Genomic DNA, 72,089 nt, shown 5'->3' with positions numbered 1-72,089 from the left:
TAAATGTGAGGTGCATATGCATATAAGAAAGATTAATAAAAATGACTTAGATAATTATTTACCAAATTCTTCCAGTTCAGGGTCACAGGGGGCCAGAGTATGGTCCAACAGCTCAAGGTGCAAGGCAGGAAGCAGTCCTGGGTAGGACACCACCCCATCTCAGGGTGCACTCACACACACCCACACTCACTCAGACCAGGAACACATTTAGACATACCAGTGAACCTAATGTGCACAGCTTTGGGATGTGGGAAGAACAAGGGTATCCATAGAAAACCCACACAGACATGGGGAAAATGTACAAACTCCACACAGAGAACGGTCCTAGCTGGGAATCTTTTTTTTTTTTTTTGCTCATCAGCATTACTGGAAAGATGCTGAATGAAATCGTTATTTGAGAACCTGCTGTAGTTTATTCTGATCAAAGTTTTAGAGAGTTGCAAGGGAATGGTTTATTATAGGACCCGCCCTGCAAATATTATTAGAATAAACAGTCATAACCTCACCAAGATGACCTGGCTGCTTGGGGGCAGGAATCTTCAGACTCAGCATTTAGTTGAGTTGTGTTTTCCTAAGCAGAGAGTAAATATTTATTTATAATAGAGAAGGTTATGTCACATTATCAATGACTTGATCACAATATTGCTTTAAATGATAAATTATTCCAACCCCTACACATAATCTCTGTATTATGTAACAATCTGTGTATTTCCATTTTAAAGAATTTAATAACAATTGCTTAATAATGAGTCTGTTTTATACAAATTTGTGTTAGATGCAAACTTTCAAAAACAAATCTACTTTGCAAAGACAGGTAAACTTAGAGAGATCAGGTCATAAATCCAGCATGAAACTATATTTAAATGTATCCCAAAGTTGGAAACATGTGGGTATAGTTTTTTCAGAGTGATAAATGGATTTTCTCAAATGCAGAACTTGAAGTAAAAGTTTCCCTGAACTTTTTGCTTCTCTGTTCAGTTCTCTGGATGGCTGACCTTGAGCAATGTAACCTGATTGTCAATGAGAATAATTTCTATCAGACTATTTTTAGTCAAGGAAACTGATTTTCAATTTTAAGAAGTTTCTTCCTATTAAAAGCTTTACCAAAGACTGGAGCCAATATCTCTTGCAATGCTGCAGACTAATAAAGCTAGACCTTCACACCGTTTGCAAGGTCAAGTGTGTCACTTCTCATGGTCTACATTTTGCTCCCTGCTGACTTTCCCCTCAGGATAAGGGGAACAAGCTTGGCAAAGACTAATTGGAAAATATCATTTTCAAAACCAAGAGCAAACAGTTATAGAATCTACGGATATCTTCAAGAGCTTTTTTTTCCCTCAAGTGGTTAAGAACAACTATTGAAAGCTCCCCAGAAACTGAACCTGCTGTCAGGCACTGAAGGAGCAACACAAAGAAGATTGAGATTGAAAACAACACCTATCATTGGACACATCTTGCTATGAATCTAAGGAGAAAGAAGGCTACTGTGGAATGGAACGAACATCATTAACAGGTGAGCGTGGCCAAGGTTTCCCTCCCAAGACAACTCAAGGGGCTTCTGCCTCTCTCTGCTATAGTTCTTCCTATCTCCACTTTCTGAGGAAAATCATTCTTGCAGAGAATAACTATATACTGCCATGATCAGGTGGGAATGGACATGTGCAGGGCAAGGGTTGAGCATATAAGCTAAGGCTGGGCAGGAGTTCTCACGGAAGCCTAGGAGATCAGGAGGGGCAAGGGCAGAGGAGACATAGAGGAAAGAAAAATAAAACAATAGCGAGATACTCCTAGCCTCTTTATAGGGATTGCAATGTGCAATTAGGAAATGGTTTCTTTGAAACGTCTTCCTTTGTTGCTGAATCATAGTTTTTTGATGCCATTGCCACTCAGAGAATGAACCTATGAATGGGGCTCTTTATGAGTTACCCAGAAATTTGGCTAAGGAAGAAGTCTCTTGAAGTAATATGTAGTGAAGTTTAATTTATGGGTCAGAATTTCTTTGACCTGAACATTTTTTTGGTGTGGCATATCCAATATCTTAGGAAAAGATATTGAAACAAGTTAATATAGGCAGGATTAATTCATATACAACATCTGGCTGTGTCCTGGGTTCAGGTAAGAGTGTGTCTTTCTCCTTTAAGACAGTAATTGGACAGGGTTGCATGAGAGGGGAGGCCTCTCACAACAGGAGACTGCTCAGAGGCTTAAGGGCAGGTGGCCATCATTCAGAAGGAAGGCAAGGTAACTCCCAAGGGAGAAGAGGATCAATCATACTGGGGGCCTTAACAAGCATGGCTCAGCAGCACAGCAGGGAATTTCCAGGTCAGAGTGCTCTGAAGGGCAGCAGTGGCTTGGGACCGTATAACCGCTAGGCTTTATATTATCAGTAGGAACACCTACCAGGTGAGGTTTTATAGGGTATATAAAACAGGCAGGTTCTACGTGGTTAAATATGTGCTTGTTTGGGCTATATTTCTAAACAATCAGATGTATAAAAGTTTGAATTTGGAGCCAGTGGCTTTTGAGCTAACAGATTTCAGCCTGCAGTGAAGAAATGGACAAACTGGGGGCCAATACACATTGGCCATCTTTGCCTCATTTTTATGACAAACCTGATCTCAAGACATGAACATACTTGGAGCAACAGCCTATGTGGGGCATCCTGATATTTTAAAAGAATTCTGTGAAGATTCGAAATGGATATTTCAAATAAGGCAGTGAGGACATCATAACTGGAAATCATAACTTTGTTGGACTTCTTTACATTTACCTTATGGTTTGATATTGATATTTTTGTGAATTATGTATGAGGAAGAGGTGGCAGTACAATCTGTGTAGAGTTTGGATCTTCTAAGGGTTTTAATTTGGCTGTAATCTTTTGTCCCCAGTTAAATGTCTCAGTCAAAGAATGATGTATCTACACCTCTTTAAAGTTTATTGATGTGAAGCACATATAACAATGCCTGATGCATAGCAGACACTTACCAAATATTAGCTATTGTTTATTGCACCTAATGAAATAAATGGTTTCTGTGTTGATATCAAGAAAGACAACCACATCCTAACAAAGGTGCCTCAAAGGCGATGAAGCCCAGCATCAAGTAAGGACCTTACCTCTTTAAAACACTTTAAAATTTTAGAAGGATTGATCCTTAAAAGAGAAGCAAAATGATGCAGTAAACCACTAGGCAGGTTTAAAAGAACTAGCCCCAATTCTGTCGCTTATCTGCTATGTGACCTTGTGCGGTATATTTAAATTTGCTGGGTCTTTTTTCTCATCTGCAAAATGAAGATATGGGGCTAAAAGGGTGTTTTTTTAAACCTCTATTCCAATCTTGCATACCTGTGATCTACAACATACCCTTATCAGAAACAAAGAGCAATCTTACCACATTATGAGAGCAATCCTTTTGGGAAGGTAAAGGAAACCCAAAAAGAAGGAGGAAAAAAAATCTCAGAGCTTTGTAAAACCTCTCAAATCATTTAAAAAATTTCTTCCCTGAACCCTAATGAAAACATCATTGCAAGGCTGGGCATGGTGGCTCACACCTGTAATCCCAGCACTTTGGGAGGCTGAGGCAGGTGGATCACCCGAGGTCAGGAGTTCGAGACTAGCCTGGCCAACATGGTGAAACCCCATCTCTACTGAAAATACAAAAATTATCTGGGCGTGGTTGTGGGTGCCAGTAATCCCAGCTACTTGGGAGGCTGAGGCAGAAGAATTGCTTGAACCTGGGAGGTGGAGGTTGCAGTGAGCCCAGATCATGCCATTGCACTCCAGCCTGGGCAACAAGAGCAAAACTCTGTCTCAAAAAAAAAAAAAAGAAAAGAAAAGAAAAGAAAACATCATTCCATCTGGGCATATCTGGAATCTCTTGTGGCTCTGAAATGTCTATGACTATATTATTTATTTGTTAAACTTTATATTTTCTGCTGAAGATATACTGAGATGTCACTTTAAGGATAAGGCAATCTAGGTTTAAAGAGACATAGTTTTTTGTGTGCGCAAAGCAGCACAGTTTCTGGATGGAATAGCCGTGCAACACTGACTCTGAAGTTCTGGTCTTCTTACGGCATGATGCGGGGCTTCGTCGCCTTTGAGGCACCTTTGTTAAGATGTAGTTGTCTTTCTTGATATCAACACAGAAACCATTTATTTCATTAGGTGCAATAAACAATAGCTAATATTTAGTAAGTGCCTACTATGCATCAGGCATTTTTATATGTGCTTCATGTCTATAAACTCACTTAATCCTCCTAAAACCCTAAATTGGAGATTATCTTATTTCTGTTTTAGATACAGGTCAACCGAAGCATAGAGCCTGAAGATACACAGCTAGTAAATGATGGAGGCAGAATATGAACTCAAGCATTTGCACGCCAGGGCCCTTGCTCATTACCACCCTGCCATGCTGATTCTCAAAAGATCTTCTTGAAGATTGTATACCTCTTATTATTCAGGCCGTAAATACAGAATGGTGAAATCAGGAGACCAACAGAAGAACATTAGAAAAAGACAGTGAAGTTTCATGAGATAAAGATGTAAAGAAGAGGAGATGAGGATTTGAGATGGAATTCTGATCCTTCCCCTCACCAGCTGTGTGATCTCAGTCCAGTCACTTAATTTCTCTGTCTCCAAGTCTTCTCAAAATTATGTGGTATTTACCAGAGCACTATTTCAAGGGATTGTTGTCAGGATGAAAAGAGTTAATGCAGAGTGCCCTGCACTTAGTATGACACCTAACATCCCCCCACCGCCCACAGGAGCCAAACTTTCTTTCTTTACATCCCTCTGGAGCTGCTGCTGCTATCTCTCCTACTAAACAACTCTAGTCTGTGTAAAAATGAAGTATTCCAGGTAAAACAATGTGTGCAGCAATATGGATCACCCAATACAAGGCTATATGCTGTAACCATGGAGATAGTATTATATTTTATCTTTAGGAGATACAGTTTTTTAAAAGCCTTCCCATGAGGTCTGTATCCTTGACTAGTGCCAACAGTAGCTCTCCTTTTGTTCATTCAATGAAATGCAACAGCATTTATCATGCACTGCCCTCTTCTCTTTTCCTCCAAGTTCAAGTTCTAATTGTTTCCAACTTGAATTTTTTTCACCTCCTCCTACCTTGTTCCACTGCCTCCTGCCACTAAATTCTCATTCCAAAATCCATCTCACCCTTCTACATTGCTGCCAGTGATAACTCTATGGCAGGAGAAATCCAACCGGATCCTATCCATCCTTAAAATATTCCAGTAGCTCCTCACAGTTCCCGGGACACGCTTATATTTCTTTGTTTCCTTTCATGAACTGTTTCATGCTTTCCTCTCAAGCCTCATCTTGAACCATTCTCCAGGCCTTCAACCACACTGTTTTGTTAGGTGTACTGCCTCCCTACCCCCACCATACTTACTGCTTTGCATGTTTGTGATTGGCACATACAGCTATGTCTTTTAGTGAGGCTTTTCTTCCCTGATGCTTTCCCAAACCTTCACCAGGGCCATTAAACAACATTTTTTCATCTACCAAACCTTAACATCAGCAATGGTGACTCCTAGAAGACTTTATTGACCACCTCCCTAATCTTACTGAATTTGCTTTTCTATATACACCTATATCCGCTGTGCTAATCTGGGTCACTACTCCCGGTATATTGACCTATGGCATCTTTGAGAACAGAAACTGTGGTTTTCATCACTATATTTCCAGGCATGGCTTGACACATTAGTAGGCGCTAAATTCTCCTGTGCTGAATGTATGACTATCAACCAAACTCATTTGTAACAGATAAGTTTACACAGAAATTTGTAAACTAACCCATAAGACCCTCCTCCAAGAAATAAGCATAAGTTTGTATTTTTATGCTAACAAATGAAGAAAAGTGGTAAACTTGTGTTGTTCATTAAAACATCTATAAGCCTGCATCTGGCATAAGTCAGTGATTTAATTGTAGAAAGGGTGTTAAGTTCCATTCATACACTAATACACGAGATGCATGAGCAACCTGCAACCCATCTTTGTCAATCTGTTATATTAGAAAAGAACCTGGTGGAAATTAATTTTTTCTATGAAATAGGAATGACAGTAACTTCATTTAAAGTAATTTGACTTGAAGGAATACATTTATGAATTATATGTGTTAATAATTTTTATACCATTATAGACCTTTGATTTTTATTACCTCCCCCTCCCCATGTTTTAAGTTCTGCACAATGCAGGCACAGACATCATGCCAACAGTAGCATATGTGCTGCTAAATCCAACATATGGGGAGAGGTGAAAGAGGAACTTTAAAAATGATCAATTTATCGTTTTTAGAATTTTTCAAGATATGAGTACTGACACCTCATTTTTCATCACTCATGAAAAGCACGCCTACAAAGCTATATCTGTAAGTGTTAAAGGGACAAATCAAGTATTGATCGTGGTGCGGTGAATGATCTGTTCAGGAGTTTAACCATTTTGAGTTGTGATGTCTTGTCTGAGGTGGAACAGATTAGGGGTAGGGGTAGGGAGAGGAGGACAGGCGATAGTGGGAGGCTGGAGTCTGACCAAGGTGAAGCCAATCCACACAAGGCCTCCTCCTCTGTGTTATCATTGAGCATCACTGTTCAAATCCCACAGGGCTTTTGAACAAGCTCCAACCTCATCCTCTTCCTCTTCATTACCACCATCTCCCATGAACTACTGACCCAGCTTCAGGAGCCCTTTTCTTCTTTCCACTGCCACAGCCTTTGAAATCTGAGGATTTGTTTGCTAATACACAAAATATGTCAAGGATATGGCTACACCCCGTGTTAATTTAATTAAGGGTTTTAATGAAGCAGAAAATTAATCAAAAGGTTGTCAGAGGAATATGTCAAGATCAGTCTTTACCAATTTCAACATACTGTTTCATGATCCTTCAGACCCTTTGGCTGTTTCTGGCAGCTTCCTTTATGAAAATACTGAAACAGACTGGATGGAAGAGAAACAGAAACCTTCAGAAAAGGATAGGGAGGAAGTCCATTTCCTTTGCATGTGAAATAGTAGGGTAAGGTTTATTTCCCCTTAGGCTAATGGTAAAGAATAAGTCATAGCATTTTGAAGAACTGGAAGATATGGACAGATTTCTAATAATGCAAGTCTTGCTAGTTACCTTCTTTTTCTCCAGGAAGCCCTTCAGGACACCCATGGATACTTTTCTCGGGAGGGTTGGATACTCATTTTCTGTGTCATCATCATAACCCCACTTGCGAGATACATTTATTTTAATTACAGTCTTTGTTTCCATCTCTTAATAAAGAGGAAATTGCCCTAATAATTTGTACAACCCCCATTTTGGGGCTGAGTAATTTTTCAACTTAAAAAAAATTAAGGTGCAATTTATACACAGCAAAACTTATGCTTTCTGTATTATACTTCTGCAAGTTTTCACCAACCTATACAACCATGTAGCCACCAGCACAAGCAAGATATAGAACAGGTTCCTCACGTCAAAAAATTTCCCCATTTGCAATCATTCCCTTTGCAATCAATCCCTGCAACCACCTTTCCTGGCAAAGACTGATCTGTCCCTATGTTTTTGCTCTTTTAAAAACATCAATGGAATCGTACAACACATAGCCTGTTGAGCTTGACTTATTTCACTGAGCATAATACATTTGAGATTTATCCATGTCGTTGTGTGCAGTTCCCTCATTTTATTGCTTGGCAGTATTTCATTTGACGGGAATTTTTGCATGTACCTGTGTTTATCCATCATCCTGCTGAGAAACATTTGGATTAATTCCAAATAAAGAGATTTTTGTATGAACATAGGTTTTCATTCCACTTGAGTAAATAACTAAGAATGAGATCACTGGATTGTATATTGTATAATATGTGTAAGTTTAACTTTGTAAGAAAATTTCAAACCGTTTTCTAAAGTAGCTGTACCTTTTTGCAATCCTACCAACAATGAATTCTCACCAGCACTTGGCATTTCACTTTTTTTTTTGAAATTATATACATTCTAATCGCTGTATAGTGGTATCTCATAGTTTTAATTTGCATTTTCCTAATGACTGATGTTGAGAAGTTTTTTATACAATTATTTTATATCCACATGTCTTTTGTAGCAGTCTTAGTCTGTTCAGGTTGATATAACAAAATACCATAGACTGGGTGAGTTGTAAACCGAAATTTATTTCTCACACTTCTGGAGGCTGGGAAGCCCAAGATCAAGGAGTTGACAGATGCAATGTTAGGTAAGGCCCTGCTTCCTGGTTCATAGATGACCATCTTCTTACTGCCATTTCACATGGCAGAAGGGACATAGAAGCCTAAGGGTTCTCTTAGAAGGGCACTAATCCCATTCATGAGGGCTCCACCTCACAACCTAATCACCTCGCAAAGGCTCCACCTCCAAATACCATCATATTCAACATTAGGATTTATCATACGAATTTTGCAGGGACACAAACATTTAGTCTATAGAACAGTGTGTGTTCAAATCACATCAACTGCAAGTAGGGACTGTCTTAATCTTTTTGTCCAAGCTCTATGCATTGTATTTCTTTTTCTTGATTTATTATACTGACTAAGACCTCCAGTACCACATGGAATAGAAGTAGTGAGAAAATAAATCTTTGATTATTCTTGATCATAGGTGATATGGTTTGGCTCTGTGTCCCCACCCAAATCTTACCTTGAATTATAACAATCCCCATGTGTCCTGGAAGGGACCTGGTGGGAGGTGATTGAACCATGGGGGTGGGTTTTTCCCATGTTGTTCTTGTGATAGTGAATACGCCTCATGAGTTCTGATGGTTGGATAAAAGGGAGTTTCTCTGCACATGCCCTCTTGCCTGCTGCCATGTAAGACATGACTTTGCCTCTCCTTTGCCTTCCACCATAATTGTGAGGCCTCCCCAGCCATGTGGAACTGTGAGTCAATTAAACCTCTATCCTTTATAAATTGTGCAGCCTCAGGTATGTCTTTATCAGCAGCGTAAGAACAGACTAATACAATAGGGAATAAGCATTCAGTCTTTCTACATTAAATATATTATTACCTGTAGGCTTTTTGTAGTTGTTCTAAGTCAGGCTAAGGAAGTTAGTTTCCTTCTATTAATAGTTTCCTGAGTTTCTCTTAGACTATCCTATGGATATTTTTGTTCTTTATCTATTAATGTAAATTATATTGATTGATTTTGGAATATTGAATCGGTATTATTACATCCCTGGGATGAACTTCCCTTGGTCATGATATGTTATTCTTTCTATATATTGCCAGGTTTGTTGTGTTAAGAATTTTTGCATGTATCTGTGTTTATAAGAGAGATTGGTTTTCTTTTCTTTATCTTTGCCTGGATTTTGTATCATGGTAATGACAGCCTCATAGAATGGGAAGTGTCCCTTCCTCTAAATTTTTCTGGACTTTTTATATAGACTTTTACTTTTTATAACATTCTCTTTTATTATATAGACTTCTGGACTTTACATAGACTTTTTATTATGTCTTACTTAAATATTTAGTCAAATTTACCTGTGAAGCCATGTGAGCCTGAGTTTTGTTTCTGGAAAGGTTTAAACAGCAAATACTAATTGTTTACTAGATATAGAGATTTCAGGTTTTTAATTCTTTTTGAATGACCTTTGGAAGTTTGTGTCTTTCAAGGAATTAGGTCATTTTACTTAAGTTGTTGAATTGGTTGAAATTAAGTTGATATAATCCCTAAATATTTATTGAATGTTCATAGTATCTATAGTGATATGCCTCTCTCATTTATGATATTGGTGATTTGTGTCTTCTATACTTTTCTCCTGATCAGTTTAGCTACAGTTTATCAGTGTTATTGATCTCAAAGAACCACTTTTTGGCTGCATTGATTTTTCTCTATTTTTAATTCTATTTCGTTAATTTCAGCTCTTAGCCTTGTCATTTCTTTTCTTCTACTTATATGGTGTTTAATTTGCTCTTAATTTTGTGGTGCCTTAATGTGGAAGCTTAGATCATTGATTTAAATTCTTTTCTAAAATAGGTGTTTAGTGCTATAAATGTCCATGTAGGTATTGCTTTATCTGTATTTCACAAATTTTGAAATTTGGAGAGGCTTATTTCCATTCAGTTTAAAATACTTTAAACTTTGTTTCTGGGTTATTTAAAGAATGTTATTTAGTTTTAAAATACATGAGGATTTTCTAAATACGTTTATATTATTGATTTCTAAATTCCATGTGGTCATGCTTTTTACGTCTTGAATATTTTCAAATTTTGAGATTTGGTTTATAGCCCATAATATATCTTGATAACTGTTCCATCTATATTTGAAATTAACATATATTCTGCTCTTGTTGGGTGTAATATTTTATAAATAAAATTGTTACTTTGTTGATAGTATTGATAAACTTTTCTATATGCTTACTGAGTTTCAGACATCTCTCAACTATTGAGAGAGGGATACTGAAACTTCCCAATATATTTGTAAATCTCATTATTTCTTATAGTTCTATCAGTTTTTGCTTCATGTATTTTGAAGCTCTGTTGATTGGTACAATATGTTTAACATACATATGTTCTCTTGATGAATTGATCACCTTATGTGTATAAATAAAACTACGCTCTTTATCCCTGGTCATTTTATTTGCTTTGAAATCCTCTTAATCTAATGTGAATATCAGCACTCCAGCTTTTTTTTAAATTAGTTTGCCATGATATTAGTTTGGTGCAAACGCAATTGTAGTTTTTGCTTTGAAAGTAATGGGAAAAGCCACAATCACTTTTGCACCAACATAATACACTTGCTTCCACTGTTTCCCATTTTAGTCTATTTTTGTCTTTATATTTAAAGTGCCTATCTTATAGGCAGTATATAGTTGGGTCTTGTTTTTTAAGTAATCTGAGATATCTGCCTTTTATTTGGCATGTTTAGTTTATTTAAATTTAATGTGATTATTGATTTTGTTGTATTTAAATATACAATGGTTGTATTTGTTTTCGATTTATCTCATCTATTCTTTGTTCCCCTTTTCTGTTTTTCTACAAACTGTGATTGTGTTTTTTTTTAATAATTCCATTTTTTTTCTCTTTGGTATATGAGTGACACATTATAGTGGTTAGTTTGGTGTTTTCATTATACAAATTTACCTTATCACAATGTACCTTCAAATAATATTATGCCATTTTACATATGGTATTATTACATTACGATACTATACTTCCATTTCCCTTCAGCTTTTTTGATTTTGTGAACATGTTATACATTACCTTCACAGTTGGTATAAAACATATGATATATTGTAATGATCTTTCCTCAAGTGGCCAATTATATTTTAGAGTAATTTTAAATATAAAAAGAAAATATTTTATATTTACCCATATATTTACCATTTCTGCTGCACTTCATTATATTGTATAAATCCAGAACACCACTGATATTATTCTCTGTATGAAAGATTTTTTATATTTATTGTAATACCATTGCAATACAGAACTGCTAATGATGACTTCTTTCATTTATTGTACGCTTGAAAAAGTCTTTCTTTTCCTTCTCTTTTGAAAAATACTTTCACTCGGCAAGAATTCTAAGACAATTGTTTTATCTCAGTACTTAAAGATGTTATTCCACTGCCTTCATATCTGTCGTTTCCATTGTGAAGTCTGCTGTCACTCTTATTGCTGTTCTTCTGTATGTACTGTCTTTTTTTCTAGGGCTGCTTTAAGACTTCTCTCTTTATCATCAGTTTTAATTTGATTGTAGCCTGTGTTGGTGTGGCTTTGCTTGAGGTTCATTAAGATTCTTAGATCTGTGAATTTGTATTTTTCATCACATTTATAAACATTTCAAGCTTCCAAAAATATATGTTTTCTTCTCTTTCCTTTATCCTTCTCCTCTCTCCTTTGGGGACTCACATTTATGCATATTAGTCTGCTTGAAATTTTTCCTCAGGTCACTGATACTCTGTTAATTTTTATTCAGTTTTTTTCCTCTTTGTATTTTATTTTGGATAGTTTCTATTACTGTGGATTTAAGTTCACTAAACATTTACTTTGTTGTTTCTAGTGTTCTACTAATTCTACCCAGTGTATTTTTCACCTCAGCGATTATGTTATCATCTCTAGATGTTTGATTTGGGTCTTTTTAATGTATTCCATGTCTCTCTTTAACATACTTATAAGCTGTTTTAATGCTCTTGTTTACTAATCATTCATATAATTTTTGGTTAAGTTTTGATTTACTGATCTTTTTCCTCATTATGGTATTTCCTACTCCTTTAGATGCCATGTAATTTTTCATTGGATGTCAGGATATGTGCATTTTGAATTAAATAATAGGCATTCTTTTCTTTTTTAAATTCTTGAGGTTTGTTCTGAGACACAGCTAACTTATACTGAATTGATTTGATCCTTTCAAGCCTTGCTTGAAATCTTAGCAGCGCTAGTCCAGCCTTTAATCTAGGGCAAACTTTGCCCCACTACAGTTGTGAAATCTTTCTTACAACTGAGCACAGTGTTGAGCTGTTTCCACTCTCGCTGATGGTCAAACTATTCCTGGCCTTGTGTGACCTCCAGGATTGGTCCTTCTACTCCTTTCAAGTAGTTCTAGTTTTGGGTAGCTTTCTCACATGCAGGTATGGAGTAGTACTCACATGAACACTTGGGCAGGTGACCTTCTGCAGATCTCTTCAGCTGTCTCTTTCTCTGTTCAGTCCTCTCCTACCCATAAATCTTCCTTGTGATTAGCCTCCATTTTATCTCTGAACTCTGCACTTTGTCTCTTCAATTCGAGCTTCTCCTTGGTTTCCTCTTTCTATGCTCTAGTCATTAATCTCTCCTCAGTAAGCTTGGGCTATTTTAGAGTTCACATTGTTTATTTCTTCTCTCTCAAGTATCATTGTCATGAACTGCCCTCTCTCCAATATCTGAAAATAGCTGATTTGTACATTTTTGTCAAATTTGTACATTTTGTCAAATGTTTTCATTGGTTGAGAGAGTAAATTTTTTCTCTTTACTTCATCTTGCTTGAAAGCAGAAGTCAATAAATGGGTTTTGAATAGAATATAAAGAAATAAAATGTAGTCTGCAAAATTAAAAAAGAAAAAATGTAGGAATAAAACAACAGTGGTAGTAATTTATGTTCGAGACCTTAAGAAATAAGATAACGTGTATAAAAGTATCTAGCATATGCCTACCATAAAGTCTTCATTCAACAAATGTTAGTTTAATACCATTCATCTCTAAGAGCCAAGTACTGACTACAGATTTAGTGACCTAAATAGTCATCTGTTTTTCCTCAAGTAAAGTAGACAATCCCATTCATAGCTATAAGTATAAATGCAATGAAAGCCCAAGGGGGCTCCATCTATCTTATTCTTCATTCTATGTTACATTTTGATGCAGGAAATTACTAAAATAGAAGGAAAATAGAAGCCGTAAGATAAAATTTTAAGATGAGATCAAAGGACATTTTATAGTTTATGTGTAGTAACTTAATGAATTTGGTGGGTTTATCATGCTGATGATATAAGGTATGCAGCAATTGACAAACTATGGCCCACAGGCCAAATCCAGGCCAAAACCTTCTACAGACCCCAGGAAGTAGGCCTGGTATAGAGTAGGCATGTTATTTTCTTTCATTTTCATGAATATGCTCTCAGTTGGCTATAGTTGTAGTTATTTTTATTCCCACTTTATAGATGAAGAAACTGAGGCTTTCAGAAGCTTAGGTAACTTGCCTAAGACCACATAGCTAATAATTAATGCCACTAGAAAGTGAACATTTGTCATTTGTTTACAAATCACCTGTTATATGGCATATTTACATACGGCAGGTTTCACACTACATCAGAGCTGAGTAGGTGAGATAGACAGCATATGCCTTTCAGTACTACAGATACTTACTACTTGACCATTTGCAAAAAAGAAAAACAAAGCTGGCCATCCCTGGTGTGGACTAAGGAAACATCTCCACCTAATTTTCCAACCACCTTTATGAACAGCCTCCTCACTGTGATTGCTTCAATGTTTGAAATCCATACTTTAGTTTATGTATTTCTCCAAGTATGGAAAACTCTTCCCAATTATTTACCTAACCCACTTCGCTCCCTCTTCATGTCTCTTTATGCATCTCCCTCTACCAGCCTTCTCTGGTCTTCCAAGATGAACTGAGGGCTCCCATCAATACCTGCTACTGTCCTAACACTCACCACATTAAATTAAAAGTGTCTATTTACATCCCAAATCTTCTACTTCAAATGTTGAGATCCTTTTGGTAGGGATGGTGACATAATCATATTAGGAACATAATGGGCACCCAATAGAAATTTTGTGGCCTGTGCTGAAAAGTCTTCTTGAAAATAAGCTTTAAGAAATGTACTTGGCCAGGCACGGTGGCTCACGCCTGTAATCCCAGCACTTTGGGAGGCCAAGGCGGGCAGATCACAAGGTCAGGTGATCAAGACCATCCTGGCTAACACGGTGAAACCCCGTCTCTACTAAAAGTACAAAAACTTAGCCAGGCGTGGTGGCAGGCGCCTGTAGTCCCAGCTACTAGGGAGGCTGAGGCAGGAGAATGGCGTGAACCCTGGAGGCAGAGACTGCAGTGAGCTGAGATGGCGCCACTGCACTCCAGCCTGGGTGACAGAGTGAGACTCCGTCTCAATAAAAAAAAAAAATGTACCCACACCAAGAGTTTATCACTTTATTCATACAACAAGGTCTCCACTCCCTTGGTGGAGTGCACTGATAAGCTACAGTTAATCTTGGTAGGGATGGTGACATAATCATATTAGGAACATAATGGGCACCCAACAGAAATTTTGTGGCCTGTGCTGAAAAGTCTTCTTGAAAATAAGCTTTAAGAAATGTACTTGTCCAAGATCACACAGCTAATAATTAATGAAACTAGGAAGCAAAATCAGGTCAGAAAAACTTCAAAAGTCCTAATGACTATATTAAACTACCTTGCACACAGAGATGTAAGTTTAAATGTCAAGAAATTCTTTCTGCAGATGACTTTTCAGGAAGACACCTCTCGTAACAAAACTTGCAGTAACAGTAGCCGGGACCACAGTTCCTATATTAGGATTACACTTTCCTGCTCACAAAGCATTTCCTTATATTGTTTTTGTTTCCTCAGATTTGAGGCACCCCTGGGACCCTGAGATTTTCCCTCTAGGGTCTGATTTGTCCTTTCAGAGTGAGAGACCATGTTATTGCATTTAGTTCTTAAACCAAACCAAATGAGTATGAAAAGTGGATCCTACCACAGGGTTTAAGTGGTCCAGACAAATATTTCTTTAAATAAATAATAAGATTAATATCATCAGAGTATAGCAGTAAATAGCAAATTAAGGTTTTCATTCTGCTTGGTCTTATTTCTCCTTAAGATGATGTGGAATGTAATTTAAGTTGCTCACTATCACACATCTTAATTGAAAGACCTCTTCTTTATGTTTTGTTCCCAAGAATTAATGTTTGTATTTAATATCATACTGTCATTATCTTGTTTCCTCTACACTGAAAGGAGTTGTCTGTTATTTGCAGGTGTAGAGGGCCAGCTGGAAACACAATTCCCTTCTCGCCTTCCCTCCTCTCTCTGATCACTGGTTATTATGCATAATTACATAGAAGCATGTATTAGGCTTTATTATAATGCATGACAGTGTGCTTTAAGTAAATTAGGAATTTGCATATCAATTCAGAGAAAGAAACTAAAATGCCATTCAGGACTTTTTATTTACATCCACAGGATTCCTAGATTTTAGAGGATTGCTTCTCTTCTCAGGTTGATAATCGGAGTCTAAAATTTGAAAGCACAATGAATCCAGGTTGAAGGTGGGATGGGGATTCTATATCTTGTACTGGTTTTTCTTCCTGTCTTTCCTCCTCCCTGTCTTACTTAGTAACCAGCTGAGCAAATTGTTCCTTAGTAACCAGACAGGTCATGCTTTGGCTACCTGGGGCACTTAGCATTTACCTTTCAAGGTTTCAGCCTTCTGGAGACAGCAGGTAGCTAGCTGGTGGTTTCAGTATTTCCACAGCCAAAAGAAATCAGGGCCATCCAAAACAGACACAGCCATATTCCCCGGAGTGTCCAAAAATAACAAGTCACAGTGAGCTCCACAATTAACTCTATCCCCACCCTGCCTGTCTTTTTGTTTTTTTGTTTTTGTTTTTGTTTTTTGTACGGAGACTCATCCTCCTTGACCCTGGAGAGAACAGACTCACGCTGAAGAATTGCCTGGGGACGTTTAGACCATGGATAGTGGTGCTGGAGGGAGTCAGCTCCAAGCCAGGACAGGGGAAGGAATCTGGTTTCCTCCTAAATTGCCCATGTGGATGCTAAATCATTCCTGATGGAAACGTATGTCCCTCAACTTATTAAAATAATTTGTGGAGTATATTTTTGCCTTTGGAGAGCTCTGGAGGCTATTAGAGGGTGTCATTTTTCACAGTAAAGTTCCTCATAGATTTCATTTTGCAAAGGCTTTGTTTCCACTCCATTTCACTGTGTTTACTTATGGATTCAAAAGTCAAGGACCAGGAAAGTCTTATTGGCATACTTATTTTAAATCTATGTAGTCTTTTTTTTAAAAAAATATAACTTAAACTTTTTAATTTTTTACCTTGGAAGAAGTGGATTTATTCAAAATTACATTGCTTTAATATATATATGTATATATCTGTATATATATGTATATATGTATATATCTGTATATATATGTATATATATGTATATATGTGTATATATACAGATATATATATATTTGTTTGAATTTTAAAATATCGTCTAATAGCCAAATGTTTTTCCAAGTAAAACATATGGCTGAGGAGAAACTCCAAATGATATAAGCTTTAAAACCAAAGATTTCTATTTTGTAACCAGACTAAAAACTTCTATATTAGGTTGAACCATTAAAAATTATCTATATTTGACCTTTTTTGACCTGAAAAGCAGCAATTTCATATGGTTCAACCTAAAACACCTAACCTGTCAATAACCTTTTAGCTTCAACAACATAAAAAGGCAGTATTTATTCAGTTTATTTGTTTGTTTGTAACTTTGCTGTATTCCATGTAGGACTTAAGAAGGATAATGCCATTTTATAATTGCTTTTCTTCCCCTTAGGATTAAAAATTACAACAGTTAGGAAGGAAAAGCAACCAATATTCTTTTGTTGTTATTGCTTTGTTTTGCCTTTTTCTAGTAATTTTCATGCAAGTGTCTTCAGAATCATTCCATCTGATAAAACATACTAGGATGGTTTATAAAGGGCTCACAACTCAGTGCCCTGAAAGACGGCATCTTGTGTGGCCTGTGGAGCAGTCAACAAGCAGCACAAAGCAAGTCCTAGGAAGAGTTTACCAAGTGCTCTATAACAGCTGTCCCAAGGCAAAGAACTACAACCAGTTGAAACCATGGGAAATAGGAGACAGAGAAAATGCAATACCCATATCACTATTTCCCAGGAACACCAGCATTAATATGTCCAGCATTCCAAAGTGCAATGGACTCTGTTGCATCACATACTTAAGAACACAAATTCCAATTCCTCCAGGTCACGGGTTCCTACAGAAGCTGATGAGCAAAACACAACAGTAATGCAACCAAGAAAAACGGGAGAGGGACCTGTTCTTTAGGATGAAAAGTTTACTTCTAATTTGAACGAGGACAATTATGCCCCATATTCAGTCTCTCAGCATTTAATTCGCATGCAAGACACCATTCTTTTCATTTAGAGCAAGGAGGGTGAAAATGGAAAAATATTAAACAAGTAGCTCTCCACTAATATGGCTGTTATGTATACCTTTTATTTCTATAGAAACAAGTGTTTTAATGATATACCATATAATTATATATGAGCGTATATGGACAGCTTTGCTGTAAAACTTCAGAAACCAGATTAGGAAATAAGAATTGAAAGGAATCCTAGAGGACCTATAATACAAACTCCTTATTTAGAGATGAGGACACCAAAGCCGAGCATCACGTTAAGTTGGAATTAGAATCCAGTACTCCAGAACTCATTCGACCACACCACGCCACACCATTACACTCAGTAAAACCAACTGAATTTAAAGCAAATCAACTTCTCCACCTTCTGAAAGAAGTATGTCAAATCAACCTGAAGTAAATACTATGGCAGAAGTTGCAAATGACTTCTGGTACTCATTCTCCCTATCTTCCTCAGTCACAGAAAGGTAAATTTTTTTAGCTGGATGCATTGTCACAAAAATTATTTTTCCCAGTCTCCCTTTCAGCTGGCTACATGTTGTATGACTAATCTCTTGTCAATGAAACATAAACAGAAGGGGTTAGTGAGATTTCTAAGAAGTCTCCTCAAAAGTGGAATATATACCTTTCTTCTTCCCTTGCTCCTTCCTGCAAAGGAGTGTTAATATGTTGGCTGGAACCGTAGCAGCCATTTTGGACCAAGAGGCAACCTGCTCCAGATAGCAGAGCAACAAGACAGAAGGAGCCTGGGGCTAGGCATGGTGGCTCATGCCTGTAATCGTAGCACCTTGGGAGGCTGAGGCAGGCAGATTGCCTGAGGACAGGAGTTCGAGACCAGCCTGGCCAACATGGTGAAACCCTGTCTCTACTAAAAATACAAAAAATTAGCCAGGGATGGTGACAGGCACCTGTAATCCCATCTACTTAGAAGGCTGAGGCAGGAGAATTGCTTGAACCTGGGAGGTGGAGGTTGCAGTGAGCCGAGACTGCGCCATTGCACTCCAACCTGGGCAACAAGAGCAAAAGTCCATCTCAAAAAAAAAAAAAAAAGGAGCCTGGGTCCCTAATAACTGGGGAGCCCCTAACCTGGCCCTACCTACATCCAATTCTTTTAAATTGAGAAAGAATTTTTATCTAAGCTCCTGGTTTTTGGTGTTTTTCTGTTGTATGCAGTGAAATTTAATCCTAACTAGTATAAATATAGTCAAAGTATATAATCTAAAGGATCTTAGAATAATTTAATTAATGTACCTGAATAATAGAAAAAAGATTAATTTAACCTGTGATTTTTTCTTTAGCCTAAAGGGATCAAAGCATTAATCAAACTTTATATCATGCCTCCATTCCCATTCCTAACCCTTGGGCATAACAAATGTCGAAAACCCACAAGGTACCAGTATCCAGGGCAAGCTCTTTGATGGAAGGCAGACAAGTAAAAGCTCATTTTTTCTGCACCTTAAATTAAAGACACTACAATCATAATTATGTCATTTGGTTCTTTGTTTATCAGCTGCATGGAGGCCAAAGTAAAATAGATGTTTCAAATAATTTGTAGTTTTAAGTAATTTGTGTGTGTGTGTGTGTTTGCACACACTCACACACCAGTAAATCACTGCTCTCAGGATCTGATTTATAAAGGAACCTAAGAAAAAAATGTCTGCCCAACAATAATCAAGAAATAATTTCTGCCCAGATACGGTGGCTCACATTTGTAACCCCAACACTTTGGGAGGCCAAGGCAGGAGGATCACTGGAGGCTAGGAGTTTGAGACCAGCCTGAGGAACACAGTGAAACCCCATCTCTAAAAAAAAATTTTTTTAAATAGCCAGGCATGGTGGCACATGCCTATAGTCCCAGCTACTTGAGGGGCTGAAGCAGGAGAATCCCTTGAGCCCAGGAGTTCAAAGTTGCAGTGAGCTATGATCACATCACTGCACTCCAGCCTGGATGACAGAGTGAGACCTTCTCTCTTTCTCTCTCTCTCTCTCTCTCTCTCTGTGTATATGTGTGTGTGTGTGTATAAATTCAAGGAAAAACAAATTATATATATATACACACACATAATTCAAGGAATATAATCATGTATTATATTCCTTACAATATATAAGGAATATAATATTATAAAGAAAAACAAATGGCATACACTACTCAATCTTATCTATTTTGACAGATCAACCCTAATTTTTATGTTTGTCCAATCTATTTCTTTTTCTCTTTGTGATCAACAGTTCTGCTTTGAATTATTAGTTCAAAAACTAATATCTCATATGAGAACAGGATAAAATAAGCTAATAACAACATAAATAATAATAATTTTACCTTTCCAATGTGCTCTTATACAAAAAGCTTCAAGTGCTTTATAAATTATATATGCACAAATCACTTAATCTCCTACTAAAAGGCTGCTACTCTTAAAAAAACTATTCTCTGTAGTGTTGTGCAGCAGAAAAGAAAGTCTGCTATGTCCATGCACAATTGCTGGAGTAGTTTTAGGGAAGTAAAGTGTAATTCGCTACTCAGACATACTAAAAGCTTTGAACAATCCCTTTTAAAAATCATCAAGGGAGCTTTTAATCACCAGAAGTAGTCAACTCTTTGTTTTGTGTCTCATCCATCCAATCAAAGTGGAAACGTCAGCCATAGAACAGCACGCAGATCATCAGGGGTTATGAAGTCAGCTCGACTTCATTAGGAATAGTCTCTTTGCCAATGACTACACCGAATAAGGGGAATGGAAAAGAAGATCAGAAGACAGGCCAAAAAAAGGTTACTTTTGAAGCTGCTAAGAACTATACTGTGAAAGACACACAACTGGCTGCATTTTGCACACTTTTGCTCTGTTTCTAGTTCTTCAGCCCAGACCCAAGATCTGAGAACTTACCCTCAATCCCAGCCACCCACCACAAAGAACAACAACAGGGAATATTCCTTATACTCTTGGCCACCTGTCCACTTTTCTCAACTTTGGAGACCATGATCCAGCTAATTACTGTCTCCTCTGTAAAGCCTCCTGGCTACAGCTACACCAGGGATGATCACTCCCTTCCCTGAGTTGCCTTGGCTCATTTTTCATGCTGCTAATATACTATGTGTCAATCCTTTAAGAGATGTTTTTGAATGTCTCTCTTCCACTAAAGGATTTGTTCTTTATGTGTTGTGATGATGTCTTATCATATTTCAATCCTAGCAAAAGATCTGTGCACAGTGGGTGCTGAGTGTTTTATTAATGGCTGACTAGTCCAGTCTGCTATCAATTCTGGTCTTGACAATTACAACCAGATAATAACAGACTTCCCTGTGGCTGTGCTTGCCCTCCACTCAGCTGTGCTGAATGCAGCAGCCAGAGAGAGCTTCTGAAATGGAAGATTATGCCACCAGCACTTCCCCACTGCATCTCCCTCTTCCACCCCACCTTCATCATCATGCCGTCCCTTCCCCAGATTTTTATATGCATTAACCCTTCCAGTTAGAATGCTGTTCCCCACATACTATTCTCATTCTTCAGATCTCAGGCTCAATGTCACCTTCAGAGAAGCCTCCAGTGTCTACCACGTTAAGTAAAGTTTATTATATCCTATCCATCTTCTTGGGCCCTGGATTATTACTTTGTACTTTATTATAATTTTTTTTCAGTTTACCTTTTCACTGATAGCCTCCCCAGATAGAATGTAAGTTCCATGATGGCAGGGAAAGTGGTCAGTTTTGTTCTCCATTATATTCTCAACAAGTAGCACAGTGTTTGGCATTTTTAAATACTCAGCAACTATGTGTTGAATTAATAGGTAACTTAGTGTAGGCTTTTCCACCAAAGACCTGTGTCCCATAAGGAGAATTCCATTAGACTAGAGAGAATCTCCAAGGGAAATCAAATGTAGACAGGCTGACAGAGAGAAAAAGCAACAAAAATGAATATTTGTGAAAGTTAGGACCTATTAGAAAAATGAGGCTTCCTAGTATTAATGTTATTTGCCTGTGTAAATAAGCAATTATAATTTGTTATATACATCTCATAACAGAGGTCCTCCCATTTTGCCTAGAATTTTTCTTTGAATCCTTTCTTGGACATGACACAAATGTCATCTCCAAGAAGACTTTCCTGGCTCTCTCCACTAGGGTAGGGTGCCTTTTGCTGTACTCTAGGGATATGCAGTGTGTGTCTCTAACAGCAGTGAATTGTCAGAAGATATGGGTGGGGAAAAGTGTTAGGAATAGATTGTGCAAATTTTTACATTACATGCTAGAATAGTTGGAATTTATCTAGGGAACAACAAGAATATAATTGAAAGCATGATCAGATTTGTAGTTCAGAAAAAAAATGTTCTGACTAATCTGTGAGTAGAGTGTTTTCAAAGAAAGGCAGACTAAAAAGTGAGAGGTGATTGACATGCTAGGGTCAAAGATGATGAGAATCTGAACTAGGTCAATAGCAAAAGCAATAAAAAGATGGGTATGGATTCAAGAATTATAAAGAAGGTGGATTCTACAACACCAGGCAATCGTTCTATTAGGAACGAGCCAAAAAACTAGTTGTTTAAGAGAAGCAACTGGGTTTGTAGAAAAGAGAGAGAATTTTACTTGGGACAAGCAGAGTTTGAAGTGTTGAGGGATATGCAGGTAAAGATGTTTAGTGGACAATCATAGATACATACCTGGAACTCAGGCAAGCTAGTGATATAAATTGGGAAGCCATTAGTAATGATATAGATGACTTTGTTGATGACCCTTTGTACAATGAAAATGCTAGGCATAGTGATTATGAAATTTATCAGAATATTCTCCAGAGCAGAGCAACCTAAAATAAATGGCATCCTAATTGTAAAGTAAAAAAACTACAAACTTTATGCTCAATAAATAAAAGATAGTTACTCGTATGAATTACTAAAACTGAAGACAGAACCATAGATCATTACCTTTGTTTCCCACAATTTCTAGCACTTGGTAATTACCTCGAGGTACCCAAGAGAAAGCCCTCTGACTGTAGAAATACAGATATAAAATGCTGGATTTCACTGAAATATGTTAAACACTAATTTGCTGATGTGTTCCAAATGTGTTTGGCACTTACTATAATAAAGATGAGTTTGTTTATACATTTTGCTCCTTTTGCTCAAAAGTTGCCATTACAAGTTTCACAAAGCACACGAATACATTCTTTGCATCCACCTAAGTCTAATCATGAATGTTAGCTATTTATAATATATGGTAATACTGTGACTGAATTCAACTAACTTACTTAAAGAAAATGGCATTGAAGAGAAAATTAATTGTGTACAAGTACAAAATTATAAGAATTTACTATAAACCCAGTTCACTCGTTTGGTCTTTAAAACAACCATATGACATGTTAACATCATCCCAATTTTACATCCCCACAAAAAATAAATCCAAAACACAGAGAAGTTAATAACTTATCAAAGTCACAGAGCTGATAAATAGTAAACCCGTGTGTATTAGTCCCTTCTTACACTGCTGATAAAGACATACCTGAGACTACGCAATTTACAAAAAAAAAAAAAAAAAAAAAAAGAGGTTTATTGGACTTACAGTTCCATGTGGCTGGGGAGGATGCACAATCATGGCAGAAGGTGAAAGGCACGTCTCAGATGGCGGCAGACAAGAGAAGAGAGCTTGTGCAAGGAAACTCCCCTTTTTGAAACCATCAGATCTCAGGGACTCATTCACTATCACGAGAACAACACAGTAAAGACCCATCCCCCATAATTCAATCACCTCCCACCAGGTTCCTCCCATATGGGAGTTACAATTCAAGATGAGATTTGAGTGGGGACACAGCCAAACCATATCACTGAGCTTCCAACTCCATACCTGACTCTCTCTAAAATTTCTCAAGGTCTTCCTTTATGTCATACTCTGAAAAAGTCAATGACTTCTCCTTCCAACACAAAGTAGGAACCAACAAATTAAATGCCAATTTGATGCACTAATAAATAATGCATGGACATTCTATTCTATTGCGTCCTTCACTCCAAAATTCTACTGCATTGACATTCTGCTGTTTCCTACTCAGCCAGTCTCAGCCTCATTCTACTTTCTTGTTGTAACCCATTCTGTTCTAAGCACAGTGGTTCATCATTTCAACACTGTCCTCACCAGCATTGCAGAGTGCCTTAACTCTTAAACTCCCATTGAGTCAATCAGCCAATTCATGGGTTAAGTCCAGAGAATTCATAGTCCCTGTCTGCAGCAGGAGAAGCTCACACAGGGCTGCTTCGTGGGTAGATGACCCAGGCGGTCACACAAAGCTTCATGCTCAGATGTCCCTGTGCTTGGTTTCATGCTCTGCTGTCATTGTCTTGAATTTCTTAATAATTTTTGAGCAAGACACTCACATTTTTATTTTGCACTGGGATCTACAAATTATACTACCAATCCTGAACTCACATGACTTATTCTTATTTCTCTTGCTACCTTCTCTTGATTTATCTTTACAATGATTTACTTAATTACATTTAGGACAAAATATAAAGGAAGAGAGGGGTGCTATGCAAGGGGTGGGGAATAAAACTAGTCAGATAGATTAGGGAAGCATTCTTGAGAAAGTCAGATTTCCTCTGCATTCTGAAGAAGAAGCAGTTGCTAACTAGGCCAAGAGCTGGGAGACTGTATTGCAGGCTGAGCCTTTGAGCTTAAAGCACAGGGTGGGCTGGCAGCACTAACAAAGGATATTTAACACAGTGACTGACGACCGGAACAAGGCGAGGCCACTAAGGAGGACAGCCCAGATTATGGAGGGACTGCAAAACAGCTAAGAATTTTGATCTTCATCCCCAAAAGCAGTGAGTGGCCGTCATAGCGTTTAAATCAAGAAAGTGACAAGATACAACACAATATATCACACTAAGGGTATGATATCACACCAAGCCCTCACTTCTTTAAGCTTTGAGTGACCCATTCTGCATTGGCATTGACCACATCTGCAGTTCCTTGTCTCACAGTTCTCCATCTCTGAGGATGTCACCTTTTCACACCTAGCAGGTGACTTCATCTACCATTTCTGAGAAGGGTGAAGCTTCCCAGTTTCATTATTTCCATCTCTTCTCTCCTTCTCATCATGATGCTTGTAACTTTAAAGTGGCCATGTTTTTCCTTAGGCTTACCTCCACCCCTCTTGTCTAGGAAGACATACAACCTTCATTTCTTCCCAGGCTAATCTTTCCAACTATGCCCTTAATACCACCTTCATTCTTCCCCACTGGGCCTCACTCCCTGCCCTCAAGATAATCAGATCTCCTTGTTCTGGCATCTGCAATCTCACACTATCTAACCTCTCCCTCTTCTCAGCATATAGCTACAGCTCTATGCTTTCATGGAAAGCGAAAGAATATGCAGCTCTTGAACTGCCATCCCTGATTTTCTCTTCCCTTACCCACCACTTTCGTAAAATACTAAAGTAGCCACCTCTTCTATAACTCTATGGTTTGGATTTGTACCTTTCCTTTACATATGGCATCCCAGGCTCTTATCTCCAAATGTATACTTGTGTGATTGATTTCTTAGAACCAAATAAAACCATCTTAAGATGATATTTTAGCTTGAATCCATTGCCTCAGCTTGTCAAGGTCTTTTGGGATTCTTAATCTGATAGCCCAACTATTTCCTTCTCCTTGCAGCAGTGTGTGATCTGCAACTTTACAATGGATGCCTTCTGTGTGATAATGACCTTGTGAGTGAATGGGCATGGGTAACAAGCACAGTTTAACACTAGTTCAGGATATAGCTTATTCCATCCATAGAAAGCGTGCTGTGGCTGGGCCCAGTGGTCCACGCCTGTAATCCCAGCACTTTGGGAGGCTGAGGCGGGCAGATTACCTGAAGTCAGGAGTTCGAGACCAGTTTGGCCAAGATAGTGAAACCCCGTCTCTACTAAAAATACAAAAAAAATTAGCCGGGTGTGGTGGTGGGCACCTGTAATCCCAGCTACTTGGGAGGCTGAGGCGGGAGAATCACTTGAACCCAGGAGGCAGAGGTTGCAGTGAGCCAAGACCATGCCATTGCACTCCAGCCTCGGCAACAAGAACGAAACTCCATCTCCAAAAAAAAAAAAAAAAAAAACTGTGTTGTAATTCTTTGCCTATTTTCAAATTCATTCTTCTGGACAGTTACATTTTCCACTAATGCAATTACATTTAAATTTTTACTAAACAAATGGAAGGTCCAACTGCTCCTATCATTTTGGATGCCAGAAACATTATCAAAAATCTAATTAAATAAAATTATTTTTAAAAAACAAGATATCTATAAGGTGTACATTTGAACAAGAACATAGAAATAGCTAACCCCAGAGGAAAAATATATTCATGGTTAGAAAACCTAACTAGAAACAAAAGCACAAGAATATTATATCCTATCAGACTGTCCTCATTTTAGACAACAATGGTTTCCCCAGCGTGCTCAGGGCTCATGCTGCCTGGTCTCATCAAAGCAGGGAGTGTGACTGGAGTCAACCCATTTGTGTACATAGGTTCCCCAACAGCCAAATGAGAGGGGTGCTGAATGGGACAGTATTAAGATAACAATGCCTATTCAACCTTTTGCTTTTTGAAAATTCTACAGGCCTAAAACTAGGCAAACGAAGAATCTAATAACCTTGCCTCATAATTAGGGTAATCTTTAACAGAGCATTGTATGTGACTTCAATAACCACATAGCAATTAGGCGATTATTTGTACCCAGTAAAAATATACCATTAAGCATTAAGAAAAAAATTACAGATGAACAATAATCACACTGTATTTTTCATGGAGCTGTAACCTGAAGCATAACAATTATCATGTGCTATAATGTCCAGAATATAAATAACAGTGTAAAGACAATTTGAGAGAGAAAAACAGAAAAAAAAAAGAAAAGAAAAACTCAATCTGGACTAACTAGGGAACATATGCCAACAAAAAGAAGCACAGACAATGGAGAAAAACCAAATAATAACAAGCATCATCATCTTTCCTTATAGATTCCCACAAGCAAGTCCTATGGACTCTACCTCTTGGATCCATGCCTGTTGCTGCTGCCCTAACTCAAGCCATCAATATGTCTCACCTGGACTACTTCAATACTCTAGTATTCTTCTAAGCAGTCTCCTTGCTTCTGTCCTCTATCTGCTCCTTTCTAATCTCCATCCTGCTACTAGAATTCTCTTTCTAAAATAAAACCCTGTTCATTCCACTACCCGATTTGGAAATCCTCCATGGCTCTTCACAGTTTACAGAATAAAGTCCATATTCCTTAGTATGGCAACCAAAGTCCCTCACTAGTAAACCCTCACTACCCTCTTCAGTCTCACCTATAGGCAATCGCCATCCTCACTCATCAAGCTCCTTGCCTCATATATGCTACCATGGTACCCTCCTCATGTATTTCAACCATGATGGACAGTCTGCTAGGTTCTCCCACTGCCCTGCTCTGGATGGTTCCTCTTCAGGTAGCAGAGTAGAGTGCCTAGGAGCATGGACTCTGGAGCCTAAGTGCCTAGATCCAACCTCCGTTGTGCTTCTTCTTAGCTGTGTGACCTTGAAGAAGTTACTTCTTTGTGCCCATTCTTCTCACCTGCAAACTAGGAACTTAATTAAACTGCCTACCACGTAGCACTTCTGAAAGGTTCAAATGAGCTATCATAGGTACAATACTTAGAACAGTGAGAAATAAATGAGCATGTAAGTTTCCTTTTTATTATTGTCCTCGATTTTGCCATCCGTTCTCTAAATTCTTAATGATCATTTAACACTCCAGTTGAATGACATTTTTCTGCAGGCCTCACCTATTCAACTTTCTCAACATTAGTCATTAGGCACTTCATTTTCTCTTCTCCCACAGCACCGAAGAACTTTGATCATATAATCAAATGACACTAATTCATTTATTGAACACCTGTTAAGGGCTATGCAAATACTAACCACAAATAAAAGAAGCTGACATAATCATTACCATTATACAGATAAAAAGACTGAAAATCGGAGAGGCAAATGAATGTCCCCTTTATACCACCAGCAGGCAAAAGAATTAGAATTCAAATTCAGCCCCATATGACCCAACCTCATACCTTTTTTCCACACAATACTGCCACCCAAGTGCACACTCATTACCCTGCATCATAGATAGGTGCTTATACATCTGTTTCTGTCTCAAACTGTGAGATTCATCTTATTTATCTTTTAATTGCAAACAACTTGCACAAGGCCTAGCACATCATATGTACTCAATAAGTTTTTATAGCCTTTCAAAATCATACTTTAAGGGAAAGTTGTCCAAGGGAAATATAATGTGGGCCACATGTATAATGTTATGTTAAATGTTTTAGTAGCCACTTTAGAAAAGATAAAAAGAAACAAGTAAAATTAATGTTTAAAATACATTTTATTTAACTTAATGCATCTGCAATATTATCATTTTAACATGTAATCTATATAAAAAGATTAATGAGATATTCTATCTTCTTTCATACTAAGTCTTTGAAATCCAATGTGTCTTTTATACTTACAACACATCTCAACTCAGAATGACCACATTTCAAGTGCTCAGAAATCACATGTGACTAGTCTACTCTATTGGACATTGAAAATTGAAGGAATATAAACTGTAAACATAAAACTAACAGGAAATTTCATCCACCCTGTGCAGGTCTACTCAAACAGTCCAAGTAGACAACACACACCCACAATCTAATCAAATCTCTCTCCTACATTCAAACAATGCCTCTACTTTCCACTCTAGGTCACTGGGACCTTCTCACAATCCTCTGAGAGTCAGGATTACTTTAGCTCTTCACTGCCTTAGACAAAGTCCACATAGGACTACTGAACAAACATTTTAACATTTTTTAAATCTTTAAATTTTTAATTTTATTAGTAAAATTTTTAAAGATTTAAATTTAAAACGTTTAGAATTTTTTTTGTCCAAAGTAATGAGGATTCCCTGTGGTCTTAGAGAGTTCCCACTACCTAGGGGGATTAAGCACACATCTACACACACAGTAATTGATTTGTGCCTCTCTTGAGGAATTTTTTAAGTTCTTCCTTGTTCTTAGACCATCTGCCTGCAGAATATCTCTGCACACAAGATTTTTAATTAGAAAATTCCATGGGTTTGGCTTGACACATGGCTAAGCCCCTGATAGTTGTCCCTTGAGTCACTGTTTGACACCCAATAGACAGTAATGGAGTAAAGAGTGTCAAGGAATTTACCATGTGTTTGGGCTATAATTCAAATTTAGGAAATGTGACTGAGGCAGGATTGATCATCAAAGTCTTCAAGGTTGAAATAGAATGCAACTAAAAATAAACCCTTAAGTAGAAAAAAAGCACGAATAAGAACATTTCAGGCAGAAAACTATGCCCCAAAAGACTCAAGGGAAGGTACTGATTTCATAAATAGTTACATAGCATTTCTTACTATGTACAAGGCACTGTTCTAAGAAATTATCAAACGGTAACTCATGTATATTTTATGGACAACCCACTAAGGTAGGCCCATTTTTGCAGATGAGGAAAAGTTGTTAAGAGACTTGGAATGCATACTCTGATAGAAAGCAACATCCCTGAGATTTGAACATAGAACCTCTACTTCCAGGGCCCATCTTCTTAAATACTACGCTTTGCTGCCTCTGTGGCAATTATATGTTACATCTTGACCTTAAATTATGTTGGTTCTTGATGGTGGGTTCAAGACCAGCCTGGCCAAAATGGCGAAACCCCAACTTTAATAAAAATGCAAAGATTAGCTGGGCATAGTGGTGTGTGCCTGTAGTCCCAGCTACTCAGGAGGCTGAGGCAGGAGAATCACTTGAACCTGAGACGGAGGTTGCAGTGAGCTGAGATCGCACCACTGCACTCCAGCCTGGGTGACAGAGCAAGACTCTGTCTCAAAAAAAAAGAACCAACTACTGCAGGTAGATGGGCTACCTGCAGTAAAAAGAAACATAGGTTAATTCTAATTGAGCCATCTTGAGACAACTGAACATTTTAATAGAAGACTCATTTTATATCCTAAGATCATCTCTGGAGTATTTGATCTGGAGCAGAAGTTTGGAATATTTGAACTCAACATTGTTTTTTCATAGCCATTAACTCACTTTACTAGAAAGGCATAAACAAGTTCTGTCTATAAGTTCCCACTGCAGAGTACATGTAGCTCCAGCACAGGAGCCATAATAGAGAGAACTTTATTTTTAAACTTTAGGGACATTCTAGTGACAAGTCAACAATAATACAGGCTCTTGTTTTATTTCAGAAATGTTTCCAGTTGTCAAATAGGCACAACCAAAAGCTATTCTTTTTTTTTTTTTTTTTTAATCTTCCTCCTATGGCTACTTTGGTAAAATCAAGGAGGAAGGTAAAATCACTATTCTCAAACATCTTATAGTTTTGTTCATTTGTTCATTTTGTTCATTTGTTCATTTCAATTCAATTTAACATATAATTGCTTAGCACCTATATGCCAGGTGTCCTGGTAGGCAGTAAGAAAAGTAAGATGAATAAAGCACAAATCTTCCCTCAAGGAGCTTAACATGTTATAGATACATAAGCAAATAACTATTATACTCTAAGACAAGTTATATGGAAGGATTATAAATACATGCTATGAACCTACAAAAGAAGCTACAACTAATTGTGGTAGAATGAAGGAAATGGGCATTTATTTGCTTAATAATGATTTTTATTCTATTTTATTTATTTTTATTATTATACTTTAAGCTCTGGGATACATGTGCAGAACATGCAGGTTTGTTTCATAAGTAAAGTGACATGGTTGTCTGCGGTGCCCATCAACCCGTCATGTACATTAGGTAGATGCTATTCCTAATGCTATCCCTCCCCTAGCCTCCCACTCACCAACAGGCTCCAGTGTGTGATGTTCCCCCTCCTTGTGTCCATGTGTTCTCATTGTTCAACTCCCACTTATGAGTAAGAACATGCAATGTTTGGTTTTCTGTTCCCGTGTTAGTTTGCTGAGAATGATGGTTTCCAGCTTCATCCATGTCCCTGCAAAGAAGATCAACTTATCCTTTTCACGGCTGCATAGTATTCTGTGATGTATATGTGCCACATTTTCTTTATCCAATCTATCATTGTTGGGCATTTGGGTTGGTTCCAAGTATTTGCTATTGTGAACAGTGCTGCAATAAACACACGTGTGCATGTATCTATAGTAGAATGATTTATAATCCTAATGGTATTTCTGGTTCTAGATCCCTGAGGAATCACCACACTGTTTTCCACAATGATTGAACTAATTTACGCTTCATGATTTTTAAAGGATTGTTTAGAAAAACATTGAGCTAACTACAATAAAAGAATGAAATAAGTATACAGATTGTACAGGGAGAAATCCAGGGAAAGAATGATTAATTTTACCTAGGAAAGTAAAGAAAGGCTTCAAGGTGGCAATGATATTTGAACTAAGAAGAGTACATAGGACTTCTTTAAGGGACAAGTGGCATGGTCACAAGCAGAGGAAACGTGTGCAAAGAATCAAAGATATAAAGCATCATAGGAGGAGTGAGTAATTTCTTTGCATTTAAAAAAGCTCTCACTAACTCTTTGTTGGCAATGAGATTTGGGAGGTAATCACTTCATATAATTCTAAAACATTTACTGAGAATTTATTATGCATCACCACCTTGCAAAGTGGTAGGTATATAATAATATATAAGACATGATTCCTCTTCCTAAAGATTCAGAGCTAGTAGCAGAACAATCATTTAAGTAACTAAATGTAATTCAGTGGGACACTTGCTATAATAGAGGCAGAGTATAAGGAAAATGATGCTATTAAATTCAAATTAGGGATAAAAGACTGGTCTAAAGGTGTGATATTTGAATTGGATCTTGAAGGATGAATAAGAGTTTTCCAAGGGACAAAAAAAGAAAACATTATTTCAGACAAAGGGAACATGTGCAACAATATAATTATACAAAATATTATAGCATATTTCTGGAAAAGCAAGACTTTGGCATTGCTTCAAAGAACAGAATGACTATGAAAAAGATTGCATAGGTACACAGAGCTTATATAATGGACAGCTTTATTTTTCTTTAATAATTTCAACTTTCATTTTAGATTCAGGGGAGTATATGGGCAGGTTTGTTACTTGAGTATACTGCATGATGCTAAGGTTTAGGGTACAATTGATCTCATCACCCAAATACTGAGCATTGTGTCCAACAGATATTATTTCAACCCTTGCCCCCGCTGTCCTAAGTAGTCTCCAGTGTCCATTGTTGTCATCTTCATGTCCATTAGTGCTCATTGGTTAGCTTCCAGTTAAAACAGAATATGCAGTATTTGGTTTTCTGTTCCTGCATTAAATTGCTTCAGATAATGGCTTCCAGCTGCATCCATGTTGCTACAAAGGACATGATTTCATTTTTATTTTTTTGTAACTGAGCAGTATTCCATGGTGTATGTGTACCACATTTTCTTTATCCAATCCACCATTGATGAGTATGTAGGTTAAATCCATGTCTTTACTATTATGAATAGTGCTGCAACTAATATACTAGTGCATGTGTCTTTTTGGTAGAACTAGTTATTTTCTTATGGGTATATATTCAGTAATGGGTTTGCTGTGTCAAATGGTAGTTTGCATTAAGTTCTTTGAGACACCTCCAAACTGTTTCCCACAGTGGCTGAACTAATTTACATTCCTACAAACAGTATATAAGTGATTCTTTTTTTCCACAGCCTCACCAGCATCTGTTGTTTTTTGACTTTTTAATGATAGCCGCTCTGACTGATGTGAGATGGTACCTCATTGTGGTTTTGATTTGCATTTCTCTGATGATTAGTGATGTGGAGCAATTTTTCATATGCTCATTGGCCGCACGTTATGTTTTCTTTTGAGAAGTGTCTGTTCGTGTCTTTTGTCCATTTTTAATGGGCTTATTTATTTTTTGCTTGTTCAGTTATTTAAGCTCCTTATAGATTCTGAACACCTTTTTCCAATGCCTAGTTTACAAATATTTGCACTCATTCTGTCGACTGTCTGTTTACTTTGTTGACAGTTTATTTTCTCTCTGTGCAGTGCTCTTTAGTTTAATTAGGCCCTATTTGTCATATTCTGTTTTTCTTGTAATTGCTTTTAAGGACTAAATCGTAAATTCTTTCCCAAGGCCAAGGTCCAGAATAGTGTTTCGTAGGTTTTCTTCTAGGATTCTTATAATTTGAAGTCTTGCATTTAAATCTTTAATCCACCTTGAGTTAATTTTTGTATGTGGTGAAAGTAGGAGCCCAGTTTTGTTCTTCTGCAAATGGCTAGCCAGTTATCCCAACACCATTGGCTGAATAGGGAGTCCTTTCCCCACAATAAAGAGCCTTATAAGAAATGCATAAATGTTGGGACTTCATGCTGTTTGTTTGTTTTTTATACAGACAGGATATCACTTTGTTGTCCAGGCCAGTCTTGAACTCCTGGGCTCAAGCCATCTACTCCGCTTTGCCTCCCAAAGTGCTCGGATTATGGGCATGAGCCATCACATCTGGCCTGCTTGGGACTTCATTCTGTAGGCAGCAGATTCATTGAGGCTTTTAAGCAGAGAAGTAATATGATTAACCCTGCCCTCCAATCAAGACTAGGCTGGCGAATTGATTGGAGAAGTTCAGACTTCAGGGCCTGGTAGAAAGTGATGGCAATGATCACTGGAGAGGAGATGGTAGCCTGAAGTGTGGCTAAGTGGAAAAGGAGGTAGCAGAAGGTATAGAAGAGAGACTATTTCAGAGGTAGAATCAACATTATGTAATGGCCATTTAGATTGTGAGGAGGTTGATAAAAGGATAGTTTATTAAAGAAGGTTGATAAGGATGACAATTTGTTTCTGGATGGAGCCATTAGATAAATAGCAAGGATAACAGTAACCAAGATAGAGCAGATGCTCTCTGACAAAGAAATATGATGGCATGGAGAAGTGGAGGTTGATGCTATAAAGCAGAAATACCATAAGGAGGAAGCAATCCCTTCAGGCTTTTGATGGCACCAATCTATCAGACAAATTTCCATCTGCCCACATCTACTATTTACGTTGTATTTCTTCCAAAATAAAAGAGCAATCAATTGACCATCTAGTCTCCAGGCGCGACTATCCCTTCTACCTGGGATACTCATGGCAAAAACTGGCCAGGCTAAAGCAAGTAAATCAATTTGTGTCTGCCATGTTAACATCTCTGTAGGAAGTTAATTGACCCTCCTTTTGACACAAGCCCAAATGACAGATGAGAAGTGGGGGAAGATGGAAAATGGCTGGCAGTTCATGACACAAACAATGTGGGGTTGTACTCCCATAAACAGGCTGTCTGGACAGCAGGTTATCCATGGGGCAAATCCTCAGGGAAGGTCAGAAGTTAACGGGTGCCTGAGGGTGAAGGGAGTGATTATGTAACCACAGTTGTCATGGCAACTGCAGGGAAGCCACCAGACTCAGACACCGAAAGGCACAGACTGGAGGGGACATCCTCTCTTGGCCTTAAGGAACAAGGGGCGTAGAGTAAAGCCGATGGAGCACTGACTCAGCTCATCCCACCAGACTTCAACATGTGGCCACAGGTTAATTTTGGAAACCCTTGAGAGTTTAACTCTCGTCCACTGCTGCAAAGGCACTGGACTTGTGATCCTAAGGACAAGCTTCACGGACATGTTGCTTAAGTCATCTGAAATTAGGTAACTCATGGCTAAGAGAAGGTTCATAATACTTAGCTCACTTCTTAACCAACTGAGCAACTTGGGGCAAGTTAACTGAGCTTCAAAGACTCTGTTTTCTCATCAGTAAAATGTGCTAACGCCTGTCTTACTTGACAAGACTGTTCAGATGAATAAAGGAAGTAATTTAAAGGCAAGTGTCTGGTACACTGAAATTTGTTAAACATATAATATTTTGGTTTTAAGATAATCTAGGATCATTAATGGAGAAACAAATGTTCTCACTCCAGCTCTACTGTGTCTTAATTTGGGATGTATCAAGCCACTTTTCAGCAAATGTCCTATTTTCACAATGTAAGCCATTCTTGCCAATAGTGTGGAGAGGAATCAAAAGTTCCCTAGTCTCTACATAGTGCATTTACCTTGGTCCTTTCTTTGGTATCCAGATCATAGATAGCACACCAGCCCTTTGACCTCTGATCAAAGAAAGAGATAGTTGTCCCTGCCCTGTTAGTACCACATTCTGAGGAACTATCCACATCCTGCTGGCTATATTCTACAGTGACATCAGAGAAAGGGATGGAAAGCTCACGATAAACACATTTTCCCTTTGGTACATATCTGCCTATGATGAAGAGAACAGCAGAGATGGCTACAAACAACTTTCATCCAATTCATTACTGTAGGGCTTAATTTTTCTAGCCCTAACCAGGATGATGCCAGGTAAACTAAGTTTCTTTGTTCCTTCATTTTCTCCATCTATAAAATGGGTATGGTATAAAAATGTGAATAAATGTATAGAAATCAAATCCTGAAGTGAAACTATCTTTAACTTACCTAGCTGTTGCCTAAGGCTGAAGGCCTCAGCTCAGCTCTTTTTGTGGTAAGCCTCCAGGTGGCTGAGGACAGGCTGCCAATACAGCGTGCCCTTCCCTTCTAGAGAAAGAAGGGAACGAATATTTACTGAATACCTTTAATAGCTTCAGACACTATGCTAGGCACTTAACAGATTATGTCTTATTTTAGGTACATACAGACAAAATTCTGTGATAGGGAATCGGATAAGTTGAGTGAGCCAAATCCAAAAGGCTAGTAAATTATAATGCTAAGTTCTGTTCACTTGTTTTTGTTGCTGGTTTTTATCCTGAGTGTGACGTCTTTGCTGAAGAACACACTGATCTGACACTAAGTAGAAGAAATATTTAATTTTATAGAGTCCATTCTTTCAGGAGAATTGGTAATGTCCTTACTTATCTTGATAGCAGACCTATTACAGAGGTAAAGTACAGGGGAAGTAGCATAAATGTTGGGAAAATAGGGCTCAATATTAACTCTGCACTGATATGAGGAAGGTATAAATAGAAAAGTGTCATGCTACAATTTCCCATATTCCCAGAATTATGGTGACAGTCAATAGATACTTTTTCAATGAATATATTGAATTCCTATTGGGCTAAACTTCAAGAATGAAAAGGCCCTCCTAGCCATCACCACCACATTTGTGTCCCTGTAAGACAAAGCCAGGGACCTAAAGCCTTGGTCTTTCAACGTCAGGAGACAATAAAGCTTAGGGAATAAGAACAAGCATGTTGTAATCCTACAGACCTGAGTTCAAAACTGGCTTTATTACTTAATCATGGTGGGACCTTAGGCCAGTTTTACCACCAGCACATTTGTCCGGGGATTGTAGGAATCACGTCTGTCTTGCTCCATGTCCTATTCTAGCACCTATAAGCGTGCCCAGTGCATGGGATGAGGACAATTGATGTTTGTTAAATGACTGTCTTAAAATCCCTTAACCATATAATAAGCACTCAAAATATGGAATTTAGGATTTTTGCAGAATTCTAAATTTACAATTTGCACATAGTTGATGTTATCCAACATTAGAGATGGACAGACTTTGGCAACCACGTCTCTTTGTAGCCAAAGAAACTGTAGCCCAGTGAACAACTTGCCCCAACTCACCTAGCTGGGATTTGAACCTGGAATGCCTGATATGTGTTTGGCTACACTTAGTTATTTTCTATGTAAGCCCACAGGATTTTAGACATAGCTATTTTAATAATAAACACTGGTACAAAGACTTCCACAAGACATCAAGATTATCACTTGCTTGTTTGACAGAAAGAGAAAATAAAAACTTCTCAGGATATCCATTGATACAGATGATCCCCAAGTTTTTAGTGAGCATGCTCACTAAAAACACTGCTAGAGTTAGATTCACAGGTCAGAAGTGAAAGGTCACCACTCAGGCCCTATCAGGTAATAATGAACTGCAGACAGCCCCTTGGGTACTTCTTAGTGAACTTCATAGGGAAAAAGAAAGCTCTTACGCTCAGCAACTGGCTGCGCCCTATCTATCCTCAGGGATTGACTTGTAAAGAGAGGAACACTGGATCCCAAACAAAGTACATGTGCATGGTGCCTGTGTTTGATGCAAGTTGCAAAGAAAAAGAAATGTGATGGAAGAAATCAAAGTATTCTTTGTACAAAGTGGGGGAAAAAGAAAGAAAAATATTGATAGCTAAAAATCTAGGCCACATGGTTCATATTTAGTTTCATGTTTATGTTTTCAGTAAGATATAAGCTGTGGTCTGGGCAATGCAAATTGTGGCTTTTTGCTAGTCATAGTCGCAAACCTTTGAGTTCTCACGAAGGCTTATTTTGAAGCAGCTTTCTACAACAGAAATCTCAACTCAGGGATCTTGTTATGCTCATCATACCTAGTAGGCTTCCGAGGCTAAAAGTACATTTGTTTTTCCTTTTCATAACAGTCCTTTTCAGAACAGTCATGTTCCACATAAGGGTATTTCTGCCAACTGCATATTTGACAGTGGTCCCACAAGATTATAATGAAGCTGAAAAGTTTCTATCACCTAGTAACAGCATAGCTGTTACAAGTCACAACACAGTGCATAATTCACATGTTTGGAGGAAGGCTGGTATAAACAAACCTACTGCAGTGACTTTTGTTCATTATTTTATAGTGTAATTCTCTGTTTATAACAACAAAAATGTTAACTGTAAAACAGCCTCAAGTAGCTCCTTCAGGAGGTCTTCCAGAAGAAGGCATTTTGATCATAGGAGATGACAGCTCCGTGATGCTATTGCCCCTGAAGACCTTCCATTTGGACAAGATGTGGAGGTAGAAGACAGTGATATTGGTGATCCTGACCCTGTGTAGGCCTACACTAATGTATTTGTGTTTTAGCCTTTAACAAAAAGTTTAAAAAGTAAAATAAATAAATAAAATTTTAGATAGAAAAGTTTATAGAATAAGAATATAAAGAAAGAAAATATTTTTACAGCTATACAATGCATTTGTGTTATTATTACCAGAGTCAAAATGTTCTAAAAATTAAAAGGTTTATAAAGTAAGAAAGTTATAAGCTAAGGTTCATCATGATTGAAGAAAGAAAATTTCTTTATAAATTTCGTGTAGTCTAAGTTTACAATTTATAAAATCTATCGTAGTGTACAGTAATGTCCTCGGACTTCACATTCACTCACCGTTCACGCACTCACTCACCCAGGGCAACTTTTAGTCCATTTATGATATGTCCCCTATGCAGGTATACCATTTTTAAATCTTTTATACCATATTTTTACTGTATCTTTTCTATGTTTAGATAGGTTTAGCTACAAAACTCTTACCATTGCATTACAGTTGCCTCCAGTCCTCAGTACATGCTGTCCATGTTTGTAGCCCAGAAGGGAGAGGTGACAGCCTGCTGGCAGTCCTCACAGCCCTCGCTCTCTCGGCACCTCCTCTGCCTGGGCTCCCACTTTGGCGGCACTTGAGGAGGCCTTCAGCCCACCGCTGCACTGTGGGAGCCCCTTTCTGGGCTGGCCAAGGCCGGAGCCAGCTCCCTCAGCTTGCATGGAGGTGTGGAGGGAGAGGCGCGAGCTGGAACCGTGGCTGCGCGCGGCGCTTGCGGGCCAGCTGGAGTTCCGGGTGGGCGTGGGCTTGGCGGGCCCCGCACTCGGAGCAGCCGGCCGGCCCTGCCGGCCCCGTGCAATGAGGGGCTTAGCACCCGGGCCAGTGGCTGCGGAGGGTGTACTGGGTCCCCCAGCAGTGCCAGCCCACCAGCGCTGCGCTCGATTTCTCGCCGGGCCTTAGCTGCCTTCCCGCGGGGCAGGGCTCGGGACCTGCAGCCCGCCATGCCTGAGCCTCCCACCCCCTCCGTGGGCTCCTGTGCGACCGGAACCTCCCGGATGAGCCCCGCCCCCTGCTCCGCCGGTGCCCAGTCCCATCGACCACCCAAAGGCTGAGGAGTGCGGGCGCACGGCAGGAGACTGGCAGGCAGCTCCACCTGCAGCCCCGGTGTGGGATCCACTGGGTGAAGCCAGCTGGGCTCCTGAGTCTGGTGGGGACGTGGAGAACCTTTATGTCTAGCTCAGGGATTGTAAATATACCAATCGGCACTCTGTATCTAGCTCAAGGTTTGTAAACACACCAATCAGCACCCTGTGTCTAGCTCAGGGTTTCTGAATGCACCAATGACACTCTGTATCTAGCTACTCTGGTGGGGACTTGGAGAACCTTTGTGTCCACACTGTGTATCTAGCTAATCTAGTGGGGACGTGGAGAACCTTTGTGTGTAGCTCAGGGATTGTAAACGCAGCAATCAGCGCCCTGTCAAAACAGGCCACTGGGCTCTACCAATCAGCAGGATGTGGGTGGGCCCAGATAAGAGAATAAAAGCAGGCTGCCAGAGCCAGCAGTGACAACCCACTTGGGTCCACTTCCACACCGTGGAAGGTTTGTTCTTTCACTCTTTGCAATAAATCTTGCTGCTGCTCACTCTTTGGGTCCACAATGCCTTTATGAGCTGTAACACTCACCGCGAAGGTCTGCAGCTTCACTCCTAAAGCCAGTGAGACCACGAACCCACGGGAAGGAACGAACAACTCCAGACGCGCCGCCTTAAGAGCTGTAACACTCACCGCGGAGGTCCGCAGCTTCACTCCTGAGCGGGCGAGACCACGAACCCCACCAGAAGGAAGAAACTCCGAACACATCCAAACATCAGAAGAAACAATCTCCGGACACGCCACCTTTAAGAACTGTATCACTCACCGCGAGGGTCCACAGCTTCATTCTTGAAGTCAGTGAGACCAAGAAACCACCAATTCCGGACACAGAAGCAATAGGCCACACCACGCAGCCTAGGTGTGTAGTAGGCTATACTTCCTAGGTTTGTGTAAGTACACTCTGATATTCACACATCAACAAAATTATCTAAGGATCCATTTCCCTTTGTATCCCCGTTGTTAATCCATGCATGACTGTGCTTGTTAAGCATTTATAAACACACAAAGAATTCATTCACGGCTCTGTAAAACACAATATTTCCTATCTCAGCTATATTTAAAATGCCCCAGCAAATACAATGGCTTTGCTCATGCTCTTCTCCAATAGGTTTTCACCCTCGAAAGATCAACATGAAATAGAAGCTGATTGGCCCGGGGCTTTAGCAGTAGCTCCTGCAAGCAGCATCACAGCCTAGACTCCTGGAGTGAGCTCCCTCCTCTACTTCTTGTAGTCACCAAAAGAGAAACACCAAAAGAGAAAGTAGAGCTGCCTCCTCTACTTCTTGTAGTCACCAAAAGAGAAACCCAAGTTATCGCCAACCCCAGCCAACTCAAGTTGTTAACTGGAAAGCTAAATACTTTGCATATCTTCCTATCACCCAAATAACCCCAGAATTAACCTTCTAAGTTTCTCTGCTTCCTTATTTTGGCCTCTTACTTTCAGGCGGCTCTACTGCAAAGTGTACTCTATTACAAAAGTACATCTGACCCTGTTCCATACAGTCTTTTGAACTCCAGCAGGCCCTTGAACTCCCAGGATATTGGCCTGGCTTGTTCTCATGGTGATAGCAGAAAAGCAAGAGAGAAGAGCAGAATTGCTAACTGTCAAAGAGGCTTCTTGAGACACAAACATAGAATGGGCACATTGTTACTACTGTGGTCTTCTGGGAATAAAGGAAGACCACCCAAATGAGAAAAAGCAAAGGCTTTTTATTCAGAGCTTGATAGAGCAAGAAAGTCAGCCACTGTCACTTGCATATGACAGATTCAAAGACAGGCAGAGGTGTGGGAAGCTTTCTAGTGGAAAAAAAGAGAAGGCCACAGTTGAGCTGCAATTGTAGGTTGTTGCACAGGGTAACTATAGGTGAGTTAACTGGGAGCGGGGCATCTTATGTGATTGGTTGGGGGTGCATATTTAGTTTTATCTAGTTGGTTCTAATTTGGAAGCAGGGGCAAAAATTAGGAAAGTTGTCAGTTATTAATCAAGTCCTGACCATTTGTGGCCAATGGTTATGAAAGTTATTGTTTCTTTTTCTGGGCTGGGTGCTGCTGGATATTGTTCATTTAAATATGAAGTCTTTCACTCTCTTGGCAGAGTGAGTCACAAAATTAACCCCTATTCAAAGGTGGGGAAATAGACTCCACAGTTAATGGGAGGAACTGAAAAGCCACATTGCAAAGAATGTGGACACAGGGACATCATTACTTGAAGTCATGAAGGCAATCAGCCTAAAATAAGCTTCCAAGGTGTGTGAGGGACTGAATGTGAATTATGAGGAAAAAAAGGGGTCGAGGTTGATTCCAAGTGTTTTTGCTCTAAGCAACTGGAAAAAATGGAGCATTAGGACCTAGACAACAAGGAGTAGAATTAACAGCTTCATTTTGGATTTAAATATCTGAGTGGAGTTCGCAACTGGGTATACAAATCAGGAGGAAGTTAGAATGGAAATAATAATTTGGTAGGGAGTGACTCAAAGAAAAGAAAATAATTGGTAAGTCTTGAATATTAGAGAGATGCAGTAAAGCAGACAAAGAATTGGCCAGTGCATTAGGGGGACTCCAAGAAATGGTGGTATCCCAGAAACACAGGGAAATAAATGCTTCAAGAAGGACATAATCAATATAATCAGCTTGTGTTGAATGTAGAGCAACAGGAGGACAAGGAATTCACCAGTGAATTTGGCAACAACTTGTAGATCAGTAATGGCCTTGACATTGGTGACCTCCTAAGATTGTTTCTAGACTGTCTTTTTCTCGACCCCCTACTCCTACTACACAGGGGGCCAGTAACACCCCTCTCCCGGAAGATCGCAGTAGACTTACTACTGGCCTCCCCACAGCTGCTTTGCCTTCTTCCCAATCACTGCCCATACTGTAGCCCATCAAATCCTAGCCTCACCACCCCATTTAAATCCCTGTGATAGTTTCACCATGGTCTTAGGACAAAATCCAAACCCTTATTATGATTTGTAGCCCGTGCCTATCCCTTCAGCCCTCCCACTACATTCCTGCCATGCTGGCCTTCTCTTACTTCCTGGGGTGCAACCCACCCTCTCACCAGAGCCTCTTTGCTTGTTATTCCCTCTCCCTGAAACATTCCCACATCCTCAACCCAACCAGCACCCACACTGTGTGTATGCCTTGCAAAGTTACAAGCATGCTCCCTATGTCTGTTAAAAGGGAAGCAATGTATGACTGTCTAGCCTACAATAAGTCCTTTAAACACCCTGTACCCCATACCCTTCTATCCCACATATCCTGAATATAGTCATGGCCGAACTTTTAAAATTATGAATCATTGCTTTGTGCTTATTTGTTTAATATATGCCTCCTGTGTAAGTCTGTGGGATCCTGAAAGGCTGCCACATCTCCTGACTCAAAACGGGCTTAGTTAATATTTTTAAAATAAATTAATGACATCAGATGAAGTCTGTGAGATGCACAATATTGTCCCCGTTTTAAAGATGAGGAAACAGATTCAGTGAGGTCAAGACTTTGTTCCAGGAACTTAACAACAGTCTGCCTCACTCCTACCTGCTGACTTTTCATGTATGTGTGTCTGGGATGTAGGGGTGGGTGGTGCTCACCACTGGCTGGAGTTTCTCTTTTTTTTTTTTTGAGGCGGAGTTTAGCTCTGTCGTCCAGGTTGGAGTGCAGTGGCTAGATCTCAGCTCACTGCAACTTCCGCCTCCCGGGTTCAAGCAATTCTCCTGCCTCAGCCTCCTGAGTAGCTGGGAGTACAGGCACCAAGTCCAGATAATTTTTGTATTTTTAGTAGAGACGGGGTTTCACTATGTTGGCCAGGCTGTTCTCGAACTCCTGACCTCATGATCCACCCGCCTCGGCCTCCCAAAGTGCTGGGATTACAAGCATGAGCTACCGCACCCGGCCTAGAGTTTCTTAAGGACAGAGTTCATATATTATTCATTTTGGAGTTAAAACTCATCCCTGTGTTTCTGATACTAGTCTCAACAAATATTGACTGGATTGAGTTGCAGAGAATTGAATTTCATAGATTTGAGGTGAACTGAAAAAATATGCAAACCTTGTAAAAATATGTTTAGGTTTATCTTATAAATTTTATTTTCAGTTTATAATAGCAATTTCTGCCTCCCTCTTCCCCCTTTCATTGTTGTGGTTTCTTTCTTCGGGGAGATATTTTTTCATCCACGCTTGCAGCTAGTTGGCTCTGGCAGAGGTTACCTATTGTGCTTTCTGGCTCACCTCAAGTACTATTTGTGTTTGTCTGATGGAGAGAGAATTCAGCCCATTATGAAGCAATAGAAATTGTGTGAATGCTTTCAGCCTGGGAGTCAGTGCACTCCCGGGAAGTAGGGCTCTCAAGCTTCGGCAGACTGCGGACCACTTAGGTGAAATAGACGAAGCCCACGAACCAACAACCGCCCTCATTCCCACTTGGGGCTGCCCCAAATGAAAACCACACCCTAAGAAATGGAAAGCTGGTACCACCTCTGATGAGCTGCAGACGAGACAGTGCCTGCTTTTATTAAATATCATAAACAAATAACTTAATAATACCCAAAACCAAACCATCGATGCTATCACACAATCTACAAGCATTAATGCCACAAGACCACTGGGTTCTCCAACTGTAGACTACCAGGTGGCACCCAACGAAACTTCAAAAATATCCTAATTAATGGTATTTTTACCCTTAATAATAATGGTAATAATATTGATAAAAATAATACATGACAATGTAACTTTCAGTCTGAAGTAAAGTTTATAAAGAAGTTCAATTTGATCTCTCAGAGCTATACATAAGTTTGGTTTTTGTTTGTTTTTGTTTTGTTTTCTTGAGACTGAGTCTTACTCTGTCTCCCAGGCTGGAGTGCAGTGGTGCGATCTCGGCTCACTGCAGCCTCCGCCTCCCGGGTTCAAGCAATTCTCCTGCATCAGCCTCCTGAATAGCTGAGACTACAGGCGCACACTACCATGCCTGGCTAATATTTTTTTTTTTTTCAGTAGAGACGAGGTTTCACCATGTTGGCCAGGATGGTCTCGATCTCCTGACCTCGTTATCCGTCCACCTCGGCCTCCCAAAGTGCTGGATTACAGGTGCGAGCCACCGCACCCAGCCCCATACAATAAGTTTGTGAGGAATACTGAACAGGGATTATGGTGACCATTCCAGCACAGATGAAGGCTCAGAAAAGATGCATGTTAGGTAAAATGATTCATGGACAGGAAGTGACAAAGCCAGTAGATCCCCAACTCACACACTTACTTGGCCATCTTGAGGGTCTGGGACTATGATAGACTGAATTACTGCTCCCAACTTTTCACTCCCTCTCTGTTACAGAAGTATACATCTGAACATGTTGCCATATAACTTTATAGTTCTTCCCCATATGGGTGGACTACATTTTCCTGCCTCTGTGAGTTCAGCTGGCCATGTGACTTGCTTTGGCCAATAAAATGTTAATGAACATTTTATTGTGGGCAGTGGCTTTAGAGGGTTCCCATGGCTTGGCTGGCTCTCTTGCACTCCTATCATTCACTATGAGAAGATGCCTAGGATAGTGGTAGAAGGAAATTGAGAAGACATTTGGAATAGACCTGCATCCAACCTGCATGGCAGAGCCAAACCTACTTGAATCCATCCAGGTCCAGCTGAAATAAGCCAAATACCATCCAACTTACGGATCCAATGTGTGAGAAAAATAAATGTTTACTGCTATGAGCCAATGAGTTTTGGGGTTGCTTATTATGCAGCTCTATTATAGCAACAGCTAAATAACACAGACACTATGTCTTATTTTATGAGTGGGAATTTGGCTAAGGGGTGATGGATCTGTTGCCGTGTGCAGAAAAATGAGCGCAAGTTTTGTAGTCATAACTCGCAGAACAAGCACTCAAATCCCAGTTGTGCCACATCTCAGCTATGTGACCTTGAGGAAATTACCTACTTGTCTGAGCCTTATTTCTGTTATCTACTAATCAGGATAATAATATCTATTTTGTAAAGTTGCTGCATGGATTAAATGAGATATTTTATGTCAACAACTAGAACAATATAGGAACCACAATTTTCCATAATTGTTTCTGTCTCAGATCTAAGTAAAATGTATTTTTTTTAACCATATATGCTAGATTTTGGCCAACGTCGGGGGTCAGGGTCTGGAAAGGTATATTTAGTATTACATGACTTTCATTTTATTTTATTTTAAATTCAGTGTACATGTGCAAGTTTGTTACATGGATTAAACTGCATAATGCTGAGGTTTGGGCTTCTAAGATACCCATCACCTAAATAGTGAACATTGTACCCAATAGGTAATTTTTCAACCCTCATTCCCTTCCCACCAGCCCCCCTTTTGGAGTCCCCAGTGTCTATTATTTCCATGGTTTTATCCATGTGTACCCAATGTTTAGCTACCACTTATAAGTGAGAACATTTGATACATACCATGTGTTGAACCCAGGGTTTAATCAGGAAAGAAAGAAAGAGAGAGAGAGAGAAGAAAGGAAGAAAGAAAGAAAGAAAGAAAGAAAGACAGAAAGAAAGAAAGGGAAAGAAGAAAGCAAGCAAGAAACAAAGCATAGAGAGAAAGAGAAGAAAAAGAAAGAAAGAATAGAAAGAGAAGAAAAGAAAGAAAGAGAGAGGGAGGGAGGGAGGGAGGAAAGAAGGAAGGAAGGAAGGAGGGAAGGAAGGAGGGAAGGAAGGAAGGAAGGAAGGAAGAAAGAAAGAAAGAAAGAAAGAAAGAAAGAAAGAAAGAAAGAAAGAAAGAGAAAGACAAGCAAAGAAAGGAAAGGAGGGAGGAAAGGAAAGGAAGAAAAGAAAGAAGAGATGAGAGGAGGGAAGGAAGGAGGGAGGTAGGGAGGGAAAAGAGAGAGACAGAGAAGTAATAGGGGAGGGAAAGAAGAGAGAATGAGAGTTTAAATGCAACTAACCTCAAGACCTCACATAGGAAAAAGTGCTTCCTCATGCCATCCTCTCAATGCATTCCTCTCAGGCTTGCAGTGAGAGTACAGAGACTGAGCCCAGATATGCAAGAAGACTGTGGTGAAATATGAGAAATGAAAATGAAGAAGTTGACTAATGTGATTAAGATCACATTAATCACTAACTAACCAGTCATAATAAGTACCTGACTCCTGGAACTGCTTGCTTGCACCTTCTGTTTGTGCAAGGTACATGACTTGAGCTCAGTAATTAGGTGCTGATTGAGTATATCTGGGATTGTGCCATAACCTCTCTAGCCAGAGGGTTTATGTGCCCTCCAGGTCTAAAATTCTATGATTATGGCAAGCAAGATGTAAGCACAGTGAGATAAACACCACATGGAGGTGTTTCATCGGCTGATTGCCTAAAAAAATGTTAGTGTTTTATATGATAATATAAATGTTTTTGTTTCTGGCACAGATTCTTACTTTTAATAATGTTTAATACAATGTAGGTATCTCATTACCATGTATTGATATATTCATAACCAGCAACATTTGGCCCCTCTCGTTTCAATAGCAACAGCTGATATTTATTTTGAACAATTCTTTTGATGCCCTTCTCCTTCTTTAGGAAGGAGAGTGTGTACCATACTTTGCTAGGCACTGAAGATGCAGAAGTAAAAAAAAAAAAAAAGTGTCCTTTCTATGATCTCCATTCAATCAAATTCTTCATGGGTCTGGACCAGTCATTTTTGGCTCCTTATGAACAAGCAATTTCCCCAATGCTGATCCTCAATTTCCCTTTCTTCTCATGAGTTTGGTGAATCTTTGGGAGTAATTACAAATATTCCAGGAGTTTTTGACTCTCCATTTTATCTCAACCCTTCTCATATGCAATAAATTACTAGGTGGGATGTTTTTCCAGCTCACAAATTTCTCTCCTTTTAGCCATGCCAACTGCCCTCTGGTCACAGCTAAATTATCCAGAGTTATGACACAAGAACCAAGCTGAATCAAACAAATTCTGTTATTCAAGAAATTGAGATTTGAATTCAGAGACACAGAAGACCCACAAAATTTACTTAAAGCAACAGTTTGTTTTTTCTCATGAGCCTGTGGGTAGTTGGACAGTTCTGCTGATCTGAACTAGGTCTGGTGGGGCTCACTCATGTGCCTGCAGTCAGCTGCGGGGTTGGATATGCAGTTTTCAGATGGGTTTTCTCTCATAGCTAGGGGTTCAGCTCAGAAGTCTAGGATGTCATAGCTCCACATCTTGTGCCACATCATCCATCTTGAGCCAATATCTTGTTTGCCACATCATCCATTAGGCTAGCCCAGGTATATTCTCATGGCAAAGACAGGGAGCAACCAAGAAAGTGGAAATCTGAAAGTGTATTAGTCCATTCTCACACTGTTATAAAGAACTACCTAAGACTGGGTAACTTAAAAAGAAAAGAGGTTTAGTTGATCTGTAGGCTGGGGAGGCTTCAAGAACCTCACAATCATGGCAGAGGGTGAATAGGAAGCAAGGTACATCTTACATGGCAGCAGGAGAGATAGAGAGAACGAGGAGAACTGCCAAACACTTTTAAACCATCACATCTCATGAGAACTCACTCACTACCGTGAGAACAGCATGGGGAAAAACCACCCCCATGATCCGGTCACCTCCCACCAGATCCCTCTCTCAACATGTGATTACAATTCGAGATGAGATTTGAGTGGGGACACAGAGCCAAACTATTTCTGCAAGTGTTATTCAAGTTTTTGCTGACACCATATTCACTACTGTTCCATGGCCAGTTTCAGACTCAGCATGAGAGGGGCCTACAGAGTTACAGAGCAAATGGCATAGATACAATGAAGTCTTTAATTGAGACCATTAATAAAAGTAACTAACCATAGATTTGAAGTCAAGAACCCTAATGGCAATACTCTAGAAAAAAAGATATGCGGAGGCTCACTGCTGAGTTCCCTAGAGAGCCCCTGATTTCTGCATTTCCAAGATTTGAATATTCAGTCATTTCTTTAATTAAATGAGCTACCCTAGAATCCTTCTGATAAATCTTTCCTTCTTAATTCCACCAGTTTCTGTTATCTTCCACACACAAAAAGTCATTATTATCAACATCTACAACGACCTTTAACTAGTATACCACTTTTTGCCAATTCTATATCCAAAAATCTCTCATATTCATCCCTTTCTTGCCACTGTTAACAGTTACTGCTTCAATTTGAACTTTCATTATCTCTAGCCTGAACCACTGCAATAGGATTTCTCAACCAGAATATTAAGCTGTTGGATGTGAACTCCACTGTAAATTGGCTTCTGGCCTTTAGTATTCCTCAGTTACACTATTTGGTTTAGTTATTGCACTAGGCAATTTCTAACTATCAGATGTCTCATATCTTACATAGAAGAGCTAGTTGGTGATTTTCTATGGAGTTTAATGAGAGTTTAGAAGCTGTGCAGTGTTTTCCACATTTTCCAAATACTTACATTGATTTTTCTAAAAAAAAAAAAAATTCTTTTACTTTTTTTAGTTAGCATCTTATTTGAGGTCTCCCAGTCTCTCTGTCTCTGTATAGAATGTAAAAATAAATAAATAAATGGCAAAGAAATTGTCCTTTTAGAAATGTACTATTTATAATACCTTCAGTAAAGAAAATAACATTATAGTTCTACCTTTTAAGTAAATGTTATCTATCCAGCTCTAGGATATTGAAATTGTTCCAACAATATGATAATCTGTTGGTGTCAGGGAATTTAAAGATTGCATTAAAATTGAGGTGATGATAAGAAGAAAAGGAACCAGCCACTCAACTACAGTGGAACTGTAACAGTTTTTGCATGAATCAGAGCATGCTCTCACTCAGTCTTCTGTGGTTAACTATGTGTAATACTTGAAACACTGGGCATGCATATATTTAAAGAAGAGTTTTGTTTTATTCCAAGGACCTACACAGTTATACAACTGATACAGTCATACAGTATATATACAGTAATGGATTTTCCCCTCAATATATGACGAAAACAATATAAAGCTTACGATACCCTTTACAGAAAATGTTTTCACCTCCAAACTCCACCTTCATTTAGCACTTTTTGGATGTTTTTGTTCGTTTTTGTTCTGAGGATGTATGGACTCAAGCAGGGGTTGGCAAACCAGGCTTGCAGACCAAATTTCACTGACTCCCTGCTTTTGTATTCCATTTGCTCTTATAAGTAAAGTTTTGCTGAAACGCAGCCATGCTCATTTATTTACATGTGGTCAATGGCTGGTTTTGCTCTACCTCAGCAGGTTGAGTAGTTGCTACAGACACGATATGGCTCATGAAGCCTAAAATATTTACTATTTCCCAAAAATGTCTGCTGGCTTTGGTTCAAAAGAAAGAGGATTTGCTTGGGGTAAGTAGATATGCGAGATGCTTTTTAGAAATGTACCATTCATGATATCTTCAGTAAAGAAAATAACATTATAGCTTTACCTTTTAAGTAAAGGTTTTATTCTGAAGAGAACAAAGCTATGACTTTCAGCAGATTAATTTTCTTCTTAGAGCCTGGCTTTTCTCCTTGTTAAATGGAAACAATAACCCTAGTTTTACAGAAGTGTTATGAGAATTAAACAAATACATGAATAGCTTGGACCTCACAAACAGTAATTTTCCCAACCTTCATCCCTTACCCTCCATATACATCCTACACCCCTTCACTTGAGCTGTATAATTCAAACCTACAACAACTTATGTTTTAAATCATTTCAAAAATCATGTTTCAAAAAAAATCACATATGAAGGACAAAAGCCCAGCCTCTTCATGATTTCTGAATGGGTGTAATTTCCTAGTTTTCGCTTCCCTTTTCTTTCCCCTGACGTACTTCTAAAGGGATGGAGCAAACAGCACATCTACCAGTTTGGATAAGAATCACCTTATACAGTGAGAGCAAAGCGGCACATTAAAAATGCAGGTGTGGTTACAAGTTATTTAAAATCAATGCAATTTAAGGTCCACAAAATGATTCTCTTGCAGTTAAAAATGGGATTTGGTTGCACCTAAAGTTCAGCATTCATAAATTCATATTAATGCTTGACAATTAAATTATAGATTGTAGCTATCACGGATATTCTCCAAAGAAGTGCCAAATTCTCTAGTGAGAAGTTCTATTGATCCTTGAAGTCTTTTTGCCATAATTTTAAATATGTTTTTGTGCTTCTGTGATTAGGAAACAGATGTTCAAGAAGATCACCACAATTTTCAAGTTCAAGTTTGATAGTCTGCAGCTTTCATCCTCATCCCCAAAAGCAGGTTCCCCGTCTCCTAAACCCTGTTCATGCGTTTCATCCATGACCTTTGATTCCATTTCCTAAGCAAATGAAAAGGCTAATTTCTAGGTCCAGGATTGGGGAAAATATCCAGGAGTCCAGATGAGAACTTGCCTATAGGTTGCTGTGTCCAAAATGGTCATAGGCTATTGCAGAAACTGTTCAGTTTGGATGAAAATGAACTCTATTTAGGTAGATTGCCTAACAGAGTAAATAACTTAAAAAGAAAAAACAAGGGTGAGTAACCAGTATGAAAATCTCACTGGAGGGATAATAATAATGATAATGACTGCTTTTTTATATATATGCTTTCTTTGCACTGGGCAGTAGGGTAAATTTGTCAGTAGGATGACTATGGTTATAAAGATTATTCATGGCATAGCACTGAGCACATTGTGAATGTCACCCCCTAGAGTCAAGCAGTGTGCGGCCTGTAGTCATTCATGGCAGGCCTACATCAATAGATTATAATTGCATTATTGCACTGAAGATTTTCTACATACTTTACCTCATTCAATATCCACAACAAACCTCTGAGGTAGATTTTGTCACCCTCTTTTCTAGAGAGCTATCCAAATCTGGAAACTGATCACCAGAGAGGTTAACTAACTAGCCCATGTCCACACAGCTACTAAGCAGAGGACCCAAAATTCAAACCCAGGTCTGCCTTGCTCCATGTTTTTCTACCATTCCACTGTGCCGCCCCTTAATTTTGGATTGTTAGTGAATACCTTTTAGAACACAGGAAGTTGAGGAGCTTTTACAGTTTGCAGTATTCCACCAGGACTGAAGCAATTTCCTGGGAAAGAGAAGAAGGCTCACAGAAGGAGACAGAGCTCTTTGAGGCCATGGTGGGGATACCATTTAGTAAACTGTTGGATGAGGCTCTGAAATGGGAAAGGCAATGATCAACTCTGAAATAAAATCTCTGTGAATGGGTCTAACATGCTCCCAGAGGGTCAGCTTCCTCGAGAAGAAAGGCTACAGGGTTAGTACAGGGACAACACTGTCAATTGCTAACTCAGTTTCTGATAAGAATTTATTTCCCCCATAATTATATCAGAAATCAATGCTTCCAGCTTTAATGGTCAACCCACATTCAGTTGGCCTCTTTATCTTATCATGAAGCTTTATTTGGATTTAAACATAACCATAATAATTAACAAAGAACCCAAGTCTAAAACCACCCAGTTATTTATTGACTGTGAAAAGCAGGTTTCACGTGAGGTGATTTATAAGAGAGATTATAAAGGTAGTGCTATAAGCCATAAAGACAATGAAAAGAGTCAAAGATCTACTCAATTTAGCCAACTTTGGACAATATCACCATCTCATTTTTGTAGGCAGCTTGGCCTAGGAAAAAATACACACTTTGGAATCTGAAAGACCTAAGCCTAAACCTTAAACTCATGAGCTATGTGCCCATGGACAGTTACTTAGCCTCAATTTCTTTCTCTTAAAATTAAAATGATGCTATCCATCTCTTTTGATGTAATGTAAATTTATAAGAAAGTATTCCTAGAGAGCCCAATACATTGTACGTAGCACATAGTGGGTATTCTGTAAAAGTTCATTCTCCTCCCTCTACCTTCAACGTCTGTGATTTGTTGGCCTTGGAAACTTGATCTCAGAATCTCAATTCACATAAACCTGTCAATATTTGATTGCAAGCAACTTGAGAGAAATTGCCTATGGTTATACCCAACACAAAGTTGTTTCAGATTCCTGCCTTGGAAAGATAGAATCTTGCAGAGCAAAAATAAGAGTGACTTTTATTCATTAAGTCAATCAGTATCATCAGGTATGAGCACCCGCTCTGTGTAATGATCAAGACTCATGCTCAAGGACAGGAGGTAATTTCAATTTCAGAGCCCCGCTATTACCCAATTTCAATTTCAGAGCCCTGCTATTACCCAATCAGAATATTCCTTGCCTAAGATTCTTCCATTAACAAAAGACATTGTGTCTTGCCAAGTTTCAGTAAGAACAATAATACCAAGGAAAGGATTACAGAGTTATAATACCAGTTAAAATATAAGAATACCAGGTTATGGTATGAATATGCCCACTGATAAACTTATTCTCCCTAAACTTACTGAAGGAAATAGAGTGCTTTAAAGGAATTGTTTGGAGAGTCAAAGAAAAAAATCAGTTACTTCACAAATATGTCCTACTTTATGATGTAAGAGTTTGAAGATACTGTTTCTACCCTAAGGCTTATAGTTTCACCAGGAGACAGTGCAGAGCGAGATACTGGAAAAAGCAACACTCAGTGTCAACCATGCCCAAGGGAGACATCAGCTTCCCATGATTGTCAGGACTCAAAAGACAGCTAACCTGCAAGTGAGTGTCACATAGAGAAAGAGAAACCACCAGGCAACAGTAAGTCTCAAAATGATGTCTTGGTTGACATATCTTTGTGATAAATTGCATCTATGGCTCTAATTCCCCACCCCTCCCTATTTCCATATCCTTTGCCACGTACTGTACTTTTGTAGTGCCCTTCAGTATAAGTGAGGGCACTCTTTGCTCATTTACTTTTGACCCAGCCATGTGATTTGCTTTAACCAACAGAATGAGATGAAAGTGAGGTGTGCCTGTGCTGAATTTAGGCCTAAAGAAGTCCTGTGTGCTTTCCCTTGCTCTAGGCTGGCCTGATGGTTCTAGCATAAGAGATACGGAGCAGAGCCACCGGCAGCCAAGCCCAGCCTAGACAAACCAATCCCCAGCCAACCCACAGACTATGAACAACAGGAAATGGTTGTTTGAGGTTGACTTGCTACACTCAATATCTAACTAACACACTTCAATATTTTTTTTTCACAATAAAATCAGAGGTACCGTAAGATCCACCAACACTGCAAAATAAAACCAGAGCCAGGAAATGAAAGGGAAATGAGAGGAAAAAGATAAGAAGATTATGGGTGAGGAGCATGCCTCTGAATTTTTCTCTGAGACTAAAAATCCTAATAATTACAAATACAGAAGGAAAAAAGTAGAAAAGACACCCAAACCCACAGATATTTCTAGTGACCCAGACAGCATTCACCTGAAGTGTGGGTGCACTGGAAAGTCACAGTCCTTAGAATGAGAATTTGGGTCCTCAACTGATACATAAATGTTGTGAGCACTTTTATCTTACCAGTTAAAACAGGAAAATGATATTTCTTTTTTATACAGTAGACATGAGGATTGGAAACAATAGCAAAATAGAAGAGAGTAGCACCTGACAAATTAGCAGTAAATGATACGTACTGGTATTGGTGATAATTAAATGTCAGCTTAATGTTCTGGTCTCTATACTCTGCCTATCTTTTCCCCAAGACTTGGTTAATTTATCCCCTTCTACACATCCTTGTTGCCAAATCCTTTGACTTGCTCCTGATATGGTGAACTAATAGCTGGATCTTACAGTCCTGTCCCTGACAATGATGACAATGTAAATAATTTTTTAAATGATGACATTTAAATCAGTTGAAGTGCTTACCAGGCAAGTAACTAAGCACTTTATTTACATTGTATCTTCTTCTCCACATACTGGCTCTGCTGTTTTATCATCGTCTCCGTTTTACAAACAATAACATTGAGAAGCAGATACATTAATTACCTTTTCCAAGACTACTGCCATTAAGAGGGAAATAAAGGATTTAAATCTGGAATTTTAGAGTCTGGTATCAAAGTCTGTCTTTTTTACAGCTACAGAAATCACCCACCTCCCATACTTTCAGAACTTTTCCATGGCTGACAGGTTCATAACTCAGTACCCTCTGCCTCTAGGACACCAGTTTCTTAGTGAGTAGATGTGATGATGAGTTGAAGTAGGTACTCTCGACCCCTAAGCAGAGGCCAGTGACAATTTCCAACCCTGCTAAAGTTGTAATGGCAAGGACTCTGTATCCCTTACCAGAAAAGATACTACAGAATAATTCCCAACCTCCCTATGCCCATGAGGCATAGGGAGGTTGGGGATTATTCTGTAGTATCTTTTCTGGTAAGGCGTGCAAAAGGAGGTGCTGAGTGGTCAGGCCACTGCTGTCTATGGGCGTTTACTTTCTGCTCTCAGACTTTTCTCAATTAGGCAGTGTAGCAACTCAGTCAGTATGTTCTAGGAGGTCACTCTGGGAAGATTAAAACAATGAGTTAAAGTTTCATTTTAGACCCTTAATAGCCCAATCAATAATTTAGGGAGCAAAGAAAACATTTTCTGGGAAAGCATTAGCTTAAAACTGAAAAGTAGCTTCTCGCCCCTTGGAAATTACACAGTTTTAGCAAGGGTGGAGTCAAGGCAGAAGAGGCTGACGACTGATTTTCAAATATTCTCTCTTTCTCTCTCTCTCTCTTTCGTTTTTCTCTCCATACTTCTTCCTCTCTCCTATCTACTCCTCTCTCTTGTTCTCTGCACTACTTGTACTACTATTTGGTATTTTTTTCTCATCTTTCTGAATATTGCAATTACTGGTGCAATAACTAATTAGTACCATAACCAATCTGTTGCTATAAATTATTTTTTCTTGGAAACAGATCAAAATCATTATCTACTAATGTTTAATTTCACTTGAAGTGTTAGCCCCACTTAAAACTAAAGATTCACCTTAAAGAAATTTCTTCAATTTGAATCAAAATTGTACTTTGTCCGATGTGCTTGGCTGACTAAAAATGTTTAATTTAAAAATGTAAAAATAGATAAGATTCTAAGAGTTCCAAAGCTGTTTTAAGACTTTATGTGACAATTAATAATATATCCAACTTGCTCAAACCTTTGAACTGATATTCAGGAAACTATTTCAAAATGCATATTTTTCCTCTCTCTAGTTATTGCTGATTGCAAATGCACTAAGAAATCCATTTGGTTTGGGAACAAGCAAGACTTCAGAGAAAGTAACCTGACAAAGACTTTTGCCTCAAAATTTGTTGATCTGGACTGAATTATAATACAAAATCATAGCCTAAAGATCCAAATGTCCTTTACTTTTTTAGTAGCCTTAATGATAGCTCACCCAAACAGTTCAAAGTTATAATAGAAATTAGACTTATGAAAGAAAGTTGGTCCTGAAGTGGTCCCTGATAAAAAGATGGAGAACAGAAAACTAACAACTAACAAATGATAGACAGCTTGTCCTTTCTTGTCCTAAAGAAAAATAAGGCATTTGGATGGATTAAATAGGTCAACTGTAAGAGTATAGTCACATCCCTCCCTCATCCATGGCAGACACCTGCAAATCCCTCAAAAGCCTGCATATCAGGGGATTGGAGTTGTCAAAGAGAAAAATCCCTATTTGGTATCCCAGGACTAGATGACTGTTCAAACTTTTTAAAAAATATTGTAAGTCTTTAAAATGGGATTATTTTTTCAAGTTCACAAGGCTAAGGTAATGGCTAAAACCTGGTATCTTGATTTCTAGGTTAGTTCATGTTTATAAATTGATATTGTCTCTCTAAGTCCTACCCACACCCTCTGTGCCTTGTGACATTACCGTGATCAGGAACCCAGGCACATGCTGGTCTGTCTACTGCTGACACTGCCCCAGGAGACAGCCCTACTGAGCTGCCATCCACTTCTACCCAACTTCCTTAGTGAGACCTTAGTCCATTCCCCAGGCAGTGGACCTCCAACTGTAGCTGCATTAAAATCACTTCAATGCCTGATAAAACACAAATTGCTGAGAGTTTCACACCCACAGAGTTTCAGTCCCCATAGGTCTAGATGGGGCCGAAAACTTTTCATTTCAAACACGTGTTTTGGGACAATTTTCTATGAGTCTCTTGTATTTCTGCACATCTTGCAAGCAGAGGCACTATCTTTCTTTTTTTGTGGACTACTTTTCAAGGATGTATTTATACTTAAATACAAGGATATTTTACTACTCAGAAGATAATAAAAGGTGGGTGTATTTGCTGTCCTATATAATAAAGATAATAACGTCTCTGTCTAGAACAAAGGTCAGGCGGGCTTCCTGTCCATTATGAAAGATTAGAATTCCCTAAACTCATGATTCTTCTCCTGTAATGCAAGCCACTGCACGTGCAGGCACTTTCCGGCCTTACTGGCATTGCCAGTGGTAATCAAGGATTGGTGCAAGCACTGTGATAACATGTTTCAATTTATTTCTAAGGTTTTTGTCCACATCCCCTTTCTAGTACATCCACTGAGTTCAGGACTCCTACTGTTTTCATTCCTGTTTTGGTCCTAGGATTAAAACAAGGCCAGGTACAGAGTGGGTGCATGATAAACATTTGCTGAATGCATGAATAAATACATAAAAATTAATGATCAACAACCCCGCAAGTTTAGTACAACTCTTAACTCCATTTTATAGATGAGAAAAGGGAAGTTTAGAGAGTTTAAGTAATTTGGCTAGAATCACAAAGCTAGAAAGTTGTGAAGCTGGGATTTGAACTCTTCCACCTAAACTCATAAACACGATATTCTACTTCCTCTCTAACATGTATATGTATATCTGTGAAAACAATGAGAACAGACTAGGTGAGTAGTGGCTACTTGACAATCCTGGTGATTGTTTTCTTCTTTCCACATACCTACACTTTCTAAATTTTCTACCCAAAAATGAACATATGTAGATAGATAGATAGATAGATAGATAGATAGATAGATAGATAGAGATATATATGCATATATATATGTATGAGTATATATATAAATTTTATAATGAGAAAAAAACTATTTTTTTTTTAGACGAAGTCTCGCTTTTGTCCCCCAGTCAGGAGTGCAATAGCGTGATCTCAGCTCACTGCAACCTCCGCTTCCTGGGTTCAAGCGATTCTCCTGCCTCAGCCTCCTGAGTATCTGGGATTACGGTGCATACCACCACACCCAGCTAATTTTTTGTATTTTAAGTAGAGACAGGGTTTCATCATGCTGGCGAGGCTGGTCTCAAACTCCTGACCTCAGATGACCCGCCTGCCTCAGCCTCCCAAAGTGCTGGGATTACAGGTGTGGGCCACCGTGCCTGGCCGAAAAAAACTATTTAAAAAAAATCTACTGAATGGCATTATTTCAATGATGCTTCCACCACCAAAGGTACCTCCAATGTCTCCTCTAGAATTTCCCTCAGGAGTAGTAAACAAAGCACACAAGAAAATGATTCTTCATACATTGTTATGCTTCATCTTGACCCCAAGTGGGCTTGGCCCCCTCAATCACTCCCTTATTTAATTCACCAAACCTGATATGATTTCAAACAGCATTAATTTTTTTCCCAAAATCAAGCTAGACAAACATTTGCAACTGCTGAAGAAGTTAAAAGAAATCAATATAAACTCTAAGGTCAACCCCTCATATAGGTTCCAAAAATAATCCTCAGCATCTGTAAAATTCGTGGCTTAGTCTCCAAAGACCATGAAACATAAACTATCATTTTTTCTCTATATGTTTTAAAAGTCAACATCCTTAAATCAAAGTTGTATTTCAGGTTTTTCTTTATTATAAATCTTTGAAAAGTGGTTGTCCTCATGGTGGGCAACTCTATCAGCCTGCTAGCAAGAACCCACCCGGCCGTGCCCCACCCCTAGGCTCCCTGACCAAGACAGCTCAGAGTTTACTGGAAACACAAAAAAAGGAATTATGCATTCCCGGGCAGCACTCAGACCCATGTCATTTAGATTCACTAAGATAATCAGTATTTGATAATTAAGGGAACACTGTACTGTTTACAGTTTTCAAGCATTTGGGACATTCTCCTTTGTTCATTATACCCAATTAGAAATTTGAATTAAGGTTTCCATTAAGCAAACACAGATCTCTTTTCCCATGTTTGTTGTGGAACAGAAGCCAACAAGCCTCTTTAATTTCCTTCCAAGTTTTGTATATGAATTACATTGTTGAGAATGGAGTTTGGTAATATAATTGTTCTCACTCTGTGCATTTGGGCCAATTGGTAGAAGACAGCACGACTCAAGAAACCTCTCTCTTCTGAAAACCATTATAATTTTTCAATATTATTGCCTCAGCATTTGGAGATACATTTGCAGAATTTTGTGAAAATCAAAATATACATTATGTACATTGTCTTTATAAATTATCTTATGATGCCATGAAAAGAACCCCACTTTGGAAATCAAGAAATCTGGATTCATGGTTCACTTCCATTTACTAACTGGAGGATTTAGAGAAAGCTATTTAACTTCTCTGAGTTGAAGTTTTCTCAGAATTAAAATACTGGATTTACAATTCCAGTGCTAACTACCCTATAAAATTATTATCAAGATCGAATGAGATTATATATATGAAAATGTTGATGTTTATTTAGACTTAACAGTCACATAATCAAATTTCATTGAAGGTAATCCTCAAAGACGTACCTAATTTACAATTTGACTCTCCAGAAATGCTTCATTACAACACAGTCTAATGTCTCATTGGAACATTTAATCTATCAACAAAGAGCATAATAGGAGGACAGTCTCTATTTAATCATGCAAGAATAATTGTAATAGGAAGGTTACACTTGAAACATCAGCTCCTCGGGTTGGGGGATGGGAGTGTATTGTGCTTCAGCTTTCAAATTCACAAAAATCAATCCTTCCTTCTTGTGTGGCATTTCACAGTGTTTTTGTCTTGGGAAAGGGGCGGGGCAGGGGCTGCAGAAAGAGGGACAAACTGGAAAGGTCTCATTTCTTTTCAATTACTACAGCCAGACTCCAAGGACATCATTCACAATGGGTAGTACACAGAGATGCTCCCTTCAGAAAACACTTTAATTACGGGCTGCTGGCATGTGTCCAGGAGGGAGCTGGCTATCGGGGACTGGGAGGCTGAATCCCCGGGGGGGACACAAAGTAATTACCATCATCAACAGCAATTGTAACAATACTGGAGTTGGTCTGCGGTTGTTCGCAAACAGGCAATTCCTTTTATGCAGACATTCCAGTTGACCCCCTTGTGCAGAAGCTCCAGAAGTGAAAGAAAAAAAAAAAAGCAGGATATAACCTTTTCCTTCTTAATCATCAACATTTAGCAGGGTAAATGTCATCTGCTGTCTGACTTTTCATTAACCATATAGAATTCTGGGAAACCATCACTGCATTTAGAGACAAGCTTTAAAAAAAAATGATTTCCCCTATTTCTTTCCTTTTTGTTTTAAAAACCAGCTATTTCATTTTCACAATGTCCCACCATGGGGATTGCTGGAGGTGCCACCTTGCAATGTCCTCATCAAAAGTTTCTTAAGGCAGAATTGTCAGAAGCAAATTGGGTAACTGTGCCAATGAGGAGACTCAATTTAACTGTCATCGGGAAATTATAAAATAGCTTATCAGAGATTGAATGTGAAGGAAAGACCCCGAGGATTGTCATTTAAGAAGCAGTAGGTTAAACTGTGTAGGGCAGCTTTCCTTTAGCTCATTAGTACTTAAAGTCACAAGCATTTAAAGATCTAAGTCCCACCAAGGGAACAAGCCTGCCTTCGGTACTCCTGCTGAAGAATGATTAGCTGGAATTAACGAGAGCATCGCTAGGGATTTCTTCCCAGATCAACTCAAACAGCAGTTACCCTGATACAGAAATCTTAGGAAACAGTTAACCTGGTTCAGCAACCCTGTATGCATGCCACAGCAGTGTGTACTTCAGGCATTTTCCCTCTGCAGAGCAGAATGTCACCAGGAAATTACTGAGATAAAAACACATCCACCCTGCACCTGTCACAAGTCATGTCATGATGAGAAAAATTACCTAGTGATGCCCAGTTCTGTAGATGTCTCCATTTTATTCTCCAGCCTGCCAGTCACTCATTTGTAGCTCCATGAGCAAATTCCCTTAGGCAGGGTTAATGGTTGGGGGAGGGGAGAGGCAGCCATCAGTCAACTATTAGTTTTAGCAAGCATTTCACCAGTCTAATTCATTTTGTCTACACTGACAAGAGGCATGCAGTGTAGGACAAGGACGGCATCCACACTCCAATCTTAGGTTATCTGAGCACAATCTCCACAATGCCTTAGACACACACTCCTGGGTAGATGGTTTTCCTTGACTATGAACCAGCTTGCTGAGCAGAATGAGCACCCCTGATTAAATTAAATTTCAGGCTATGGTCTTAGTTTTGCAAAGTCTCATAGCTGTCATTAAAAATATAATATTACTAGAAGAGTTGGGGCTTGTCATCAGGAAACCTGGGCTTGAGTCCTGGCTCCACCACAAACTGCATGACCCTGTGCCAGTCACCGGAACTCAGGAACCGCATCTCTAAAATTGGGATAATCAGGAGAATACTCATCTCATAGAATTAAGTATCAGCCTTAGCAGTGTATTTCCAAACATGCTGGAAAATACCAAGCAAAATGCAAATGCTCACAGATATTACTGTCAAGAAAGGAGAAATGCAACTGAATGGATACTCAAACCAAGATTTTCCTGTTGGTAGCTCATTTAAAGTTAGCTGGGTGTGGTGGCACTTGCCTGTAGTCCCAGCTACTTGGGAGGCTGAGGCAGGAGAATCGCTTCAACCTGGGAGGTGGAGGTTGCAGTGAGCAGAGATCGCACCACTGCACTCCAGCCTGGTGACAGAGGGAGACTCTGTCTCAGAAAAAAAAAAAAAAAAAAGAATAGTTATAATTAAATAAAACAGTGGAATAAAATCTTTATGACATTGGTCAAAATTTTTCCAAAATAAAACAGACTACAGGGTGGAGAAAAGGCAATTTTGATTCATTAAATATCCCCATTAGTTGAGGTGCAGTTGGTATGTATATAACACTACTGAGGGTAGAGTGTGTTTATCAGTATTCTTGGCTGCAAGTAACAGAAAACAATTGGCTATCTTCAAAGGAAAAATAGATATTAGAAGTTTAGCAAGGGAACACAGAATCCTTAACAGGCTTTTTTTTAAAAAAGAAAAAAAAAAAACAGACTTCAAAAGTGGCAGGAAAGGAGGGGTCTGCGCAGGGCCAAGAACACAAATGACGATGACCATTTTGTTAGCAAGAATTGTCTATTCACCCATTACAGACACCACCATCCCACTTTGGATGTCTCCCAAACTCTCCTGGTCTTTGTGGAACTTGTTTCCAATTCGCAGTCCTGAATGGAAGCATCAGATTGGCTCAGCCTAGGTTATCTGTGCAAACTCTTGCTAACGGGTAGTGGAAGTATGTATGGTTTTTACTCTAGTTTTTAAGAGTGGAGATGGGGCAGGTGGGATGTTTCCCAAAATAGAAAGATAGATGCCGAGCAGCCAAAAATGGCAGCTGTCGCTAGTGACTATTGGGTGTGGCCTACATGCCAGACCCTTTTCACATTTTGTTTCACCAAATCCTCCCAAGCACCTGGGAAGATGTTATCATGTCCATAGTGCAGATGAGAAAAACAGGGCTCAGGTAACATTCGTGCATTTTCAAGAAGTGTGCATCTAGTATGTGATGCCAGGTCTGTCCTATCCAGCTGGCTTACTTGCATGTAAATTGCTTTAAGCTTTGGACTCAGGGCTGAAAGAAATAGCAAATCAGAGAAGAACCTTGTGAATCAACATGACAGGAGAAGAGAGTGATGAGAAATAAAATCAGTCTCCCTTTTCCTCTGTGAATACAAGGCCTGGTGTCTCCTCTGCTAGTCTACACCTCACACAGGAGGGTGTAGAGGAGGTACGTGGGTAACAATGCTACTGTCCATGCCTTGCACACTCTGGTGGCTTCACCACCCACTGGAGCAGAAGTTGGATCCCATCCTTCCATTAGGAAGCTATTGCTGTGCTGTATGAACTTGGCTGCCCCGGAAATGCTGATGCTCCCTAAGCCATGAATATTTATGATTTCTATTTTTCCAAGCACCAATGACTTAACCCAAAGATGATGTCGATCAGAAAAAGATCAGTCCCCACCGTAGAGATTTTATCTTCCCTGGTAAACTGATGACATTAAAAACAACAATGGAAATTACTGGCTGTGTGTTTTATTTCCTAATATTTTAACTATTTTTATTCATATGAGACTGGACAATGGAGTGAATAATAATAGTTCGAATTTCATGTCTGAAAACTTTTCATACACAATTATAAATATTGTTTTCCTTCAACTCTCTGGGCAGGATAGAACAGTAAAGTATAAAGTTTCAAAATAAAAGCTGGACTAGGATCTTTGCTCAGCTAGCTATTAACTGATTACCTTGAAGTAAGTTACTTCACCTCTCTGAGCCTCAGTTTCTCCATCTGTAAAATGGAGATAATAATACTGAATTCATAGGGTTATTGTGAGAACTCTGCACAGTACCTGGCATTTAGTAAATATTAAATAAAGGAGAGTTATTATTATCCCCATTTTACAAAGGAGAACTTGGAGAAATTAAGTTTCTCCAAAATCACAGGCAGGATCACAGGCTACAACAAAGACTTGAACCCAGCCTTTCAATTCTAAATACAGGATGTTTTCTATTATATCTCTAAACCTTATACTTCCTAGCCCACTTCTCACTGGCCTTTGCACACATACTACCTTGCTGATTCATATTTATTTTTGCATTCATTATGATTAGGAAAGAGGTAATAAATTCTATTATTGGCCCAATAGGTTTGTAATCTCTGAATGTTAAGTGTTATCTCCCATTGTGAGGCCCCTTTGGCTGGGTACATCTCCAGCATCTCTCCTTTCCCTTAGTGTTCTGCTAAGAATATGTTTCCCCATGTCTGCTTTCTAGAATTTCCCAAATTCACATTTTTGTGTGACCTTGTAAATGCACTCTTAACATTCACTCACTGCAAGGTGAAGTAGGACTTCCTTGCCTGAGGGGTACTGTCACTCACTACCACATTCTTTACCCAAGTACAAAGCAGAACCAAAACTCAGATTCAGGAAGTAACTTAGGGAAGGAAGATCAAGGAACAGATACAAAAACAACACATGAGAAATTGAGGATATATACGTCTTCATGTAAAAACAAAAAAATCCAATAATCAACAAAGCCCCAAAAGATTGGCAAATTCTAGGCAGCATTAGAAAGGGTTTAGAAATAAATGGAGTGAAATAATATCCGCCCTTGGTAGATATGGATTCTCGGTATGAGCCCTAAGAAAACTATAAGGTGATTTTATTAAATTGCAAAAAAAAAAGTTTTAAATTATTGATTCTAATTTTTTAATATGTGTGAAAAATAAATTCATAATGAGATGTACATTTTCCTTAAAATACTCCCTCAGAATACAGGAGTGGTGCCCACCCAGGAAGGATTGGCACTCTGATACAGATGGTAACAGCTCCACTCCATCATTGTTTTATTTTATGAGACTGATGTCTTGGAAAGTTGCATGGACCTTAAGATCAGACAGACCTTGTATTAGTCCATTCATACTGTTATGAAGAAATACCTGAGACTGGGTAAATTATAAAGAAAAAGAGGTTTAATGGACGCACAGTTCCACATGGCTAGGGAGGGCTCACAATCATGGCAGAAGGCAAAGGAGGAGAAAGGCACATTTTACATGGTGGCAGGCAAGAGAGCATGTGCAGGGGAACTGCCCTTTATAAAACCATCAGATCTTGTGAGGCTTATTCACTATCATGAGAACAGCATGGGAAAATCCATCCCCATGATTCAATGACCTCCCACAGGGTCCCTCCCATGACATGTGGGGATTATGAGAGCTACAATTCAAGATGAGATTTGGGTGTGGACACAGCCAAACCATATCAGGCCTAAAGGCTTGAATCCTGACTCAGCCTTTTAGTAGCTGCTACAGTTGCTTTTCCTTCTTCAGCCTCAGTTTTGCCATCCATAAAAGGGGATACCTCTCTCAGGATTGTATAGAGATTCAATTAGCATAAATCAACACTGAATCAATAAATGTTACTTTTATTCCAAATACATATTACAACATGTAGTAGATGCATTTTGTGTCCATAGAGTGGACTTCCTTTTCCCAAATTCTTCAACTGTTATTTTACTCTATCATCACAACCCTGTGAAGAAGACAAAGTAGATGGAATTAAACCTACTTAATATATAGAAAAACTATGGCAGCGAGGTTATTTAGAGCTGCTCAAGATCACAAGCCAGCTAGTGGCCAAGTTGAGTTAGATTCAAGTCCTCTGATTCCCTGTCTATTCTTCTCTGAGCATCTTCTAGGTCTTTGTAATGCTGTACTTGAATGTTTCTATCCAGACATATCCCCTGAGTACTCAGGTGTCACTTTTCCTCTCTTCCATTTTCTTCCATTGATTCACAATGACTTGGCTCTTCTTTGGGCATATATTACCACCTATCTATTATTTATTTAGAGGGAAATGATTAATACAAGTGCTAATGTTAATTTCTATTTCCTTCAAAATATCTCGCATCTCATAATTCCTTCCAAGGAATGTTTTGAGTATTAAAAATATGTACAACTAGACATCCATATGTTAAAAGGTATTTATCACTATCTTGGCATGGGTCTGAACTCAGAGTTATTTCAAGCTGAAAAATTTTAGGTGTTAAAAAAAACCTTTGATGAAGCCAATTAGTAAGCATGTATATCTAGCATTCTTAATATGTTTTTGATTTAATCAAAATAGAAATCAAATTGAATAACTCTACTTGAACTAAAGCAAAACTGTTTCTAACTTGAGGGAATATTAAAAAGGTAACTTTCTAATTACATTTCTAAGCTCCAAATAGACATGTGGCAAAATTATACATTATATATGATCTAGGCTGTTTACAAAGCTGAGCAAGTTGTCCCATTAGTCAGAGCTAAGAGTTATAAGGAAATGATGTAAAGCTAATAATATGATTTGCCATATAGATAACATTTATTGAAGGCTCACTATTTGATAGGTGCACTACCAACTACTCTATAGTCACTGTTGCTTTTAAATTGCACAATAGCACTGTTCTCATGCCCTTTTTAAATATAGGAAAGCATCACAGAGAAGTAAAGTTAATGGCTGAAGGTGAGGGTCTCATCTTAATAAGTGGTAGAGTTGGAGATTGAACCCATGTCTATCTAACTATTTTACAAAGTATATGCTGTTAAGTGTACTTATTCAATAACTTTATCCACAGACATCTATCGAGACCTCTGAAGTGCTGGATGGAGTTCAAGCTTCCAGAGATACAGGAGTAAGAAAGGCAAAACTTCTGGCCTTCTCAAACATTCTGTTGAGAGCAGATGGAAAATCAGTCCATGAACTAATGAGCAAGATCACTGCAGATGGTGATACGTGGTATAAAGAAAGAAAGAAAGAAAGAAAGAAAAATGAGACAAGGAAGCAGAGGTAGGGGAGGACAACAATTACTGTGTATAGTTTCGAAGACCTCACTGAGGAGGTGACATGGGGACTAGATTTTGAAAGACAAGAAGTTGCATGTCATGAGGGGCCTGGAGGCAAAGTCTTCTGAAAAGCCTTGCCCAAGAGACCTGCTGGGAGGTCAAAGGGACTGACAGTCTAGGGTCACAGGAGCACAGAGCAGGAAGGGATACTTGATAGGAGCTGAGGTTAGAGACAAGCAGAAGGGGACCTCATGACAATTTGGAAAAGTAAAAATCATAAACATAGAAACCCACCAGACTCATTCAAACACTGCCACCAGTTTCATAATAAAAAGTACTTATGGCTGGGCATGGTGGCTCACCCCTGTAATCCCAGTACTTTGGGAGGCTGAGGCAGGTGGATCACCTGAGGTCAGGAGTTTGAGACCAGCCTGCCCAACTTGGAAAAAACCCATCTCTACTGAAAATACAAAAAATTAGCTGGGCATGGTAGCAGGCGCCTGGAATCCCAGCTACTCAGGAGGCTGAGGCAGGAGAATCACTTGAACCTGGGGGGCGGAAGTTGCAGTGAGCAGCATGGGCAACAAGAGCAAACCTCTGTCTTTAAAAAAAAAAAGAAAAGAAAAAAAAGTACTTATTTCAAACACCTTATAAGGGAAAGATCTCACCTGGATGCCAATATAGCATGATTATTACTCTTCATGTTTAGATAGGAAAACATTCCATTTTCATTGTTGCAAATTAGTTTTGGTTTGAGGTATTAGATGTGTGGGGGTTATTAAAAATGTAAAGTAAACATCTTATGGCTTTAATTTACAAACTCATTGAATGGACTTTTAATATTTGTATTATATATAACACAAATGCTGATGCATCATTATTTTTTCAAGTCCTTTTAATGAAAAGACCAAAAGGAGCACACAATTTCACATTGTTTGATTTGATCATTGTAATTCCCAAGCATACAATAAAAGTATTCACTGGACCTTAAAAACAACTCACCCTTAAAAAATGTACAATTCCGTGGTTTTTAGTATTTTCATGAATTGTGCAACCATCACCACTGTCTAATCCCAAAACCTTGTCATTATACCAAAATGAAACCTTGTGCCCATTAGCAGTCATTCCATATTCTCTCCTAACCTCAATTCCTGGCAACTATTCATGTATTTTCTGTTTCTACAAATTTGCCTTTTCAGGACATTTCACATGGGTGGACTCCTACAATACATAGCCTTTTGTGTCTGGCTAGTCAAGCCAAGAACTGCAGGAAAGAGCATTCCAGGCAGAGGGAACAGCTAGTGAAAATACCTCAACCCATAATCACAAGGATGATGAAAGGAGCTGAAATCCAAAAAATGGAGAGCACCAAAGCAAAACAAAACCTTGTCAATTATGATAATGGATATCTGTGGTGGTCACTGAGACTGTCCACAATTTTTTAGTTCTCTCTTTCAGTGAAATGTGACATGATAGCTGTCTGTACTCAGCTGAATGCAAGTGAGGTCATGTTACTTGCTTTGACCAATCAAAGTTGAGATACCAAAGAAATGAGTCACTTCCAGGCAGAAGATTTTAAATAGCCAGCATGGAATTCACCTCATCTATTTGCTTTGCCTCAGTGATCACAGCAGTCCAGGCCAAAATGGAGCCTCCATCAGTCGAGGTCCCTGAGTGTCAATGATGACCAGAGCCCCCAAGTAGACCCACAATTGATGTGCAGCATAAGAGAAAGATAAACGTTTTTAAAGAACTTAACTTCTCCTGACTGATGAGTTATATTTTATTCTTAGTTCTCTAAAAAGACATTGGGGGAATTTAATTAAAGGCATGATATGATATAACTAATGTCTCTAAATATGTGTAAATAAATTGAAAGGGTAAAGAATAGAAGCAGAGGGACAGAGAGAGCTGTTAGAAGAGTTGTCACAGGGGTCCAGGTGAGAGTTGATAGTGACTTTGACTATAGGGGTGTATTTAGAAATGCACAGAAATCATAAGAACTTGCGAGGGATTGAATGTTGGGTGTATAAAAAAGAGAAACAGCCAGTCACTATCACCATGTCCATAATAGCACTACTACCTTCACCGAGTTGTAGGGAGGATAAACCAAGCCTCCTTGTGAGAGAGCCTAACACATCATACTATTATGCTTCAGGAAAGGTTAGTTTTCATCCTCCCCTCTCTACCTCCACCACCATCACTGCCTCTTTGTCCCAGTGCTGAAATCAATAACATTTTCTTCTTCAAATGTTACCATTGTCTCTTCACTAGATGGGGACCAGAGAAGAATCTGAGCCACTAATCAGAAAGCTTTGTTCACCACATATTTTACCCAGGGCTGGCTTACAAATATATTCATGTTCACCTCTCCTCCAACAGTGAGTTATGCCTATAGCTAACAATAAATGATGCCTTGTTCACAGCGAAGCAGCTAAACAGGGAATAAAAATCAAATAAGATTGCTCCACGATACTACTGAGGCAACTCCCTTACTTATAATTGTTCTTGACAACCAAAAATGTGTGGAAAGAGATGTTTGGGTTATATTGTTTCCAGTAGGTTTGTGATCACTTAAGTTCAATGAAAGAATTAGATATTGCTTCTCTTTATAATAACCTCAAATATTTATTTAGGAGAATAAGCAATTTTTCCTGTAAATGCTGTCCAGTTTTCCATAATTTTCTACTGCAGCAACAAGGCAAAAAATCTTATCATTGTTTTACCCATGAAATACCCAGTGTTTTAGAGAAGGCTTAAGGAAAAAAGATTATAATTGTGGACTCTAGGCATCAAGCTCTAACTGGATGGCAGTGAGCAAGGAAAATATTTCTTGCAAAAAATATTTCTAGGTTCAATGTCTTCCTGATAAGACCATATTATTTTTGGAAGCATTTTTTACAGGTTGATGCTTAATAGTATGAATTTATTTTAACACATTGTATGCATTAGAAGAGAGAAGAACGCTTCACAGTTGCAGTAAGGCTAGGCAGCCTGGGCAGAATAAATATAGCAGGGTTGAGTGTTTGCACAGAGAAAGGGTGGAAGAAAGGGCTCTTCAACATCCTTCAGCACTGTCTCTCTGAGAGGCATACAACCGTTCTCATGCCCATGCCATCATGAAGTCACTCAAGCTTTTAAATGCTCAGATATCAAACAAGAGTAAGAAAAGAAAGGAATCAATCTCTGAAGGAAGAAAAAAAGCCCTGGGTGGGATTCAACTGAACATTTATCAAAAGAGACTGAGAAAATCCTTTTGCTAACAGTAGGAAAGGAACTAATGAACAAGATATAGGCATTTGTGGGCAGCAAGAAAAAGCAAAACTTCTTTTGCATCTTTGCACTGTAGAGTAATTCTTCCCTCCCAGAGATGTCCATATACATCTTTAGATCCCCAGAAGATGTGAGTATGTTACATGGCAAAGAGGAATTACCACTGTAGATGGAATTAAACCTGCTAATCAACTGGCCTTAGAGAGATTACCTTGTATTATCCAGGTGGGCTCAATGTAATTGCAAGGGTCCTTACCAGTAGAAGAGCCAGTAGAATGAAGAAACGATGGCTTACGCTGTTTAATTTGCCCAAGGACACACAGCTAATGAGTGGCAAAGACAGAACTTTCTGTGTCATCCTGGGATCTCTCTGCTGTGACTCCACTCCAGCTCTCAAACGGAACCTGGGATTTTCTTGCAGTCTTTCTTCTTTGAACATGCTTTATTTTAAATTCTGTACCCAAAGCTATGTATAATTGTTCTAGCAGATGCCCTAGTAGTGTTTTATAAAATGTGCAATAGAGATTCTTCTTCCAAATAAATATCAAAACAAGAATATCTAGGTTAAATGAAGCAGAGGGAGAGATGAAAACTGCCTGCAGAAGTTGCCACCTATACCTGGAGACACCATGCAGGGCACAGGGCATTTTGTTTTCCATCTGAGAATGTGGATCCTGTCTGCTAAAACAAACCCAAGATATTCTTCTGCTAAGAGATCCAAGCTGATTATGAATACAATGCATGGCAACATCTGTGGTTTGCACATTGTTGAACTAAAAAGGCTCTAATGTGTTGGAGCAGAGGCCAAGCAACCAGTATCCATGGCAACTCCGTGTTTAGTTTCAACCGACAGTCATGGAGAGTATTCAATCACATTCTTATATTTGTCTAAATGGCACCCAATGAATACTTCCCATAGCCAAGATTTTTGTCTTAGCTTGGAAACAAAGGAAAAGAAAATGAGACCTTTGGAGTGGAGGAGGAGAACAGAGGAAGAGTTCGCCCTCTGAAAAATCTAACTTCAGGAAAGCTAAAATTAATGTTTCACTCATCAAGCAACAAAGAATTAAGGAAATTGTAATAGGTATGAATTTAGGAATGAGTGGAGGGCAGGAGGAAAAACAGGAATCAAATTTCCTAGTCTAATTTTACCTTTAAAAATTGATTTTCAAAAAGCCATGAAATGTGCTTGTGTTTACAAACAGTCCACTATTGTTTATTGCGTCCATTCAGACATTGTGCTGGACGCTTTACACATATTATCTCTAATCTTCACCAAAAACAAACAAAAACACCTACAAGAAAGCTATCATTATCTCATTTCACACTTAAGGAAACTACAGGGAAGAAAATTTCAATAGTTTATGCCCCATTACAGATTTCGCCCGTGAAAGATTTGAATTTAGCCTATCTGATTTAAAAGCCCCCACCTTTTTTCAATGTTTCACATTCTGCAGGGACTAAGCAATATGGATTAAAAAGAAAAAAAAAAACCCTATCCTTGTTAGAATGAATGCTTTAATAATAAGATATTATTCTGGCAAATGAATTTTAAGTTCAACTCGGAAATTTTGTATTATTGCAATATCTTGTCAAAAATTAAACAGGACTAGGCATGGTGGCTTATGCCTGTAATCCCAGCACTTTGGGAAGCAGAGGCGGGCGGACTGATTGAGCTCAGGAGTTCGAAATCAGCCTGTGAAACATGGCAAAACCCCGTCTCTACAAAAAAATACAAAAATATATATATAAATATATATTAGCCTGACATGGTGGCGCATGCCTGTAGTCCCAGATACTAGGGAGGCTGAAGTGGGAGGATAGCTTGAGCCTGGGAGGCAGAGGTTACAGTGAGCCAAGATTGCACCACTACCCTCCAGCCTGTGCAACAGAGACAGATCCGGCCTCAAACAAAAAACAAAAAACAAACAAACAAAAATTAAACAGCTCCATCTTCAACTGGAAAATAATTAAATGTGTAAATGTTCTTCATTTGCATGTGATTTGCATATACCATTCTAGGTCAATGAAGAGTAGAGACTGGGAGGTGAGATCTGGCCAGCTGGATGCTGAGAACATGAGGATGTGAGTACCCAAAGAGTTCTGGATAGAGACCTGACCAGAAAATTGGACTTGAGATGCTGCCTTTCCACATGTAAGCAATGAAAAACAAACTTCCCCTCACCTTTTGGAACTCACTGGCATCCCTAAATTGAATGACTGATTTGTCTCTCATGTCAGTTACACCATCTGGAATGTTTGCAACTTTCAGTATGCTACCAAGTGTAATTCCAGAACAGTGGACCCTGCATGAAGATGAAATGAAAGCATAAACAGCCAACTCTGGGATAGAATATTAATTACTTAAGTAAATTGAATAAGAAAGCAAACAGCTTTATTGGGATATAATTAATAACAACAAACTGCATATGTTTAAAGTATACAACTTGATAAGTATTGATATCAGTATACATCTGTGAAATGATCACCACAATCAGGATAATAATGAACATGTCTATTCCCCCAAAATTAGTTTTCTCATACCTCTTTGAAGTGACTTGCTCTGATCCTTCCCTGCCCACCTACTACCATCCCCAGGCAACCACTGATTTTCTTTCCATCACCATAAATTAATTTACATTTTGTAGAATAGAAGGTATACTTTTAAATTCTCCTGACACCAAGTTGCAACCACAGAAACCAAATAAAAAGTCACCATAGCTACCTACTCTTCCAAACAGAAGTAATTCCAAGCCCTCTCAATATTTAACAAGTATTTTGAACCTTTTCTCTTATCAGCTCCTCTCTGCCTTGGCCATGTGTGGCTTTTGGTGACTTCATTTTAGACAAGCTACAAAGGCCTGGTCTCCACTGGGGCATCACTTCTCATTATTCTCTCTCAACCTGATGACCATCTCCATGCCTGCCACAGATAGGGTCCCAGCCATGCCCCCTGGACACTGTTTGTCCAGAAACAAGACTGAACAGTAATAGATAGTAGCTTTTTAGTGAGAAGCCTGGCCCAGATATTCTGGGCACTGATGGCTCCATTGTGTGGCACCAATATCCAGAGGATCTGGGAAGCACAGGAGCTAATTTCCTCACATGCAATTCACACAGCAGCTCTACACAGTACTTACCAAGCTGGATCCATCTTCTCAACCAAGGTAGCTGGAACACCTTCTTTTGCAGAAATGTGTTCATAATGTATGTCCAAGTAGCTCAAGTTGGAATTTGGTTGTTTATTTGTTTCTCTTAAATAGCTAATTATCTTTTTAAAAGATTCTAGAACAAAAAAAGATATTTTCTATTTACCCACATATTTGCCATTTCTGGCACTCTTTATTCCTTCCTGTAGATACAGACTTCAATTTGTATTCATTTTTCTTCTGCCTGAGGAATTTCTTTAACATTTCTTATAGTGCAGATCTGCTGGTGATAAATTATTTCTCAGGTTTTGAGGTTCAGAAAATAGTCATTATTTTGCCTTCATTTTTCAAGATGCTATCACTAAGCATAGAATTCTAGTTGACAGTTTTTTCTTTCAGCACTGCATGATTTCTGACAAGAAGTGTTCTGTCATTCCTATCTTTGTCCTTCTGGGTGTAATATGTCATCTTTTCTTATCTGCCTTTAAGATTCTTCTCTTTCTTGATGATTTTCTGCAGCTTCATTTTGATATAACTTGGTGTGGTTCTTAGTACATTTTTTCTGCTTGGGGTTTTTTGAGCTT

The sequence above is a fragment of the Gorilla gorilla genome, chromosome 3 (assembly GCF_029281585.2).
Source record: "Gorilla gorilla gorilla isolate KB3781 chromosome 3, NHGRI_mGorGor1-v2.1_pri, whole genome shotgun sequence".
Classification (NCBI taxonomy): Eukaryota; Metazoa; Chordata; class Mammalia; order Primates; family Hominidae; genus Gorilla; species Gorilla gorilla.
Note: the sequence above shows the minus strand (reverse complement) of the source record.